This window comes from Ornithodoros turicata, chromosome 2, assembly GCF_037126465.1.
Source record: "Ornithodoros turicata isolate Travis chromosome 2, ASM3712646v1, whole genome shotgun sequence".
NCBI lineage: Eukaryota > Metazoa > Arthropoda > Arachnida > Ixodida > Argasidae > Ornithodoros > Ornithodoros turicata.
Genome location: NC_088202.1, coordinates 140,175,506 through 140,246,954, shown reverse-complemented (window position 1 = coordinate 140,246,954; position 71,449 = coordinate 140,175,506). Strand labels below are relative to the sequence as shown.

Below are 71,449 nucleotides of genomic sequence, written 5' to 3'. Positions count from 1 at the left end.
CCGAGCGAATCCATAGATTTGCTCAAGAACACTGCATATAATGTCCCCAAATAACCGTAACTCATCGCCATGTTGCCATGGCGATAGTAAAGAGGGGATATAAGTTCAGCCATAGACAGTTTAAGGATATTAAAATAGTAGAGGTAAACTACGGGGCCTAGCACCTTGTCGCTCATGGTCTTCCGGTACAAGTTCAGATAATCCTCGTGACCCCGAAGTTTGCCTACGTCCGTCATAGCCCGAACCCAGTCCTCGAAGAAAGTTCCGTTAGCTTGGTCGAAACTCGAGTACACGACGTCGAGGTCTTGTTCGCTGAAGAAGGTTTCAGTCGGCCAAAGAACACGCTTCATTTTTCGGAGTTTTGCGCTAGCTGTCTGCTTCGTGGCATTGCTGATGATGGTAGATCGATTGAGGTTCTCTTGAATCGTACTTGCAATATTGTCCAGGACAGCGTTCACCTTATCCCTCTCGCTTTTTGGAAAGTTCTTGTATATGAACGGCGCCCAAGGCAAAATTCCGAACGCGTCCTCGATGTGTCGCAGACAGAAAGCAGGTGCGCGTTGCTGAGCTTGCCTCTTGCTTCCCCACGTGGCTACGTCGAAGTTAGTTGACGCCATCCAGGCGTATTCTTGCACGAATATCCAACCGAGTAGCACGAGGAGCCGCTCGTTGGGCACGATCTCAAGTATTCTGCCGAGCATGTGTAGCACTGGAAGGCTGTGGACTAACACCATAGAGTCGGTGGTAAGATGTAATTCAGGTGGCAAGTTCCTGTTGATGAAAGTGACCCATTCCTCGGTAGTGATGCCTCTTGTGTAATTCTGGAGGAGCCGAAGACCGAAGAAATGCTCTGAAAACGGAGACTTCCTTCCGCTTTCCACAAGCCCCATGACGTTCAGTTCATCCTTTTGCAGCTGATGGACGTAGCTGTCACTGAAGTTCTCGCTGTGTCCTAAGGCATGGGCGAACTGCCGCACCCTTGCAGCGAACTGCGATACCGTGCCGGCCTCACCATTACGGAGTTGCTTCCATGATTGCACCTCCATGGCTCTCCATATGACTAGAACGGGCTCTTTGTAATTTGTTGATAGAACCACTTTGATACTAAACAGGAAAGAGATCCTCCAGCGGATGAGAAGCTGCAAATGGACGTCAAGAGCATTGGCTTCACGAAATGGTTCTTCGGGCCACGGGATTTTCATGTCTGTGGTGAATCGCTTGAAAGCGTCCAGGTCGTCCTTCCTATGAATGCACGATTGGAACACTGTGAAGGCCCTGGCTACAGCTTTGCTCTGCAAGTCCAATTTCCCGGAGGTAAGGGTGTGGAGGATGTTGTCGCAGAGCATGGCCTCAATGTCTTTGGGGTCCTTGTAGCTGTAGTCTCTGTACCAGAAAGCGCAGACGTAGTTGTAGAGGTTCTTGCAGGGATTGAGGTTGCTGTTGATGGAAACCTTAAGGTGGGAAGCGTGCTCCAGGCAGTCGCGGCTTCGGCAAACGGGGTCCTGGGCCAATTTTGCGGCGTACCTGGAAATGGAGCAATTTAATAACAAAAAGAACAAGCCAACCAGTATATATTTGTATTTTAGCCGTATGCTCCGCAACAAAGTAGAAGGTTTCCTAGCGCACACGCACACACAGAACGAACATTATTTAATATATGATGAACAGGTATGTGTTATGGGCTTAACCATGTCGTCGACGACAGTAATGCGTGTTAGAGAACCGGGATTTCGATACGTATAACATAAGGTCTAGTAGCCACATGTAAAAATAGTTCCATGGTAAGGTACTATTACAAATTAGGCTCTCAACTCCTGGAGAGCAGGACAGACAGGTGAAAAATTTTAGTGGTGCTTGGTGGGTTTCAAGCAGAGATGGGAGCCACAGTAGATCTACTGTATGGTAGTTAAGATTAGTTAGAAACTATTTGAGGTCATCATCCGAGGCCCGTTGTCCGGACAATAAATCATTGACCATGACCGCAGGCACTGAAGCTGATGGTCACCATATGGCGCACCTCTACCAACCCTGTACGCAGAGCCATAGGGACCATAGGAGCCATAGGGGCGAGAGGGGCAGCCGTCCCGGGCGCCGAACACCTTGCTCTAGAAGGTTGGTTGGACAGGATAAAGCGGAAACGAAGAAAATTTGAATTTACGTTCTCGGCAGTGCAAATGAGGGTTTTAATTTCTTTGTTTACAGGCAGTGGGAGAAGGGAGGGGCACTTCAGATTTACTCTGCCTTGGGCGCGAATTTCCCTCGCTACCGCTCTGCCTGTACGTCACTACAAGAACCTAGTTAAGCCACATGCGATATGCCTAACGCTTTAGTCCTGACGAAGACAGTGGCAGTGTCGAAACGTGGATTGCTCTTTTAAAGGTTTCATATGTGTTACATTACCCGCTAAATAAAGTAGCTTTTGTTAACTTTCCTGAAAATCTGTCGTTCACATCTTATTGTTTTACTTATCTTATTGCAGCATCATGCATATATACACGTATATACAGGGTGTTTAAAAAATCCTGTCATTATCGGACTTGATAAAAAAACGGGGCGACGGAAAAATATGTGGTCAACGGCATTTGTGTGGCAAATAATTTGCCACATCGCAAAAATATTTTCGTTTCATTTTAATTGAAAGAAATTGAATTTCATTAATTGAACTCCAAAGTTTGCCAAGTCAACGTAACATTTTTTTGTTGCGTTTTTTTATTACAGAATTAGAGAGCCTGTAACGAACTTTATTCAGATCCAGCAAGAAATCCGCTCGATATTGCGAATGGAAGTGCCCAAAAAAGCTCCAGAAATTGAGGCTTGAAAGTTTCGGGTATTGAACGGCGCACCAAATCAGTTGGAAAGATGCCCGGAGAGGAGGACATGCTCCTGCCCCCATGAAAGACGCAAGGTCGAAAAAAAAAAGAGGGCAGAAAAAAAAAGAGGCTGAATCGTATTTTTTTTTTTTTTTACGCTTATCAACGGATGGTGGAATGTGAACCCGCTTGTTATCGGCGCATCTTGTGCTTCACGCTGGTCCAGCGATAAATTGTTCTAGCTTCATGGGCGCATGAGCATGTCCTCCTATCCGCGCATCTTTACGACTGATTTGGTGCGCCGTTGAATACCCGAGACTTTCAAGCCTCATTTTAGGGACTTTTTTTTTTTCAGTCCCATTTGCAATATCGAGCGGATTTCTTGGTGGATTTGACCAAGTTCACTACGGGCTCTCTAATTCTGTAAAAAAAAAGAAAAAGAAAACGCTAGAGTGACTTGGGAAATTTTGGACTTCAATTAATGAAATTCAATTTCTTTTAATTAAACTGAAATGAAAATATTTTTGCAAGGTGGCAAATTCAGTTGCAACACAAATGCCCGGTTGACCGCATATTTTTCCATTGCCCCCTTTTTTTTTTATAAAGTCCGATGACACGTTTTTTGAAACACCCCGTATATATCTATATATAGGTTGAGGTAAAAAGAGTATCAAACGGTCACGAAGTTTTACGGAAGTTGAAAAAAAAAGTCGCGGAAACAGATTTTACGGAAGTTACGGACTGGGGGTTAGTTACAAGTTGGTGATTATTTCCCAGCAGACGTCGCCCCGAACCGTCCTACCAGAATTTCGCTTGCAAGTTAAAAATATTTAGCGTTCCATGTAACATGGATAACTTGTGCTGCTGGGATTACAAGCAAAAAGCTCTTAAACTACGCCGCCAACATAATCTGCCTGCTTTACGGTACCTTGTTATACTACTGACCCTAGTTGTACCACCTGTCAGGGAGCACTCAGTAGTTGTACTTACATTACTAAGAATGTAACTACTGCCCACCTCGGTTTAGAAGCAGCACTAATAATTGTGAATGTTCGAACGTATACCCCTCACGCGCATGCACATAGAGGGTAACTTAGATAACATATCTCGAAGTTACGCCCCCTACAATGTTCGTGCGAGTACCGATAACTTGAGCATTCATCCTATGACGTGGACATTGTGATACAAAGGACAGAGCGTACTCTGCCTTTCGCATGGTGACAAGTGCAAAGCCAGCGCTGACAACGACCAAGACCACAATGATGAGAAGGCACACGAAAGGGTTGATGTGGGTCTTGGTCGGCCGGTTATCTGTCGAAGGCGATGTGGTCCTCTCCGGTGAAGGCGTCCAGCTTCGAGGGTCAGGCGTAGGACTGCTCATGGTTCTGTTAGGCTCTTCCCGTTGCTCTCGTATAGTCGAACAAACAAACAATTTGCTTCTGACCTCGTGCCCCGCGCCACGGGGCATGCTTTCTTCTTTGATTTGAATGACAGTTGCCGTGTCACCACGAACGAGAACGGGAAAAGCTAATTTCGCGGAGAGTACACAGTACACTACAACGATACACTGTAAATAAAGTTTCCAATGTTCGGTATTTTTCCCGCAAAATCCGGGAATTGTTTGTCGGTATCTATTCGGTTGTGATAAGTTGGGAAATCTGATATTTTGGCGGTAGTGTATGGACTGAAAACGAAAAGTTTAAAGGAGGTAAGAACTTCTATCTGCATGTATTTAGTTACGGGTTTAATAGATGTAATATTGTTCTTCTACGCTTCGTAATTATATTTCCAATCTATTGTTCAATTCTTCTCCTTCATAACTTGTGCTGCGTTAATACAAAAACGCACTCTCTTTCGTATTCGGGCGAGTACACGCACCGCCGTCCAGATACCTCTATCCATCGTGACGTCATCTGAAGCATTGTAGCACCCAATCAGAAGCCAACGCGGAGGTACACATAGCATTCTGCTTTACCCTCTTCAAGATGATGGTGGTGGTGATGTTGAAAGGGCTTGCCGTTGTCGGACTCACGTATGTGGGCAACGTCACGACTCACGCCCTGGGGGAATGTGCGTCCTGGGCCGACTTCTAAGGGAACTGTGCCGACATATGTCTGAAAGCGTCTGAGGAAAACCCAGGAAAAACCCCAGACAGCACAGCCGGCACCGGGATTCGAACCCGGGTACCTCCCAGTTCAAGATGAACTTCACTACATGGCACGCTCCCAGCCAACCACCATCCCGAATGACAACGTTTTTGTCTCCGATTTCTTGAAAACGGGAGGCGTAGCCCATTTTGTAGCCGCGCATAATGGCTACATAATAAACTTCGCTTCTCGTTATCAACAAATCATGGGCGAGAACATTGTCATTCGGGAAGATGGTTGGCCAGGAGCATGCTATGTGCTGAAGATACGCACCTATCAAATTCACCTATAGAAAAGGTGTCACAGACAACACGTTGAAATCGCCGTTTGGATCCAACACAGTCGGCGGGCTCGCTTGGTACAGTTCATAGCTCCTTTAAAACGTTTCAAAGGAATTAACTCACAGGGACAGTTGGAACCACGGTGTACATCGTGGTTGGAACAGTGAGTAGGAAGCAAAGGACACAGCTAGCCCTTTCAGCCCCGAATTTTTATTTTTATTCTGCTATTTTAAAGAAACTTTTCGCAGCTGCTGGCCGTCTAAATAACACATTTACATCGAAAACATAATCGATGGAGGTATTTCGCGAAATGACAAGGTGTGGTCAAGCTCGGACATCAGGGCTCAAGAGGTGTTCGGTGCGAGCCGTAGTAACTGAAGGGAAATGCGTCCAAGGCATGAAGAAAAATTGGAAAAATGCTTTTATTGGGCCTAACAAGCACGTGATAGCACTACGAAGGAAGACAGTATGTCAACGACGCAGGTGAAATGCTTTGAAGGAGGTTCTCCAGAATACCCGCAGCCTCGGAAATTTGAATATACCCATTGCCAGATGGATTGATGCAGGCTTCCTCATTTCGTCTTCATCTGCACCTCAATAAAGCAAACTAAAATGAACTGAAGAACTAAAACTAAAATGAACTATCAAACTGGAGCATCTAAGTAAGTAGTATACAGTAAATAGAAGAAGTATACGCTTATGGTGACCTGGAACCTGCAAGCGTGAGTAACGTTCCTGGAAACCATGTTGATATTAGCTGTTCACGCAAATCACGTACCTATATATATATATATATGTATTTTTTGAATAAACATTGTCTCTTGTATGCATGTATCCCTGGAGTCTTCAAAATAGACTTCAGAACGTAGAGGGATTAAGTTTTGTCACGGTCTCAATTGTCTTTTTCTTTCAGGAAGAGGGAAAGAAGCGAAAGAAGAAAAACAAAAAGGGGGAGGGGGTTGGAGGTGGGGCGGTACCTTAAACCGAAACCGAAACGTAACGGAAACGAAAGGCAATAATGGCGGTAACCGAAACTGAAACATAAACAAATAAGGGCCCTTAAACGGAGGTGGTAACGGAAACGAAAAAAGATTCCGTTACCTTGCCCTGCCTCTGGAACGTTTGCCGTGGAATGACCCGGCTGCAACGCGGACGCAACACAACGTATACGGATTAATCGTATAACCTATATATAGTAGCGTTCCCATGTTTGCTCTCTCTTGACTCGTCTCTTTAACTCGACCACGGCCAGTCCTTCCCTACACTCTTAAAAATGAACTTCACCTCATAGCACGTTCCTAGCCAACCGTCATCTCGAATGATATCGTTATCTGCCCTGATTTGTTGAAAACGGGAGGCGTACGCCTTTTTGTGACACTTATGCTGTTCATAATTGTCACAAAAAAGGCGTACGCCTCCCGTTTTCAACAAATGAAGTCAGATAACGATATCATTCGAGATGATAGTTGGCTAGGAACGTGATATGAGGTGAAGTTCATTTTTAAGAGAGTAGTTTTCCGAACGGCCTTTATCTCCCTCGCTCTTCGTGCTCACTCATTCCCTTGCTCTCTCTCCTCAGCTCCGCGCTTTCCTCTTTTCCCCTGGTGAAAAGAGGAAAGCGCCTTCGTATTTTTTGCGGATGGGTCAGCACTAAGATGAGACATCGGGTGTTGGCGTGTTCATCCCGGCATTAGACTTACGGAGATCTCTTTGGCTTTCGAATTATTCTTCAGCCTCCATCAAACCATTGCACCGCATGCGCAAGGAAGATTGGCCAGTACAAGCGAATTATATTACCATCTTCGCCACATAACTTGTTCGCCTTCTTAGTATATGTCCTCAATAGGTGTCCGTCCTGATGGCGAGGGCCGTCCTTCTGGCACGTACTCTTATTTTCTGACTGCCTTTCTATCATTTCCGATTTGGTATCTCATGATTCACCATCTCTCTACAGGGTGTGTGCAGAAAAACATGACCCGCGTTTTTACATGTAACTCGTTGTCTACTTAGCCGCGGAACTTCCAGTGGCCCACGACGGCGTATTTATGCGTGCGAAAGCTACAAAAAAGTACTGGAAGTCATACTCAGTGTAAAAAATTAAACAGAGCGCGAAAACATGGGCTTCCATGCATTAGAATAGGGCGGTCACGACAGTGCATGGTAGTGCATTTCGGTCGCAGGAGAGCCATGTGCAGGCACCGCCAGGGGTACTGCCGATGAGCATCCATGGTGGACATCGGTTCGATTTATGCACCGATAGCTCCCCTAGCGGTACTTGAAAACAACTCTCCTACGTCCATCAAGTTACCCTTTCACATACACCCTGTTGTCCACCATGTTGCCCTATTCTGATGCGCGGAAGCCGACGTTTTCGTTGTTCCGTTTATTTTTTAAGCTGAGTATGGCTTCCACAATTTTTCTCCAGATTTCGCACGCATAAATGCACCATCGTGCGCCACCGGAAGTTCGTTAGTTAGGTAGACAACAAGCTATGTGCCTAAATGCGGGTCATACTTTTCTGCACACACCCTGTAGTTGTTTCATGATTTCCCTTCTGCAGACACCCAGGAACTTATCATAGGTCACGGATCACGCGTGTATCGCGGCGAATGAGACGGCGGACGCATCCGCGAAGGTGATCTTACGGTCTACATAACTTGCAGTCATCCCATGCGGCCGTCTTCTAGTTGCCCGCATTGTCCATGTGATTACGTTATGGATTACTTCTTTTTGTTCCCTTATCGCTATGTACTGTTTCGTTTTCTTTTTTTCTTTTTCTTTTGTCACTAAGCAGGCACCACCGCTCCATCAACCGTCTTCCATTCAGTTGCATTATTCATCTCATCGTTTTTAATCTTGGCTGGCTCAGCATGCGTCTAAATCTACTGCCAATTATTATTATCATTTATTCACCCCCTCATCCCCTTTCACCCACCCATATGATCATTGGCCTACCCTCCTATCCCATCCTCCAGTTAGCAATATAAGAAAAATCAGAACTTGTATTCAGAATGAGGCCATATCTGGACGTTTAGGATGATTCGTCGGTGAAAGTACATCTTGTACGTGTGCTTAGTTCCGTTAGTTCCCTTAGAAGTCGGCCCAGGACGCACATTCCCCCAGGACGTGAGTCGTGACGTTGCCCACATACGTGAGGCCGACAACGGCAAGCCCTATCACCACCACCACCACAACCACCACCACCACTGGCGTTGTACGGCACGGGTAACAACACCATCGTCATCAGGGACACAATCATCAAATCATCACCATCCATCTAGCACCTAGGGAACCTCGTTCCATTTGAACCTCAGAGATTTAGTCCTTTTTCGTTGTTTATTTACAAGACGGCCTCCACAGAGACGAGATGGAAATGTCTTCAATGAAGCCCTTAATCAGCAGGTGTCGAAAACTGGGTCCGGCCCACGTAAGGGCTACCAGTGGTCGGCTTCGACCGTGGATTCCCATCGTAGTATGCTGCGGCGCCATCATTGCAACTGTTATCTTCGATCTCATCATGTACGGGCAGTACCTCAAAATACACCCGAAACAAGGGAAGTTTAAATATGGCCCTGTACAGCCAGCTCCGAAACACACCAGCGAAAGAGCACCGCTCTGCAACAGCTCTACGTGTTTGTGGACAGCGAACTTTCTTGGACGCACGATGAACAACGAAGCGGAGCCCTGTCACAATTTCAGCGCTTTCGTCTGTTCAAGAGACAGGGTATCTCTTCTCTTGAAGAAAATCCACGACTTCATGAGAGCAATGATGAAAATCTACGGGCGACGTCTGCACACAGATGCGACAGAGGACGACGCTCTGATGTTTCGGGACTGCGCTCAAGGGCGACGCGGGATTTTGGACGTAGTGCTTCGCCAAGTAGATTGGGCTGCAGTCGCGACGGGTTGCAACATCACTTACCCTCGTACCCCACTACGCATTGCGGAGATATACACCAAAAAATATCTCAACGTTTCTGTCGAAGGTTTCAAGAAGTTTTTGTTCCGTAGGGCTGGTGTCATAAGGAACCTGCTGATCCGCTCCGAGAGACCTCACGTTCAACTCCCAGTCAGTCACTGGGCCGCGAAGGCCGCACTCTGGGTATCACAAGCAGCGGCGTGTCACCATAATGAACGCTTCGATTCGGCTGGTGACGTCAACACGTACGCCGTGCTGTGGAAGGTGCTGTACTTCTCGCCCTTTCTTACTTCCGTCTACAAAGCATTGCACCAGAAAGCGCTTCTACGAGGACGACGCATGATAGCGTGTCTGGAAGTGGTTGACGACGTTTTCCCAGTTGAGACTCGTCTTCAAAGCTATGCGCTTTTGAAAAGCTTCAACCACGAGTACGAGGAAGAAATGGGAGCTCTTTGGCACGACCTAGCCCAGAAATTGCAACATCGGTTGAAATACTGGGGTGAAAACGAGAGCAACGTCTTCAACTTTCTGAACGCAACGACAACCAGACTTTTACCGGCGAACATAACTGAACGCCAACCGATTGCGCTCCTGGAAACATCGGCCTCGTACTCTGCCGACCACAACGAAGTGTTCGTCCCCATGGGCCTGCTGACACTTCTGTTTTTTAACACTTCAGTGGTCGACACGACTGTTGTTCCATATCTGGGTTCGGCGATCATGGAACCTGTGTTTCGGTCTCCGAACTTGTCATCGTGGAGTTCGGGTGACGTCGTTGCATGGAACAAACATTTAGCGTGTATCGCAACCAATACTAGTGACCGCCAGATACTCCAAGATATATCCGCGGCTCACATCCTGCTAAGTCCCCTTTATTGGACATACGTAGAACATATTGCAAAGCAGTACGCGACGGAGCTGAGACTGAATGCCAATTTCACCAATGAGCAGCTGTTCTTTGTTCTTTGGGCAGCAGGGCGATGCGGTTCGTCGTCGGAACTTGTGAACGGTCCTTTGCTCCATTCGGAGCGGTTCACAAAAGCGTTTCATTGTGTAACCGGACAAGGAATGGTTCCCGCGAAGCGTTGTCCATTCTGGCTTAGATAGTTGAGGTCGTCTCCGCCGACCATTTTACGTCATTACAACTTAGTGTTTGCACCGTGATAATAGAGAGGTTTGCTGGTATGGTGAAATGTGACCTAGTGCTTCATTTGCGGATTAAGGCTATAACACCTTTAGGCCAGGGGCGTTGGGGGGTGGGGGGTCCAATTTATGACACCTTGTATATGTGGCTGTATTTGTTCACCATGGCTCACGTTAATCTTCTTTTTTTAAATCTTCTGCAATAGAGGTTCCAGACTCCCACCTAAAAAAAAAAAAAAAAATCTGGCTACGTCACTTTTGCAGACCAACCAACCGACCACGTTTCGTGTGGTTGCTGCTCAACTAGTAAACCATTCCACTAAACTGGGGTGTTCTCACGTAAATTGCAAAGGCCTAACGGAGCATGAGGACGACCACGACGCTTGATGTCTCGCTAACGCCCTATAGCAATCATCTCAAGGGCTGCAGTTGAAATGACTACGCAGGGTAATGGTAACGCACCTATACCCGATATCACAGGGGTGAATTACAGTATTCTAACCTCCCTAGTAGTAGCGTTGGTTATTGGCACGCAAAACAACTTCGCCCGGTTGCCACCGCTACAAAGCTTCCGTCACGTGAAAGATTCTGGGCTTCATCTTTAAGAAGCAACACACTATACAGCGGCCATTCGCGCATCTCCTATTCTACTGGAAGTAGAAATTCAGCAAGTCCCTGCAAGAGTACCATCTGGATGTCACCCTGTACACGCTGTACCCTTGCTGTGTACGCTGTACACGCTCTCAAATTGCTATTACACAAATGGGGTGTTCACGTAAGCGAGATTTCTATGTTGCATAATATTCGTATTTCCAACAAAAGTATGCGGCAAATTATCGCGTTACTTTTTTTAGTAACGGTAGCGGTACTCCGTTACTTTAAAAAAGAAGCGTCGATATCGGTATTTCGATACTTTCGGTACTCGATATAAAGGGGCGGGGGTGTATTTCCGTATCGGGACCACTCGTTTTTAAAAATTAGTGAAACGGTTAGGAAAGTAAATATCGCATAGAAGTGGAAGAAGATCATATACTGAATCTATAAATGTAAGAATTATAAAACTCTGTAGACTGGAAGTTTTTTTATATGCATTTTAACAACCCCATCTGATTCACTTTTCGCGCAGGAGAAACACGGGTATGCTAAGCCTAACGGATTCGAAACTTGCAGTTGAAATGGGCTAAATCACCTCACTTTAGTGAGGTTAGGTTAAGTTAGGTTCTACAGATTGGGGGGGGGGGCACGCACTAGGCACGCACCCAGGCACGCACTAGGCGGTGCGGGCGTCGAGACTGTGCCCCGGGTTAGGTCAGTAAGGTCCTCAGCCAAGATGGTGGATCGCCATCAAGAAACCGACGATAAAATTCAATTTTTATACGATTTACGCAATATACGAGGGTCATTCCTGTTTAATTTCGTTACTAATTACTTCCTCTTTCACGTAAAAGCGTTTGATTTTTGTTTTTATTAGGTTTTCTTTTAAAAAAGCCAGTGGTCCCGATACGGAACGACATCCATAACTAACGAGTATCCGTATCGCTATACCTCATGTCGGTAACGGGTACAAAACTTCCCTTTTTGTGACAAAAAGGCTTCCCGCAAATCGGGAGTGGTCATTCTGTGCGATGGTTGGCCTTCACCGTTCTAAGAACTGGCCCTCTAGCAAGCTTCATGAACGGTTTTAACGTTATCATTGGGCTGTGTACTTATCGAGTCTATCTTCCAGTAATTAGTGATCGACTGAGTGCCACTGAGCTCTAACAGGCGATGACCCTCTAACTAGGAGACGAACGGAGCCTCTTGGCACATGACAACAGCGAAAACTACAAAGGTGACACAAAGACAGCAAGGGAGCGTCCGACTTTCAACTATATATCCAAGCAAGGTTACTGTACTATCCTTGCTGAAGGGAAGGGTCCCTAGCTATTACTACAGAGGCATTCACTCTTCATAGGAATTCCTGAAGGGTCCCTATCAATCTCTCCTAATCAGTTTGCCGCCCCAAAATGTAGAGCATATCATGTGTCGTTGCTTTGCTTCTGTGTTCTTTTCTTTCGAAATAATTGGCTTTGCTAATACATAACATAGAACGTACTAGAAACGTACAACTTGTTTTTCCTTGTACCCCTCCCCCCTTCGCCCCCCCCCCCTTTAGATGGACCATTCACGCTCGATGCTGTAGGCGGTGGTGGTGATGGCGATGGGATTTATGAAACTGCTTGACGTAGTCGACTACCCTTAGGCGGGCAACGTTACGACTATCGCAGGGGAGGGAGGGGTATGTATCGTGGGCGATAAACTCACTTCTGCTACGACCAGTATACTGTCACGTTATATGCGCAGGCAGGAGTCGTGGAGCCGAACTGTCGCACGTGAACAACAAAAACTTTATTTTGAGATGGAGAGTGGGGAGGTTCATCGTCAGAGGCGATACTCTACCCCATTGCTGGTGGGGATGTGGGGAATAAAATAATGAGCCCCTTCAGAATGACGATCGAAGTCCGATGGTGTCCAGAACTGTCAAAAGAGCTTTGAGCGCAGATCTCACGTGGAACTGTTTTATTGAACCCCCCCCCCCCCCATTTTCGGGTTTTACGGAAGTCTGTACAACTACACACGATGCTTAGAGGAGAAGATGCGGACATATAAACACGGGATGTAGTCAGCTTGAGCCACTCGCCGCAGGGGGTTACAAACACAGCCTTTCGTTGGCTGCCAGTGCCTGTCTATGCGTTTTGATGATGGGTCCTCTCCATAGCTGCAGCCACTGAAAGCTCGTTGTTATCGTCATGTCGATTAAACGATCACGTTCCTTTTTTGTGGGTGGCGTCGATTGTTCCCAACCCTTGTTCCCGAATTCGTGTACTCATTAATGGCAACACTGCCTAGCGCCCGCTAACCGCTCGGAAATTGCCCGCGCTGTATCACGTGACCGTAATTGCTACCTGAACATGAGTACCAGGAATCTAGAATCATTGGTATAATAGCCGCTTGAATCACGCTCGGGGCATCGCGGTTGGTCGTCTTCGGGATTCGTCGTCTGCTAACCCACGTGAACTTTGATGCGCTCCAATGCGCTCCAATGCGCTCCAATGCGAGCCCTTGCCACCCTTGTAGAGCGGACGTGACGACACGGGATATAGTGTGGCAACCCGCTGCCCGCTCGTGAAGAGACCGGGCGAAAAAAAAGTGCTAGATGGCAAATTCCGGGCGCTCGGGAAGCCCTCGAGTCCCTACGTCCCCCCCTCCCCCAAATTCGCCATTAGTATTACCAGAAGGATCGCGGTAAGGTTGCTGGTGTCGGGGGCTACGGCTTTGCTATGTGTGAACGCGAATATTGCACCGTCTCGAAGTTGGTTATAGAACGTTGGTTCGAGTTGGTCCATGTTGCTAAAAAGAAAAGTTGCTCGTGTGTACGTCACCTCAAAGCACACAGAAAGGATGAGACGCACAGGTAGCACAAAAAAAATAATAATAAAACTGAAAGCGCTACCCGTGTGTCCCGTCCTCTCTGCGTGTTTTTAGCGGTATACTCGATGGAAATACTTACACGTCCAATTCGATGTTTTAGGAACACTATTCTGAACTTCATTTTGAAGAAGGTTTGTAGATACATTCCCGAACGGTTTAATAAGAGAAAAGCAACAAGTAAAGACCGAAGAGAAACGGAACAGTATGTTATAACCTGGGGGTACTTTTTGTATTTTAGTAGAATACGAAAATAATTAGAAGCAAAAAAAAAGACTGTGAATATGAGGCCGAAATCTGGAATTAAAACACACACAGACGCACTACAACATATTTTGCCTTTTTTACGCAATATTTGTATGCGAAAGACCATTAGCAAGTGCAGGGTGTTGGGTACCTCAAGCTCTTTTACTTGCACATTTACCTTTGAGGTTGCTTATTTTGTTATTAACCCAAGTCATCGTTACGATGAAACCTACCTAAAAGTCGTCATTGCTCTCATGTTCTTTCTCGTAACGTTTCATTAAAAAAATGCATACATGTGTGAGCAGGACAGCGGTGACCTGGCAGGATTCTTGACGGACTTCCTTCCAAGCCGAGACGCTCTGGCGTACCTGAATGGCGGCAAGCGATCTTTACAGAACGCCGCCGAGACAGCCGCTCCTCCGGGTTTCCTCGGAGCCCGAGGTCGTCGCCGGGAACACCTGGCCGTGGCACCGGGTTTCGTCGGTGCTCGCGGAAAACGGCCTTCCGGATCAGTTCCAGAGGCTTACTCCGAGGGTTCGACGGCCCCTCACGCAGCTGAGGTGGTCTAAGTACGATCCTGGTGCCTGGCAGTAAACCTAATAAAAATACATAGAGGTCTGTTCGTTGTGAGCGTGGAGTTGGCTTTCCTTTGTGGCGAACTTCCTAACCCCATTCCTGGGGCCATTAGGTTTGCGGAATCAGGGTATCAGGGCGCACATGCAAGGATTCTGGTGCATGCATCAGAGGTCTCCTTCAGAGGACAACTTCATCAGGGACCGCACAAACTCACAAGACGCCAACATGACCCTCGCCCTACCTTGTGTGTAGTAGTGTTGCCATGAAATGACCGCCCGAACTCGCCATAAGACGGCAAAGATATAGGAGCGGAGTCTACACTTATCAGTTTCATGAAGCAACTGGAGAGGTTGGGGAAGCTGGGTACCAAGCAGCAAGCAGGGGTACGGGGGTCATACGTCGGGTGGGGTGCTAAAGGTCAGTTCTGGGGAAAATTTATTGTCACAGATCACAACGAAAGCGAGCAGGCACAAAGGTTCGCGCCCGTACTGAATAGGGTAGCCTATAAGAACGCACTGTCGTCCCTGAGGTGTTCGACGGTTATCATACAGGGACACACATAAAGGTTGAAATCTGTCCTCAGGGTATCCCTCATGTGTTAAAATGGGGCTCACACATGACTTTGCGACATTCTTTTGGTTACCCCTCGGAGGTCAGCAAGGACCAATGTAGGAGGGTGTGATGGCAGAGCAGGAACATAATCTAGCATCCTTTTATTGGACGTTATTCGTTTTTGTCAGAAAGCACACGCAGTCTTTACAACTTCTGTTTCACAGACTCATTATTGTCAATTCATATTGCCAAACTGCCGCATGAAGTGGAGTACTTTCTATAACGGAAATGAGCGCGGCGATTTTAAAACACAGAAATCTCGAAGGCGAAAAAAAAAAGTTGAAGTTGAAGAAAACGTATTGAAGTTTAATTAAATTTAGCAAATACACACTACTCAAACGACAAATTGCTTGAAGTGTCAACTCTCAAGCAATGCGAAGTCTACCTTTCTTATTTCTTTCGGTTTGAGACATTCCGGTAGGACTTTCAAAAGTTCAAAGCAGTGCTACGGAATCGCGCTTTTCCGTCTTTGCCGCAGTAAATGCTCCAGGTATCATAGACAGACACATTTTTGGAGTGAAATAAATTTTACGTAGGACCGCCCTCTCTTCTGACGGTTGTCATTCACCCACTGGGATCGGCCCAGAAAGCAAAACAAATGTGTCACTCAATACTTGCAGAGTCTTAGCAGGTAAACTGAACAAGGTGGTATTTCTCGTCCCGAGAGCGACCTACCGGGACTGCCACAGGATGCACGCGGGTTATTCTTCACGGACAATCCACGAGTGTCATCCACTGGACATTCTGGGAATACACATCGAAGGACGAGGACACGATGTCACTGTGAGGACGTCCTGGGGACCGTCTGTGTTCGTGAGGTCATATTTTATGTATACATATTATATAGTTCGTTTTCCCTGTATGACTACACACATGTCACTTACTTACTTACTCGTGGGGATATATCCATTCTACACTATCCGTTTCACATTCCAGTAGAGCTCAGGCTAATCTCCCTTCGTGGATCACGGTCAGTGCGTGTCAGAGGACGAAGAGAACATCGCCATCAAGGTATATATAAACGTAGGGTAAATTTGCCTTGTCGCCATCACATCTATCGAACTCAGCCAAACTCAACTAACGGCCATTGCCCTGAGGTGGAAGACGAAGAAGAAGAGCAACAACAACGCCGCCTCGCGGCACATCACCCTTCCTTGCCCTTGAGCGTTCCCTCGCTGACAGCCTTGCCCTTGCCTTTCAAATCCCTTGCATGATGGACTCGTTATCTACGAGTGCACTAATAATAAGTCATCCCTCCACGCCGCGTTGGATCCGCGTAACAAAGAAACGGCGGAAGTATGGATCTTCTGTTGTGCTGTTTATTTGCGCTGCTGCAGCCGTGGCCGTGGCCTGCTGCGAACTGGCTTTGTACCATGAGTACACCAAGCTTCACCCAAACCAAGGGAAAGTCGACAGAAGCACGGTACCTCGAGTTCCCAGATGCACGAATGAAGACTCAGCTAGCCAGTGTCGAAGCCTTACGTGTACGTGGCTAGCTGAGTTCCTGGACTTGAATATCAACAACGCAGCGACGGCGTGTCAAGACTTCAACGCGTTCGTCTGCTCCAAAAATAAGGTGTCTTTACATTCCATGAGAATGCAGGGGTTCGTCAAGGCAATGATGGACGTCTACAAGCGGCGCTCGCAAGAGGGTGATTCTGAAGATGCTGCAGTATTTCGTGAATGTGTTCGAGGTCGAGGGGACATCCTGGACTTTGTTCAACACCAAGGCGCCTGGCCTGCAGGTCAAGGCGGATGTAACTCCACTTTCCCTCACATCCCGTTGAACATCGCCGAGATATACCATGACGAAGCTACGAACGTATCTGTTGAAGGTTTTGAGAAGTTCTTGTTCACTTACATCCCTGAAATCCACAAGTACCTGCGGGCCTCAAATAGAGCTAACGTTTCGCTTCCTGGGTCTCACTGGGCAAGGAAAGCCGCAGCGTGGGTCTCGGAAGGAGCAGCTTGCCACTTCGTTGAACGGCTCCACTCAACGGGTGATGTCAACACGTATGTTGCATTATGGAAGCTCCTTTACTTCTCACCGTTTCTTACTCGCATGTATAAGAGCCTGTACCTCAAGTCCTTCGTACAAGACCGAAGGATCAAGGCGTGTCTGCAACTTGTTTTTGAGAGCTTTCCCACCCACACTCTCCGGCAGGGCCATGCGATTTTCAAAAGCTTTAATGAGAACTACGAACAACAACTTGGAACCCTATGGCAGGACATAGTTGAGAAATTGCGACGCCGGTTTAGATCGTGGGGCAAAACAGCGGGCGAGGTATTCCACTTCCTGAAGGAAACGAAACTAAATCTGTTGCCAGAGGCCGTCATGAACGGGCATCAACGGATTGCACTTCTGGGAAGATCCCCGTCGTACTCTTCAGAGCGGAACGAAGTCCTGGTCCCTTTGGGAGTGCTCACGGTGTTATTCTTTAGTCCCTCAAACGTCGACTCTGTCGTCTTTCCGTATCTTGCTTCGGAGTTGTTGCATCCTGTACTTCGATCCCCAGACGTGTCATCCTGGGCTACTGAAGATGTCGTTGCCTGGAACAAACACCTGACGTGCATTGCTGGCAACACGATTGATTTGTCCGACCTTCACGACATTTCTGCCGCTCACATTGCATTGAACGTCCTGTATCTGTCTTACACGGAGCACATTGCGAAGCAGTATTCGACTGTGGTGAAACTGAACGCCAACTTCACCAACGAACAGCTCTTCTTCGTGCTTTGGGCGTTAGGGCGATGTGGGGGGTCCGCGGAAGCGGTGAATGGTCCATTGCTGCATTCGGAAAGATTCACGAAGGCATTTCGTTGCGTGACGGGACAGGGAATGGTTCCTGCAAAGCGTTGTCCATTTTGGAATAGATGACATAATCTCCCGCATTGTCAAAATTAAGGTTACCTTTCGGTTGAATAGAACATAAATTATGATAAAATAAAGGGGCGTGCGTCTACGGTGTTAGGTGACGGATGCATTGGACATGCAAGATAACTAATAGGTGCAACTTCGATGTGGTGAAAAAAAGCCTAAAAGTGGTGTTATAGGCACTGTAAGCTAGCTCGTTAGCTATGTGTCCGCTTAGTACAGTACTTGGGGTAAAAAGTACAGAAATTGGGGAAGGCAAAATGAGCTAGATTCGCCGTTGCTTTCCTTGAAATGGTACATGAACTATACATCAATTATCTCCATGTGTTGTTGCCAGGGTTATTAAAAGCAGTGTGAATAACCTGGTACATCGTATTGATTGAGACGACATGTACATGGGCGTTTCCAGGATTTTTTTCCAAGGGGGACAAACGTGCAACGTGTACATTGAACGTCCTCATCTGTCTTAACACAGGAAACATAAGCACGTTTAACTTTGATAAGTTGATAACTAAATTAGTTTACCCTAACCCATACGCTTTACCTTCGTCAACGTCCCTTGAGTGATCAAGACTACAGATGGAGGATTAAGAAGAAGACGAAGAAGAATACAAAACTATAACAAAACGGAGGGACCTGCACGGGTCATTCCACGCCAAACGACCCGAAGGTTACGCTCGACCATCATCGATTTTATTTTAGAAAATCACACTTAATTGATTAGCACGAGAAAACACTGTGCTGAATGTTTCAGTCGCATGAAAAAAATTATTTGTCTAAGAATGGTACATTTAAAAGAATCGGAATTGCCTCTGACCAGCCATGTACGAAACAAATATAGTAGCGAAAAAATCAGGATGAGATCTCAATATGTTTGCGCTCCGGCAACGAAGAAGAGTTGGTCTACGTGTCTGAAAACTCAAAATGTTCTCATGACTTACCGTATGTTATGCCACGGGTGTGTGAAAGGGGAATCGAACCTCAACCTCTGCTATTTTTTTTCACGCCACACTTCGGGCGACGGTGGTAAAAAACAATATTTTAATCTACGAGGTATCGAACAGATGAATTAGCTTCGAAATTTTCGTTCACAGGCAACGACGATAAACGGGTAAAAAAAAAATACGCGAACTCAGGCCGAACTCGAAAAAATGACAAATTCACCCTCAAATATAAAAAAAAAATTGTGGACAACAGAAATATATGCGACAAATGTTGGAATATACAATCATGTCCATTGAGTTTCTTACAGACCTTATCGATTTGCGTGTGCCTTTTCATATTATAATCTAGGTACAGGCCTTAGTACAATTACAGAAACCACGGTGCATTTTTATGGGTACTTCATAAAATATCTTTCCCGGATGTCTAAAGACCACCACCTTAGTTTTATACTATCAATATCGATGTCACCAACAATAAACACAGTACGTTGTCTGTTATGTTCAAGCCACTGAGAAAGCTCAAAAATGAAGTCCTGAGTGGAGGACTGTCGAGATCTGTATATTGCAAGCACAGTTAGCGATCACCAGCTCCCGTGGCTCAGTGGTTAGCGTGCTGGCCATGTCACGTCGAGACTGGGAGGTACCCGGGTTCGAATCCCGGTGCCGGCTGTGCTGTCTGGGGTTTTTCCTGGGTTTTCCTCAGACGCTTTAAGACATATGTCGGCACAGTTCCCTTAGAAGTCGGCCCAGGACGCACATTCCCCCAGGGCGTCTGTCGTGACGTTGCCCACATACGTGAGGCCGACAACGGCAAGCCCTATCGCCATCACCACCACCAACAGTTAGCGATTTTCGGTCTTGTTTTAGGTCCATTAATACAGCTTCAGCGCATGAAAAGGCATCATGCTTTACCGTGATATTCCATTTATTTATTTATCAGTACCAAAACTCCTCCACCTCGTCAATCTATTCAATTATACCAAATAGGTTTGAAATTCTCACTTCCTCATCACAAGCATTCGTTTCAGTATGTACCAGCACATCAATGTCATTTAAGAAGTCTTTTAATAACGCTATTAGTTCATCCCAGTGCAATCTTATACTTCGAACATTGGTCCGTACAACGGTAATACAGGATGCTTAATCTTGATTGACCACAATATTAGACCACCATTCACTCATAGATGAAGTTGCACGAGAGCAGAATAGATAGTTGGACGAGAATTCCCGAACGATATCAATAAATCACAGACACTAAGGGTGTCGCAACACAAGCATTATTACGAGGACATTAAACGCAATTATACAGGGTGTTCAAAATTAAGCTTTCACGAGCGCTACGCAAACACGGCGATGACAGGAAACCGGATGATAACTTTACGCTACTTGTGTAAGAAACAGGTGCTGCTAATTATGTAGCACCTGTTTCTTACTCAAGGAACAGAAAAATAGCAGCCAGTTTTCTTTTGTTCGCCTATTTATAAAGTGCTAGTGAAAGCTTAATTTTGAACACCCTGTATATAAAGGCCCACTCGCGTGAGGCGTTTTCTCCAGACGCGGCATTTGGCGAGCACCAGCCAGAGCGGCGTCGAACAATAGAAATTCGGCGCAGCTCCCAGAGTTCGAGGTCAGCATATAATTGTAATGGTAATGGCACCGTGGCGTTACACGTAAGCTTTATCTGCGCAGTGTGGCGACATGTTCCACGTGCTGCATGGTAGGACCGCGGATAATTTGGATCTCCTGGGTTCTTCTGACGTGCGCCAGAATATTCTCGGCGCTTGGCGCCGGAAGACAGAGCAAGACAGATATCCCACATTGGGCACGCTCAGCTTTAGCACTGGGAACGAGGCTTAGACGGAAGTGCAGCTGATGCAGAAACGATTGTTTCGCCTGCCGCAAGGCTTCTGCCATGGCGCGCCGTCCTAAACACCGGCTTCGCGGTTTGTTAGTCAAATCAACCTAAGCCCAGGAGTGTGGGGGGGGGGGGGGCAATATGGGAACTGTTCACGGGAACTGGTTCATCCAGTCGCGCCAACTTAACGTATAGGAGGCCCCATAGATGGCCCCACGCAGAACTGGTGAGATTGTTCGGGTGGATTGGATCCCCTTTGGCATGGGGTCAAAAGAATGTGGAAGTTGTGGATTGTGAAATAATGACTAAGCACCTTCGTCAGAGACCTTTTCACTATTTTTTCTGAACTGCATAACGATAGGGCGAGAATATTTCGAACGGTTGCCCCTGGTAGGCTCCCTGATAACCAGGCTTTCGAGCATCCCTAAATGATTATTTTACTTCCTTCCTTCCTTACTTCCTACTTTGCCAGTAAGGTAGCCCTTGAAAGCCGTTGTACCGACGCCCCTATCTCGACATTCATCAGTGACGTGGCCGAGCTCTGATGGGTGATGTGAAAAGCCTTTCGAAATTCCACAGAAAAATTTTTGCTAATTTATACTTCGGCTTCTACTGCACCCTCGTGCAGTCCCATCTTGGGCTCCAGTCGCTGGAATCCCGTTAAAACTTCCTAAATTGGGCTGTTACAAAGAAATTCGCAGTAGAACACACAACATGTGTCGAAATCTTTTATAACATACGACAGTTCCTCGCGTACCAGCTTGGTTCTTCGGAGCAGTTAAACGATCTCAAAAACGCAGTCGAATCCAAAGCCGCGTTGCAGACCTGTATACCGAACTCTCCTCGCGAACAAAGAGGCCTGCACGCGGATAGGAAAAATATCTGCTCCCCGGTATACATGTTTAAGGTATCCAGTCTAGAGTTCAATGCCTTATTCTTTTGCGCAAAGAGGGCTGTCTTGAATGCATCGTACGAGGTCTCGAATCCAAACAGATTGGTCATTCTCCTATCACCGTAAGATTTGCACTTGTGGGACACAGGCGGCTCCCACCAGTCTCTCTTCTGGCCTTCGTCATCGATCTGACGGCCGAGCGAATCCATAGATTTGCTCAAGAACACTGCATATAATGTCCCCAAATAACCGTAACTCATCGCCATGTTCCCATGGCGATAGTAAAGAGGGGATATAAGTTCAGCCATAGACAGTTTAAGGATATTAAAATAATAGAGGTAAACTACGGGGCCTAGCACCTTGTCGCTCATGGTCTTCCGGTACAAGTTCAGATAATCCTCGTGACCCCGAAGTTTGCCTACGTCCGTCATAGCCCGAACCCAGTCCTCGAAGAAAGTTCCGTTCGCTTGGTCGAAACTCGAGTACACGACGTCGAGGTCTTGTTCGCTGAAGAAGGTTTCAGTCGGCCAAAGAACACGCTTCATTTTTCGGAGTTTTGCGCTAGCTGTCTGCTTCGTGGCATTGCTGATGATGGTAGATCGATCGAGCTTCTCTTGAATCGTACTAACAATATTGTCCAGGACAGCGTTCACCTTATCCCTCTCGCTTTTTGGAAAGTTCTTGTATATGAACGGCGCCCAAGGCAAAATTCCGAACGCGTCCTCGATGTGTCGCAGACAGAAAGCAGGTGCGCGTTGCTGAGCTTGCCTCTTGCTTCCCCACGTGGCTACGTCGAAGTTAGTTGACGCCATCCAGGCGTATTCTTGCACGAATATCCAACCGAGTAGCACGAGGAGCCGATCGTTGGGCACGATCTCAAGTATTCTGCCGAGCATGTGTAGCACTGGAAGGCTGTGGACTAACACCGTCGGTGGTAAGATGTAATTCAGGTGGCAAGTTCCTGTTGATGAAAGTGACCCATTCCTCGGTAGTGATGCCTCTTGTGTAATTCTGGAGGAGCCGAAGACCGAAGAAATGCTCTGAAAACGGTGACTTCCTTCCGCTTTCCACAAGCCCCATGACGTTCAGTTCATCCTTTTGCAGCTGATGGACGTAGCTGTCACTGAAGTTCTCGCTGTGTCCTAAGGCATGGGCGAACTGCCGCACCCTTGCAGCGAACTGCGATACCGTGCCGGCCTCACCATTACGGAGTTGCTTCCATGATTGCACCTCCATGGCTCTCCATATGACTAGAACGGGCTCTTTGTTATTTGTTGATGGAATCACTTTGATACTAAACAGGAAAGAGATCCTCCAGCGGATGAGAAGCTGCAAATGGACGTCCAGAGCATTGGCTTCACGAAATGGTTCTTCGGGCCATGGGATTCTCATGTCTGTGGTGAATCGCTTGAAAGCGTCCAGGTCGTCCTTCCTGTGAATGCACGATTGGAACACTGTGAAGGCCCTGGCTACAGCTTTGCTCTGCAAGTCCAATTTCCCAGAGGTAAGGGTGTGGAGGATGTTGTCGGAGAGCATGGCCTCAATGTCTTTGGGGTCCTTGTAGCTGTAGTCTCTGTACCAGAAAGCGCAGACGTAGTTGTAGAGGTTCTTGCAGGGATTGACGTTGCTGTTGATGGAGACCTTAAGGTGGGAAGCGTGCTCCAGGCAGTCGCGGCTTCGGCAAACGGGGTCCTGGGCCAATTTTGCGGCGTACCTGGAAATGGAGCAATTTAATAACAAAGAGAACAAGCCAACCAGTATATATTTGTATTTTGGACGTATGCTCCGCAACAAAGTAGGTTTCCTAGCACACACGCACACACAAAACGAACATTATTTAATATATGATGAACAGGTATGTGTTATGGGCTTAACCATGTCGTCGACGACAGTAATGCGTGTTAGAGAACCGGGATTTCGATACGTATAACATAAGGTCTAGTAGCCACATGTGAAAATAGTTCCATGGTAAGGTACTATTGCAAATTAGGCTCTCAACTCCTGGAGAGCAGGACAGACAGGTGAAAAATTTAGTGGTGCTTGGCGGGTTTCAAGCAGAGATGGAAGCCACAGTAGATCTACTGTATGGTAGTTATGATTAGTTAGAAGCTATTTGAGGTCATCATCCGAGGCCCGTTGTCCGGACAATAAATCATTGACCATGACCGCAGTCACTGAAGCTGACAGTCACCATATGGCGCACCTCTACCCTGTACGCAGAGCCATAGGGACCATAGGAGCCATAGGGGCGAGAGGGGCAGCCGTCCCGGGCGCCGAACACCTTGCTCTAGAAGGTTGGTTGGACACAGAGTTGTACGTAACGCGTTACTAGTAATTGCGTTACTAGTAATCAATTACTTTTTCAGTAATTTTTTAACGTAATCAATTAAGTTTGTGAGCAAGTAATTTTCCAAGTAATCTGATTACAATTTTCGGTAATCAATTACTGAGTAATCGATTACTTTTTTAACTTTCTGTCAACAAGGCAACCCTATTCCGAGCCAATCTGTACTTCTGTTCCACCACGAGTTCGACTGAAGCAATGACGCAGAGGTCACTGTGACGGCAGTCTCTAGTCCACACGTGTTCCATGCACACCACAGTAATATGATAATCCCTTACAACCGCGACCTACTGGAGCAACAGTGAAATAGGTGACTGTATTGATACATTGTGCGGGCTGAATATAGCAATAGTAACAAAACGACGCCCATGTTTCGACGTGGATGTTTCGATGTTGTTTAAGTGTGTATATAAATCTACAATAAACGCGTGTATGTGTTTTGTATGTTGCTTTCAAATGTATTTGTGAATTTCACTTATCATGTACGTTGGTGTCTCATATTAGAACTTGCAGCAAGAGCTGCATGGTTGCATTCACCGCAAGCTTGTTGACTTTGGTATGGCTCACAATTTAAAAGTAATGGTAAAAGTAACTCGTTACATTTTTAATCGGTAACGTATTACATTTGTGATGAAGTAATTTGTAACGGTAAAGAATTACTTTTCGCGCAGTATTAACAGTAACTGTAATCAATTACTTTTTTCGAGTAACGTGTACAACTCTGGTTGGACAGGATAAAGCGGAAACGAAGAAAATTTGAATTTACGTTCTCGGCAGTGCAAATGAGGGTTTTGATTTCTTTGTTTACAGTGCTACCGACGGCAGTGGGAGAAGGGAGGGGCACTGCAGATTTACTCTGCCTTGGGCGCGAACTTTCCCTCGCTACGGCTCTGCGTGTACGTCACTCCAAGAACCTAGTTAAGCCACATGCGATATGCCTAACGCTTTAGTCCTGACGAAGACAGTGGCACTGTCGAAACGTCGATTGCTCTTTTAAAGGTTTCATAGTTCATTATCTTTGTGTTACATTACCCGCTAAATAAAGTAGCTTTTGTTAACTTTTCTGAAAATCTGTCGTTTACATCTTATTATTTTACTTTTATGCAGTATCATACATATATACACGTATATACAGGGTGTTTAAAAAAACCTGTCATTATCGGACTTGATAAAAAAACGGGGCAACGGAAAAATATGCGGTCAACGGCGTTTGTGTGGCAAATAATTTGCCACATCGCAAAAATATTTTCATTTCATTTTAATTAAAAGAAATTGAATTTCATTAATTGAACTCCAAAGTTTGCCAAGTCAACGTAACATTTTTTGTTGCGTTTTTTTATTACAGAATTAGAGAGCCTGTAACGAACTTTATTCAGATCTAGCAAGAAATCCGCTCGAGAATGCGGATGGAAGTGCCCAAAAAAGCTCCAGAAATTGAGGCTTGAAAGTTTCGGGTATTGAACGGCGCACCAAATCAGTTGGAAAGATGCGCGGAGAGGAGGACATGCTCCTGCCCCCATGAAAGACGCAAGGTCGAAAAAAAGAGGGCAGAAAATAAAAAGAGGCTGAATCGTTTTTTCTTTTCTTTTTTTTGACGCTTATCAACCTATGGTGGAATGTGAACACGCTTGTTATCGGCGCAGCTTGTGCTTCACGCTGGTCCAGTGATAAACTGTTCTAGCTTCATGGGCGCATGAGCATGGCCTCCTATCCGCGCATCTTTACGACTGATTTGGTGCGCCGTTGAATACCCGAGACTTTCAATCCTCATTTTAGGGACTTTTTTTTTTTTGCAGTCCCATTTGCAATATCGAGCGGATTTCTTGGTGGATTCGACTAAGTTCACTACGGGCTCTCTAATTCTGTAAAAAAAAAAAGAAAAAGAAAACGCTAGATTGACTTGGGAAATTTTGGACTTCAATTAATGAAATTCAATTTCTTTTAATTAAACTGAAATGAAAATATTTTTGCAAGGTGGCAAATTCAGTTGCAACACAAATGCCCGGTTGACCGCATATTTTTCCATTGCCCCCCTTTTTTTTTATAAAGTCCGATGACACGTTTTTTGAAACACCCCGTATATATCTATATATAGGTTGAGGTAAAAAGATTATCAAACGGTCACGAAGTTTTACGGAAGTTGAAGAAAAAGTCACGGAAACAGATTTTACGGAAGTTACGGACTGGGGATTAGTTACAAGTTGGGGATTATTTCCTAACAGACGTCGCCCCGAACCGTCCTACCAGAATTTCGCTTGCAAGTTAAAAATATTTAGCGTTCCATGTAACATGTATAACTTGTGCTGCTGGGATTACAAGCAAACAGCTCTTAAACCACGCCGCCAACATAATCTGCCTGCTTTACGGTACCTTGTTATACTACTGACCCTAGTTGTACCACCTGTCAGGGAGCACTCAGTAGTTGTACTTACATTACTAAGAATGTAACTATTACCCACCTCGGTTTAGAAGCAGCACTAATAATTGTCAATGTTCGAACGTATACTCCTCACGGGCATGCACATAGAGGGTAACTTAGATAACATATCTCGAAGTTACGCCCCCTCCAATGTTCGTGCGAGTACCGATAACTTGAACATCCATCCTATGACGTGGACATTGTGATACAAAGGAGAGAGCGTACTCTGCCTTTCGCATGGTGACAAGTGCAAAGCCAGCGCTGACAACGACCAAGACCACAATGATGATAAGGCACACGAAAGGGTTGATGTGGGTCTTGGTCGGCCGGTTATCTGTCGAAGGCGATGTGGTCCTCTCCGGTGATGGCGTCCAGCTTCGAGGGTCAGGCGTAGGACTGCTCATGGTTCTGTTAGGCTCTTCCCGTTGCTCTCGTATAGTCGAACAAACAAACAATTTTGCTTCTGACCTCGTGCCCCGCGACACGGGGCATGCTTTCTTCTTTGATTTGAATGACAGTTGCCGTGTCACCACGAACGAGAACAGGAGAAGCAAATTTCGCGGAAAGTACACTACAACGATACACTGTAAATAAAGTTTCCAATGTTCGGTATTTTTTCCCGCAAAATCCTGGAATTGTTTGTGGGTATCTATTCGGTTGTGATAAGTTGGGAAATCTGATATTTCGGCGGTAGTGTATGGACTGAAAACAAAAAGTTTAAAGGAGGTAAGAAGAACTTCTATCTGCATGTATTTAGTTACGGGTTTAATAGATGTAATATTGTTCTTATACGCTTCGTAATTATATTTCCAATCTATTGTTCAATTCTTCTCCTTCATAGCTTGTGCAGCGTTAATACAAAAACACACTCTCTTTCGTATTCGGGCGAGTACAGGCACCGCCGTCCAGATACCTCTATCCATCGTTACGTCATCTGAAGTATTGTAGCACCCAATCAGAAGCCAACGCGGAGGTACACATAGCATTCTGCTTTACCCTTTTCAAGATGACGGTGGACGGTGGTGGTGATAGGGCTTGCCGTTGTCGGCCTCACGTATGTGGGCAACGTCACGATGACGCCTTCAAGATGAACTTCACTACATGGCACGCTCCCAGCCAACCATCATCCCGAATGACAACGTTTTTGTCTCCGATTTCTTGAAAACGGGAGGCGTAGTCCATTTTGTAGCCGCGCGTAATGGCTACATAATAAACTTCGCTTCTCGTTATCAACAAACCATGGGCGAGAACATTGTCATTCGGGAAGATGGTTGGCCAGGAGCATGCTATGTGCTGAAGATAAGCACCACTCAAATTCACCTATAGAAAAGGTGTCACAGACAACACGTTGAAATCGCCGTTTGGATCCAACACAGTCGGCGGGCTCGCTTGGTACAGTTCGTAGCTCCTCTAAAACGTTTCAAAGGAATTAACTCACAGGGACAGTTGGAACAGTGAGTAGGAAGCAAAGGACAGAGCTAGCCCTTTCAGCCCCGAATTTTTATTTTTATTCTGCTATTTTAAAGCAACTTTTCGCAGCTGCTGCCCGTCTAAATAACACATTTACATCGAAAACATAATCGATGGAGGTATTTCGCGAAATGACAAGGTGTGGTCAAGCTCGGACATCAGGGCTCAAGAGGTGTTCGGTGCGAGCCGTAGTAAACGAAGGGAAATGCGTCCAAGGCATGAAGAAAAATTGGAAAAATGCTTTTATTGGGCCTAACAAGCACGTGATAGCACTACGAAGGAAGACAGTATGTCAACGACGCAGGTGAAATGCTTTGAAGGAGGTTCTCCAGAATACCCGCAGCCTCGGAAATTTGAATATACCCATTGCCAGATGGATTGATGCAGGCTTCCTCATTTCGTCTTCATCTGCACCTCAATAAAGCAAACTAAAATGAACTGAAGAACTAAACTAAAATGAACTATCAAACTGGAGCATCTAAGTAAGTAGTATACAGTAAATAGAAGAAGTATACGCTTATGGTGACCTGGAACCTGCAAGCGTGAGTAACGTTCCTGGAAACCATGTTCATATTAGCTGTTCACACAAATCACGTACCTATATATATATATATATATTTGTGTGTGTATTTTGAATAAACATTGTCTCTTGTATGCATGTATCCCTGGAGTCTTCAAAATAGACTTCAGAACGTAGAGGGATTAAGTTTTGTCACGGTCTCAATTGTCTTTTTCTTTCAGGAAGGGGGAAAGAACCGAAAGAAGAAAAACAAAAAGGGGGGGGGGGGCTGGAGGTGGGGCGGTACCGTAAACCGAAACCGAAACGTAACGGAAACGAAAGGCAACAATGGCGGTAACCGAAACTGAAACATAAACAAATGAGGGCCCTTAAACGGAGGTGGTAACGGAAACGAAAAAGATTCCGTTACCTTGCCCTGCCTCTGGAACGTTTGCCGTGGAATGACCCGGCTGCAACGCGGACGCAACACAACGTATACGGATTAACCGTATAACCTATATATAGTAGCGTTCCCATGTTTGCTCTCTCTTGACTCGTCTCTTTAACTCCACCACGGCCAGTCCTTCCCTAGTTTTCCGAACGGCCTTTATCTCCCTCGCTCTTCGTGCTCACTCATTCCCTTGCTCTCTCTCCTCAGCTCCGCGCTTTCCTCTTTTCACCTGGTGAAAAGAGGAAAGCGCCTTCGTATTTTCGCGGATGGGTCAGCACAAAGATGAGACATCGGGTGTTGGCGTCTTCATCCCGGCATTAGACTTACGGAGATCTCTTTGGCTTTCGAATTATTCTTCAGCCTCCATCAAACCATTGCACCGCATGCGCAAGGGAGATTGGCCAGTACAAGCGAATTATATTACCATCTTCGCCGCATAACTTGTTCGCCTTCTTAGTATGTCCTCAATAGGTGTCCGTCCTGATGGCGAGGGCCGTCCTTCTGGCACGTACTCTTATTTTCTGACTGCCTCTCTATCATTTCCGATTTGGTATCTCATGATTCGCCATCTCTCTAGTTGTTTCGTGATTTCCCTTTTGCAGACACCCAGGAACTTATCATAGGTCACGGATCACGCGTGTATAGCGGCGAATGAGACGGCCGACGCCTCCGCGAAGGTGATCTTACGGTCTACATAACTTGCAGTCATCCCATGCGGCCGTCTTCTAGTTGCCCGCATTGTCCTTGTGATTACGTTATGGATTACTTCTTTTTGTTCCCTTATCGCTATGTACTGTTTCGTTTTCTTTTTTTTTCTTTTTCTTTTGTCACTAAGCAGGCACCACCGCTCCATCAACCGTCTTCCATTCAGTTGCATTATTCATCTCATCGTTTTTAATCTTGGCTGGCTCAACATGCGTCTAAATCTACTGCCAATTATTATTATCATTTATTCACCCCCTCATCCCCTTTCACCCACCCATATGATCATTGGCCTACCATCCTATCCCATCCTCCAGTTAGCAATATAAGAAAAAATCAGAAGTTGTATTCAGAATGAGGCCATATCTGGACGTTTAGGATGATTCGTCGGTGAAAGTACATCTTGTACGTGTGCTGGAGTCGGTGGGTAACAGCACAGGGTGGGTAACAGCAACAGGTGGGTAACAGCACCATCGCCATCAGGGACACACAATCATCATCGAATCATCACCATCCATCTAGCACCTAGGGAACCTCGTTCCATTTGAACCTCAGAGATTTAGTCCTTTTCCGTTGTTTATTTACAAGACGGCCTCCACAGGGACGAGATGGAAATGTCTTCAATGAAGCCGTTAATCAGCAGGTGTCGAAAACTGGGTCCGACCCACGTAAGGGCTACCAGTGGTCGGTTTCGACCGTGGATTCCCATCGTAGTATGCTGCGGCGCCGTCATTGCAACTGTTATCTTCGATCTCATCATGTACGGGCAGTACCTCAAAATACACCCGAAACAAGGGAAGTTTAAATATGGCCCTGTACACCCAGCTCCGAAACACACCAGCGAAAGAGCACCGCTCTGCAACAGCTCTACGTGTTTGTGGACAACGAACTTTCTTGGACGCACGGTGAACAACGAAGCGGAGCCCTGTCACAATTTCAGCGCTTTCGTCTGTTCAAGAGACAGGGTATCTCTTCTCTTGAAGAAAATGCACGACTTCATGAGAGCTATGATGAAAATCTACGGACGACGTCTGCACACAGATGCGACAGAGGACGACGCTCTGATGTTTCGGGACTGCGCTCAAGGGCGACGCGGTATTTTGGACGTAGTGCTTCGCCAAGTAGATTGGGCTGCAGTCGCGACGGGTTGCAACATCACTTACCCTCGTACCCCACTACGCATTGCGGAGATATACACCAAAAAATATCTTAACGTTTCTGTCGAAGGTTTCAAGAAGTTTTTGTTCCGTAGGGCTAGTGTCATAAGGAACCTGCTGATCCGCTCCGAGAGACCTCACGTTCAACTCCCAGCCAGTCACTGGGCCGCGAAGGCCGCACTCTGGGTATCACAAGCAGCGGCGTGTCACCATAATGAACGCTTCGATTCGGCTGGTGACGTCAACACGTACGCCGTGCTGTGGAAGGTGCTGTACTTCTCGCCCTTTCTTACTTCCGTCTACAAAGCATTGCACCAGAAAGCGCTTTTACGAGGACGACGCATGATAGCGTGTCTGGAAGTGGTTGACGACGTTTTCCCAGTTGAGACTCGTCTTCAAAGCTATGCGCTTTTGAAAAGCTTCAACCACGAGTACGAGGAAGAAATGGGAGCCCTTTGGCACGACCTAGCCCAGAAATTGCAACATCGGTTGAAATACTGGGGTGGAAACGAGAGCAACGTCTTCAACTTTCTGAACGCAACGACAACCAGACTTTTACCGGCGAACATAACTGAAAGCCAACCGATTGCGCTCCTGGAAACATCGCCCTCGTACTCTGCCGACCACAACGAAGTGTTCGTCCCCCTGGGCCTGCTGACACTTCTGTTTTTTAACACTTCAGTGGTCGACACGACTGTTGTTCCATATCTGGGTTCGGCGATCATGGAACCTGTGTTTCGGTCTCCGAACTTGTCGTCGTGGAGTTCGGGTGACGTCGTTGCGTGGAACACACATTTAGCGTGCATCGCAACGAATACTAGCGACCGCCAAATACTCCAAGATATATCCGCGGCTCACATCCTGCTGAGTCCTCTCTATTGGACATACGTAGAACATATTGCAAAGCAGTACGCGACGGAGCTGAGACTGAATGCCAATTTCACCAATGAGCAGCTGTTCTTTGTTCTTTGGGCAGCAGGGCGATGCGGTTCGTCGTCGGAACTTGTGAACGGTCCTTTGCTCCATTCGGAGCGGTTCACAAAAGCGTTTCATTGTGTAACCGGACAAGGAATGGTTCCCGCGAAGCGTTGTCCATTCTGGCTTAGATAGTTGAGGTCGTCTCCCCCGACCATTTTACGTCATTACAACTTAGTGTTTGCACCGTGATAATAGAGAGGTTTGCTGGTATGGTGAAATGTGACCTAGTGCTTCATTTGCGGATTAAGGCTATAACACCTTTAGGCCAGGGGCGTTGGGGGGTGGGGAGGTCCAATTTATGACACCTTGTATATGTGGCTGTATTTGTTCACCATGGCTCACGTTAATCTTCTTTTTTTCAATCTTCTGCAATAGAGGTTCCAGACTCCCACCTAAAAAAAAAAAAAAATCTGGCTACGTCACATTTGTAGACCAACCAATCGACCACGTTTCGTGTGGTTGCTGCTCAACTAGTAAACCATTCCACTAAACTGGGGTGTTCCCACGTAAATTGCAAAGGCCTAACGGAGCATTAGGACGACCACGACGTTTGATGTCTCGCTAACGCCCTATAGCAATCATCTCAAGGGCTGCAGTTGAAATGACTACGCAGGGTAATGGTAACGCACCTATACCCGATATCACAGGGGTGAATTACAGTATTCTAACCTCCCTAGTAGTAGCGTTGGTTGTTGGCACGCAAAACAACATCGCCCGGTTGCCACCGCTACAAAGCTTCGGTCACATGACAGTTTCTGGGCTTCATCTTTAAGAAGCAACACACTACAGCGGCCACTCGCGCATCTCCTATTCTACTGGAAGTAGAAATTCCGCAAGTCCCTGCAAGAGTACCATCTGCATGTCACCCTGTACACGCTGTACCCTTGCTGTGTACGCTGTACACGCTCTCGAATTGCTATTACACAAATGGGGTGTTCACGTAAGCGAGATTTCTATGTTGCATAATATTCGTATTTCCAACAAAAGTATGCGGCAAATTATCGCGTTACTTTTTTTTAGTAACGGTAGCGGTACTCCGTTACTTTAAAAAAGAAGCGTCGATATCGGTATTTCGATACTTTCGGTACTCGATATAAAGGGGCGGGGGTGTAGTTCCGTATCGGGACCACTCGTTTTTAAAAATTAGTGAAACGGTTAGGAAAGTAAATATCGCATAGAAGTGGAAGAAGATCATATACTGAATCTATAAATGTAAGAATTACAAAATTCTGTAGACGAAGTTTTTTTATATGCATTTGAACAACCCCATCTGATTCACTTTTAGCGCAGGAGAAACACGGGAATGCTAAGCCTAACGGATTCGAAACTTGCAGTTGAAATGGGCTAAATCACCTCACTTTAGTGAGGTTGGGTTAAGTTAGGTTCTACAGATTGGGGGGGGGGGGGCACGCACTAGGCACGCACTAGGCGGTGCGGGCGTCGAGACTGTGCCTCGGGTTAGGTCAGTAAGGTCCTCAGCCAAGATGGCGGATCGCCATCAAGAAACCGGCGATAAAATTCGTTAAAAATTCGATAAAATTTTATACGATTTACGCAATATACGAAGGTCATTCCTGTTTAATTTCGTTACTAATTACTTCCTCTTTCACGTAAAAGCGTTTGATTTTTGTTTTTATTAGGTTTTCTTTAAAAAAAAAGCCAGTGGTCCCGATACGGAACTATACATCCACAACTAACGAGTATCGGTATCGCTATACCTCATGTCGGTAACGGGTACAAAACTTCCCTTTTTGTGACAAAAAGGCTTCCCGCAAATCGGGAGTGGTCATTCTGTGCGATGGTTGGCCTTCACCGTTCTAAGAACTGGCCCTCTAGCAAGCTTCATGAGCGGTTTTAACCTTACCATTGGGCTGTGTACTTATCGAGTCTATCTTCCAGTAATTAGTGATCGACTGAGTGCCACTGAGCTCTAACAGGCGATGACCCTCTAACTAGGAGACGAACGGAGCCTCTTGGCACATGACAGCAGCGAAAACTACAAAGGTGACACAAAGACAGCAAGGGAGCGTCCGACTTTCAACTATATATCCAAGCAAGGTTAGTGTACTATCCTTGCTGAAGGGAAGGGTCCCTAGCTATTACTACAGAGGCATTCACTCTTCAAAGGAATTCCTGAAGGGTCCCTATCAATCTCTCCTAATCAGTTTGCCGCCCCAAAATGTAGAGCATATCATATGTCATTGCTTTGCTTCTGTGTTCTTTTCTTTCGAAATAATTGGCTGTGCTAATACATAACATAGAACGTACTAAAACGTACAACTTGTTTTTCCTTGTGTCCCCCCTTCGCCCCCCCGCCCTTTAGATGGACCCTTCACATTCGACGATGTAAGCGGTGGTGGTGATGGCGATGGGATTCATGAAACTGCTTGACGTAGTCGACTACCCTTAGGCGGGCAACGTTACGACTATCGCAGGGAAGGGAGGGCTAGGTATCGTGGGCGATAAACTCACTTCTGCTACGACCAGTATACTGTCACGTTATATGCGCAGGCAGGAGTCGAGGAGCCGAACTGTCGCACGTGAACAACAGAAACTTTATTTTGAGAAGGAGAGTGGGGAGGTTCATCGTCAGAGGCGATACTCTACCCCATTGCTGGTGGGGATGTGGGGAATAAAATAATGAGCCCCTTCAGAATGACGATCGAAGTTCGATGGTGTCCAGAACTGTCAAAAGAACTTTGAGCGCAGATCTCACGTGAAACTGTTTTATTGAACCCCCCCCCCCCCCATTTTTGGGTTTTACGGAAGTCTGTACAACTACACACGATGCTTAGAGGAGAAGATGCGGACATATAAACACGGGATGTAGTCAGCTTGAGCCACTCGCCGCAGGGGGTTACAAACACAGCCTTTCGTTGGCTGCCAGTGCCTGTCTATGCGTTTTGATGATGGGTCCTCTCCATAGCTGCAGCCACTGAAAGCTCGTTGTATTTGTATTTGTATTTATTTAAAAAAAACACACAAGGCATTGCAGCCAAAGGAAATACTGCGGTACAGGGTCAGTAGCGCATGCTAGTGGAGACTCCTGCGACACACAGTGTAAAACATCATCGACACACAGTTAAAAAACATCAACGTTGAAGCGGTAACTGAAATACTAAACAATTTTCAAGTATTTTGATGAGGCAAGTATATGCTGTCTCAACTTCGCGGCGAAACAATGACTAGTTTTCACATCGAACGGTAAGGCATTCCACAGTCTCGTACCAAAGCACACAGTCAAACGGGTTCCATATGCATTCTTTGGCCTATACAAAATGTAATCTTGTAAAGCAACACTTCGATTGCTCCTGTTGCATTTTTTAAATATAGAGCTATTGTAGGGCACATTTGTCGTTACAATAGAAAAGACAAGCAAGGTACATCTTTCACGAATCAGATCGGGAAAAGGCAAAATATTCAATTCACTGAACAACCCAACGCATGAGGTTCGACTATTAGAGAATGTTATTAATCTGACAGCTCTCTTTTGTAGTTTAAATAGACGCTCAAGGTATGTTGTAAATGCATTGCCCCATGAGGTAACACAGTAAGTCAAGTGACACTGGACCAGAGCAAAGTACAGTTGACGCAGCACATACAGGGGGAAGTACTGTCTAGCAAGGAATAAAGCGTGACAGGACTGCGATATATTTTTTGCGACTTTGTCAATATGTGGCCTCCAAGAAAAAGATGAGTCCAGCAACACTCCCAAATATTTAATTTCATGCACTTGTTCCACAGCTTGATTCTGAACGGTAATATTAATCTGAGTACTACTGATAGATGATGATCTAGAGAAGATTACAAACTTCGTCTTACTCGTGTTTAAAGATAAACGATTCGCTTCGAACCACTGAGCGATTTTGTTGGCCTCATAGGACATTGCAGGGCCTATATCAGAAGTGTTTGAGGAACTATACAAAAAGCATGTGTCGTCGGCATACATGTAGGTTGACAAAATATCGGACACCTGTGGAAGGTCATTGATATACAGAGAGAACAAGACAGGGCCCAAAAGAGAGCCCTGGGGCACGCCAATGTCAATTGGCATAGGAACAGAATACTCGCCGTCAATACTCGTATACATAGTGCGTGAAGAAAGATAACTTTTCAAGAAACGCCATACACAACCACGAAAGCCGTAACAATAAAGCTTATAAAGAAGGATATAATGATCAACAGTGTCGAACGCTCTCCGCAGATCGACAAAAAGACCAACAGCCACATGTGAATCATTCAAGGCCTGATGTATCACGTCACTAACAGTCAAGACTGCAGATGCAGTTGACAAACCAGCTCGAAATCCGTGCTGGGCATCACAAAGTATGTTATATTTCTTCAGATATCGGCTGATCTGTTTACACAACAGCTTTTCAAATAACGTATTAATAACACTAAGCACAGATATCGGTCTATAGTTTTCGACCTTTTCCTTATCGCCTGCCTTATATATTGGCACAACGCGAGCAACTTTAAGAGAGTTCGGGTAGACAGCGGCGATACAAGCATGGTTGAAAATATGGTGCAAAGGCACTGCTAGAACATTCGCACAGGTCTTGAGAACACGTACTGAGATGCAATCCCAACCGACAGCGTCGTTGTTTTTCATCGTACGAATGGTTGTAACGACATCCAGTATAGTAAATGGCGCCATAAAAAAAGAATTGGACACAGTTGGCCCGTTAAAACTTGTTTCAGGCGAAGAAGAGTTTCTTACAACTTTGGAAGCAAGTTGATGCCCTATTGACGTAAAGTAAATATTAAAACGCTCACATAAAGCCCTTGTTGACAATTCAACAGAGGGCAAAACGTTCCCTGATTTGGAAGGCTTGGTAATAGAATTGATAATTTGCCATACCTTTCGAGAATCTCGGCTGCATTGCAGGATGAGTTGAGCGTAGTATTTTCGCTTTAGTTGACGTGCAAGCGTCGTTGCTCGGTTACGAAACGCTTTATAACGTGATTCAAACGTGGTGTTACCAGGACAGCGCTTATACTTCTTGTACCAGTAGTTCTTATCCGCCAATATATTCAGGAGCTCTACACTCATCCAAGGACACATCGGTTTTTCGTAACGTCGACGGGGAAGAACAATAGTTGATGCCTCCACACAGCTCTTAAGAATTCTAAGGAATTCGTCAAATTCACGGTTAACGTCCTCATGATAGATATCACTCCAGTCATACGTGCATAGCAGGGTGCGAAGCATAACATAGTCAGTTTTAATAGAAGTGGCTGCAGTTGGTTTAGTATCTAAGGTTTGTTTACCAACAACGCTACGATGACAATAAACAAGACAATGATCACTGACGTGCAAATCCAAAACACCACAAGTAAAAGTTGCACCCTTCTTTGTAATTACGTGGTCAATCAATGACCTTGATCCGACTGTGGTTCTTGTGGGCGCGTCAATCATATTCGTCATGCCATAGCATTCAAGCAAAGCGATGTACTCAGAGCTAACGGAACTTGAACACAATAAATCTATATTAAAATCCCCTACTATAACAACGGAGTGTCTGGTGCAGTTTAATTGAGAAAGAGCATCCTCAAACCTCTGTATGAAGCTCTGCATTGAACAGCTTGGTGATCTATATATGCAACCCAGTATACCATGGCCTACAATTTCCACAAATAGTGTCTCACATGCATCAGGAATAGAAAAGGTAACATCATTTCTAATATGAAACGACAGTGACTGCAGAACAAACATTGCTACGCCACCGCCCCTTGACATCTTAGCCGAATATATTCGCGGTGAAGACACGAATATGTAACCTGGTATTTTATAAAACTCGTCAGTATGTAGCCATGTCTCTGACATGCAGATCACATCGTATTCTGTGGCTGTCTGTGATAAAAGTCCCAAAAGCGCATCGAACTTTTTTCGAATACTGCGAATGTTGACGTGAAGCACATTCAAAGAAATATTACAGCCAAGCGTGTTAGTAACGTGGTTAACGTTGTTATCGTCATGTCGATTAAACGATCAGGTTTCTTTGTGTATAGGTGGCGTCGGATGTTCCCAACCAGTTCCTTGTTCCCGAATTCGGGTGCTCATTAATGGCAACACTGCCTAGCGCCCGGTAACCGCTCGGAAATTGCTCGCGCTGGATCACGTGACCGTAATTGCCACCTGAACATGAGTACCAGGAATCTAGAATCATTGGTCTGATAGCCGCTTGAATCACGCTCGGGGCATCGCGGTTGGTCGTCTTCGGGTTCTTGCTCGCGGAAAACGGCCTTCCTGTGCAGTTCCACAGGCTTACTCCGAAGGGTTCGACGGCCCCTCACGAAGCTGAGATGGTCTAAGTACGATCCTGGTGCCTGACAGTAGACCTAATAAAAATACATAGAGGTCTGTTGGTTGAGAGCGTGGAGTTGGCTTTCATTTGTGGCGAACTTCCTAACCCCATGCCTGGGGCCATTAGGTTTGCGGAATCAGGGTATCAGGGCGCACATGCAAGGATTCTTGGTGTATGCATGAGAGGTCTCCTTCAGAGGACAACTTCATCAGGGACCGCACAAACTCACAAAACGCCAACATGACCCTCGCCCTACCTTGTGTTTGAATGGGTGAGTGGGTGTGCAAAAGCTCTGAGAGAGAACAGAAAGAGTCAGTTTGAGTCCGTCCTACATGCGCTTGCCATGACAACCATGTTATAACACCTGATAGAGCCATGCTGGTATGGCGTCTGTGTGGTGAGTGGAAGAGGCGAAAGTACTGACGTGCTGTAACTGGTATCATCCCTGGCAGGAAGTGTGGAACTCCTATGTAGAAGTTCTGGAGTGGAATATAATCCTCGAATAATAAACCTGTCCCTTCGCTACGTTGTGCCGACCCACGAACTGTCCCTGTTCACGTCGGTTATCAGACTACGAAATCAGAAGACAAGCAACCGGGGCAACCTTAGCGTGATCCAAGCGGCTCAAACCGCTACATTCCTGCCGCTTATGTTCAGGTGGCAACGGTCACGTGATCCAGCGCGGGTGCGGACCTAGCGATCTCCGAGAGCTAGTACTGTTGCCATGAAATGACCGCCCGAACTCGCCATAAGACGGCCAAGGTATAGGAGCGGAGTCTACACTTATCAGTTTCATGAAGCAACTGGAGAGGTTGGCTAAGCTGGGTACCAAGCAGCAAGCAGGGGTACGGGGGGTTATACGTCGGGTGAGGTGCTAAAGGTCAGCTCTGGGGAAAATTTATTGTTACAGATCACAACGAAAGCGAGCAGGCACATGGTGGTGGTGGTGGTGGTGGTGGTGGTGGTGATAGGGCTTGCCGTTGTCGGCCTCACGTATGTGGGCAACGTCACGACTCACGCCCTGGGGGAATGTGCGTCCTGGGCCGACTTCTAAGGAGCAGGCACAAAGGTTCGTGCCCGTACTGAATAGGTTAGCCTATAAGAACGCACTGTCGTCCCTGAGGTGTTCGACGGTTATCATACAGGAACACACATAAAGGTTGAAATCCGTCCTCAGGGTATCCCTCATGTGTTAAAATGGGGCTCACACATGACTTTGCGACATTCTTTCGGTTACCCCTAGGAGGTCAACAAGGACCGATGTAGGAGGGTGTGATGACAGAGCAGGAACATAATCTAGCATCCTTTTATTGGACGTTATTTGTTTTTGTCAGAAAGCACACGCAGCCTTTACAACTTCTGTTTCACAGACTCATTATTGTCAATTCATATTGCCAAACTGCCGCATGAAGTGGAGTACTTTCTATAACGGAAATGAGCGCGGCGATTTTAAAACACAGAAATCTCGAAGGCGAAAAAAAAAGTTAAAGTTGAAGAAAACGTATTGAAGTTTAATTAAATTTAGCAAACACACACTACTCAAACGACGAATTGCTTGAAGTGTCAACTCTCAAGCTATGCGAAGTCTACCTTTCTTACTCCTTTCGGTTTCAGACATTCCGGTTGGACTTTCCAAAGTTCAAAGCAGTGCTACGGAATCGCGCTTTTCCGTCTTTGCGGCAGTAAATGCTCCAGGTATCATAGACAGACACATTTTTGGAGTGAAATAAATTTTACGTAGGACCGCCCTCTCTTCTGACGGTTGTCATTCACCCACTGGGATCGGCCCAGAAAGCAAAACAAATGTGTCACTCAATACTTGCAGAGTCTTAGAAGGTAAACTGAACAAGGTGGTATTTCTCGTCCTGAGAGCGACCTACCGGGACTGCCACAGGATGCACGCGGGTGATTCTTCACGGACAATCCGCGAGTGTCATCCGCTGGACATTCTGGGAATACACATCGAAGGACGAGGACACGATGTCACTGTGAGGACGTCCTGGGGACCGTCTGTGTTCGTGAGGTCATACTTTATGTATACGTATTACATAGTTCGTTTTCCCTGTATGACTACACACATGTCACTTACTTACTTACTCGTGGGGATATATCCATTCTACACTATCCGTTTCACATTCCAGTAGAGCTCAGGCTAATCTCCCTTCGTGGATCACGGTCAGTGCGTGTCAGAGGACGAAGAGAACATCGCCATCAAGGTATATATAAACGTAGGGTAAATTTGCCTTGTCGCCATCACATCTATCGAACTCAGCCAAACTCAACTAACGGCCATTGCCCTGAGGTGGAAGACGAAGAAGAAGAACAACAACGCCGCCTCGCGGCACATCACCCTTCCTTGCCCTTGAGCGTTCCCTCGCTGACAGCCTTGCCCTTGCCTTTCAAATCCTTTGCATGATGGACTCGTTATCTACGAGTGCACTAATAATAAGTCATCCCTCCACGCCGCGTTGGATCCGCGTAACAAAGAAACGCAGGAAGTATGGATCTTCTGTTGTGCTGTTTATTTGCGCTGCTGCAGCCGTGGTCGCGGCCTTCTGCGAACTGGCTTTGTACCATGAGTACACCAAGCTTCACCCAAACCAAGGGAAAGTCGACAGAAGCACGGCACCTCAAGTTCCCAGATGCACGAATGAAGACTCAGCTAGCCAGTGTCGAAGCCTTACGTGTACGTGGCTAGCTGAGTTTCTGGACTTGAATATCAACAACGCAGCGACGGCGTGTCAAGACTTCAACGCGTTCGTCTGCTCCAAAAATAAGGTGTCGTTACATACCATGAGAATGCAGGGGTTCGTCAAGGCAATGATGGACGTCTACAAGCGGCGCTCGCAAGAGGGTGAGTCTGAAGATGCTGCAGTATTTCGTGAATGTGTTCGAGGTCGAGGGGACATCCTGGACTTTGTTCAACACCAAGGCGCCTGGCCTGCAGGTCAAGGCGGATGTAACTCCACTTTCCCTCAAATCCCGTTGAACATCGCCGAGATATACCTTGACGAAGCTACGAACGTATCTGTTGAAGGTTTTGAGAAGTTCTTGTTCACTTACATCCCTGAAATCCACAAGTACCGGCGGGCCTCAAATAGAGCTAATGTTTCGCTTCCTGGGTCTCACTGGGCAAGGAAAGCGGCAGCGTGGGTCTCGGAAGGAGCAGCTTGCCACTTCGTTGAACGGCTCCACTCAACGGGTGATGTCAACACGTATGTTGCATTATGGAAGATCCTTTACTTCTCACCGTTTCTTACTCGCATGTATGAGAGCCTGTACCTCAAGTCCTTCGTACAAGACCGAAGGATCAAGGCGTGTCTGCAACTTGTTTTTGAGAGCTTTCCCACCCACACTCTCCGGCAGGGCCATGCGATTTTCAAAAGCTTTAATGAGAACTACGAACAACAACTTGGAACCCTATGGCAGGACATAGTTGAAAAATTGCGACGCCGGTTTAGATCGTGGGGCAAAACAGCTGGCGAGGTATTCCACTTCCTGAATGAAACGAAACTAAATCTGTTGCCAGAGGCCGTCATGAACGGGCATCAACGGATTGCACTTCTGGGAAGATCCCCGTCGTACTCTTCAGAGCGGAACGAAGTCCTGGTCCCTTTCGGAGTGCTCACGGTGTTGTTCTTCAGCCCCTCAAACATCGACTCTGTCGTCTTTCCGTATCTTGCTTCGGAGTTGTTGCATCCTGTACTTCGATCTCCAGACGTGTCGTCCTGGGCTACTGAAGATGTCGTTGCCTGGAACAAGCACCTGACGTGCATTGCTGGCAACACGATTGATTTGTCCGACCTTCACGACATTTCTGCCGCTCACATTGCATTGAACGTCCTGTATCTGTCTTACACGGAGCACATTGCGAAGCAGTATTCGACTGTGGTGAAACTGAACGCCAACTTCACCAACGAACAGCTCTTCTTCGTGCTTTGGGCGTTAGGGCGATGTGGGGGGTCCGCGGAAGCGGTGAATGGTCCATTGCTGCATTCGGAAAGATTCACGAAGGCATTTCGTTGCGTGACGGGACAGGGAATGGTTCCTGCAAAGCGTTGTCCATTTTGGAATAGATGACATAATCTCCGGCAGTGTCAAAATTAAGGTTACCTTTCGGTTGAATAGAACATAAATTATGATAAAATAAAGGGGCGTGCGTCTACGGTGTTAGGTGACGGATGCATTGGACATGCAAGATAACTAATAGGTGCAACTTCGATGTGGTGAAAGAAAGCCTAAAAGTGTTGTTATAGGCACTGTAAGCTAGCTCGTTAGCTATGTGTCCGCTTAGTACAGTACTTGGGGCAAAAAGTACAGAAATTGGGGAAGGCAAAATGAGCTAGATTCGCCGTTGCTTTCCTTGAAATGGTACATGAACTATACATCAATTATCTCCATGTGTTGTTGCCGTATTGATTGAGACGACATGTACATTGGCGTTTCCAGGATTTTTTTCCAAGGGGGACAAACGTGCAACGTGTACATTCAACGTCCTCGTCTGTCTTAGCGCAGGAAACATAAGCACGTTTAACTTTGATAAGTTGATAACTAAATTAGTTTACCCTAACCCATACCCTCTACCTTCGCCGACGTCCCTTGAGGGATTAAGACTACAGATGGAGGATTAAGAAGAAGACGAAGAATACAAAACTATAACAAGACGGAGGGACCTGCACGGGTCATTCCACGCCAAACGACCCGAAGGTTACGCTCGACCATCATCGATTTTATTTTAAAAAATCACACTTAATGGATTAGCACGAGAAAACACTATGCTGAATGTCTCAGTCGCGTGAAAAAAAATTATTTGTCTTAAGAATGTACATTTAAAAGAATCGGAATTGCCTCTGACCAGCCATGTACGAAACAAATAGTAGCGCAAAAAATCAGGATGAGATCGCAATATGTTTGCGCTCCGGCAAGGAAGAAGAGTTGGTCTACGTGCCTGAAAACTCAAAATGTTCTGATGACTCACCGTATGTGATGCCACGGGTGTGTGAAAGGCGAATCGAACCTCAACCTCTGCTATTTTTTTCACGCCACACTTCGGGCGACGGTGGTAAAAAACAATATTTTAATCTACGAGGTATCGAACAGATGAATTAGCTTAGAAATTTTCGTTCACAGGCAACGACGATAAACGGGTAAAAAAAAGAAACGCGAACTCAGGCCGAACTCGAAAAAATGACAAATTCACCCTCAAATATATATAAAAAAAGGTGGACAACAGAAATATATGCGACAAATATTGGAATATACTATCATGTCCATTGAGTTTCTTACAGACCTTATCGACTTGCGTGTGCCTTTTCATATTATAATCTTGGTACAGGCCAAGGTACTTTATACTATCCACACGCTCGATCAGGGGGCAATTAGTACAATTACAGAAATCACGGTGCATTTTTATGGGTACTTCCTAAAATATCTTTCCCGGATGTCTAAAGACCACCACCTTAGTTTTATAATACCAATATTGATGTCACCAACAATAAACACAGTACGTTGTTTGTTATGTTCAAGCCACTGAGAAAGCTCAAAAATGAAGTCCTGAGTGGAGGACTGTGGAGATCTGTATATTGCAAGCACAGTTAGCGATCACCAGCTCTCGTGGCTCAGTGGTTAGCGTGCTGGCCATGTCACGTCGAGACTGGGAGGTACCCGGGTTCGAATCCCGGTGCCGGCTGTGCTGTCTGGGGTTTTTCCTGGGTTTTCCTCAGACGCTTTAAGACATATGTCGGCACAGTTCCCTTAGAAGTCGGCCCAGGACGCACATTCCCCCAGGGCGTCAGTCGTGACGTTGCCCACATACGTGAGGCCGACAACGGCAAGCCCTATCGCCATCACCACCACGAACAGTTAACGATCTTCGGTCTTGTCTTAGGTCCATTAATACAGCTTCAGCGCATGAAAACGCAACATGCTTTACCGTAATATTCCGTTTTTTTATTTTTTTCCAGTACCAAAATTCCTCCACCTCGTCAATCTATTCTATTATACCAAATAGGTTCGAAATTCTCACTTCCTCATCACAAGCATTCGTTTCAGTATGTACCAGCACATCAATGTCATTTAAGAAGTCTTTTAATAACACTATTAGTTCATCCCAGTGCAATCTTATACTTCGAACATTGGTCCGTACAACAGTAATACAGGATGCTTAATCTTGATTGACCACAATATTAGACCACCATTCACTCATAGATGAAGTTGCACGAGAGCAGAATAGATAGTTGGACGAGAATTCCCGAACGATATCAATAAATCACAGACACTAAGGGTGTCGCAACACAAGCATTATTACGAGGACATTAAACGCAATTATACAGGGTGTTCAAAATTAAGCTTTCACGAGCGCTACGCAAACACAGCGATGACAGGAAACCGGATGATAACTTTACGCTACTTGTGTAAGAAACAGGTGCTGCTAATTATGTAGCACCTGTTTCTTACTCAAGGAACAGAAAAATAGCAGCCAGTTTTCTTTTGTTCGCCTATTTATAAAGTGCTAGTGAAAGCTTAATTTTGAACACCCTGTATATAAAGGCCCACTCGCACGAGGCGTTTTCTCCAGACGCGGCATTTGGCGAGCGCCAGCCAGAGCGGCGTCGAATAATAGAAATTCGGCGCAGCTCCCAGAGTTTGAGGTCAGCATATAATTGTAATGGTAATAATGGTGTCGTGATGGTACACGTAAGGTTTGTCTGTGCAGTGTGGCGACATGGTTGCACGTGCTGCATGGTAGAACTACGGATAATTTGGATCTCCTGGGTTCTTTTGACGTGCGCCAGAATATTCTCGGCGCTTGGCGCCAGAAGACAGAGCAAGACAGATATCCCACATTGGGCACGCTCAGGTTTAGCACTGGGAACGATGCTTAGACGGAAGTGCAGCTGATGCAGAAACGATTGTTTCGCCTGCCGCAAGGCTTCTGCCATGGCGTGCCGACCTAAACACCGGCTTCGCGGTTTGTTAGTCTAATAAACCTAAGCCCAGGAGTGGGGGGCCAATATGGGAACTGGTTCATCCAGTCGCGCCAACTTAACTTATAGGAGGCCCCATAGATGGCCGCACGCAGAACTGGTGAGATTGTTCGGGTGGATTGGATCCCCTTTGGCCGGGGGTTCAAAAGAATGTGGAAGAATGGTTGTGGATTGTGAAATACTGACTAAGCACCTGCGTGTGAGACCTTTTCACAAGTTTTTCTGAACTGCATAACGATAGGACGAGAATATTTCGAACGGTTGCCCCTGGTAGGCTCCCTGATCACATAACCAGGCTTTCGAGCATCCCTAAATGATTATTTTACTTCCTTCCTTCCTTACTTCCTACTTTGCCAGTAAGGTAGCCCTTGAAAGCCGTTGTACCGACGCCCCTATCTCGACATTCATCAGTGAAGTGGCCGAGCTCTGATGGGTGATGTGAAAAGCCTTTCGAAATTCCACGGCGGAAATTTTTGCATACTTTATACTTCGGCTTCTACTGCACCCTCGTGCAGTCCCATCTTGGGCTCCAGTTGCTGGAATCCCGTTAAAACTTCCTAAATTGGGCTGTTAGAAAGAAATTCGCAGTAGAACACACAACAGGTGTCGAAATCTTTTATAACATACGACAGTTCCTCGCGTACCAGCTGGGCTCTTCGGAGCAGTTAAATGACCTCAAAAACGCAGTCGAATCCAAAGCAGCGTTGCAGACCTGTATACCGAACTCTCCTCGCGAACAAAGAGGCCTGCACGCGGATAGGAAAAATATCTGCTCCCCGGTATACATGTTTAAGGTATCCAGTCTAGAGTTCAATGCCTTATTCTTTTGCGCAAAGAGGGCTGTCTTGAATGCATCGTACGAGGTCTCGAATCCAAACAGGTCGGTCATTCTCCTATCACCGTAAGATTTGCACTTGTGGGACACAGGCGGCTCCCACCAGTCTCTCTTCTGGCCTTCGTCATCGATCTGACGGCCGAGCGAATCCATAGATTTGCTCAAGAACACTGCATATAATGTCCCCAAATAACCGTAACTCATCGCCATGTTGCCATGGCGATAGTAAAGAGGGGATATAAGTTCAGCCATAGACAGTTTAAGGATATTAAAATAATAGAGGTAAACTACGGGGCCTAGCACCTTGTCGCTCATGGTCTTCCGGTACAAGTTCAGATAATCCTCGTGACCCCGAAGTTTGCCTACGTCCGTCATAGCCCGAACCCAGTCCTCGAAGAAAGTTCCGTTCGCTTGGTCGAAACTGGAGTACACGACGTCGAGGTCTTGTTCGCTGAAGAAGGTTTCAGTCGGCCAAAGAACACGCTTCATTTTTCGGAGTTTTGCGCTAGCTGTCTGCTTCGTGGCATTGCTGATGATGGTAGATCGATTGAGGTTCTCTTGAATCGTACTTGCAATATTGTCCAGGACAGCGTTCACCTTATCCCTCTCGCTTTTTGGAAAGTTCTTGTATATGAACGGCGCCCAAGGCAAAATTCCGAACGCGTCCTCGATGTGTCGCAGACAGAAAGCAGGTGCGCGTTGCTGAGCTTGCCTCTTGCTTCCCCACGTGGCTACGTCGAAGTTAATTGACGCCATCCAGGCGTATTCTTGCACGAATATCCAACCGAGTAGCACGAGGAGCCGCTCGTTGGGCACGATCTCAAGTATTCTGCCGAGCATGTGTAGCACTGGAAGGCTGTCGACTAACACCATAGAGTCGGTGGTAAGATGTAATTCAGGTGGCAAGTTCCTGTTGATGAAAGTGACCCATTCCTCGGTAGTGATGCCTCTTGTGTAATTCTGGAGGAGCCGAAGACCGAAGAAATGCTCTGAAAACGGAGACTTCCTTCCGCTTTCCACAAGCCCCATGACGTTCAGTTCATCCTTTTGCAGCTGATGGACGTAGCTGTCACTGAAGTTCCCGCTGTGTCCTAAGGCATGGGCGAACTGCCGCACCCTTGCAGCGAACTGCGATACCGTGCCGGCCTCACCATTACGGAGTTGCTTCCATGATTGCACCTCCATGGCTCTCCATATGACTAGAACGGGCTCTTTGTTATTTGTTGATTGAACCACTTTGATACTAAACAGGAAAGAGATCCTCCAGCGGATGAGAAGCTGCAAATGGACGTCAAGAGCATTGGCTTCACGAAATGGTTCTTCGGGCCACGGGATTTTCATGTCTGTGGTGAATCGCTTGAAAGCGTCCAGGTCGTCCTTCCTATGAATGCACGATTGGAACACTGTGAAGGCCCTGGCTACAGCTTTGCTCTGCAAGTCCAATTTCCCAGAGGTAAGGGTGTGGAGGATGTTGTCGGAGAGCATGGCCTCAATGTCTTTGGGGTCCTTGTAGCTGTAGTCTCTGTACCAGAAAGCGCAGACGTAGTTGTAGAGGTTCTTGCAGGGATTGACTTTGCTGTTGATGGAAACCTTAAGGTGGGAAGCGTGCTCCAGGCAGTCGCGGCTTCGGCAAACGGGGTCCTGGGCCAATTTTGCGGCGTACCTGGAAATGGAGCAATTTAATAACAAAAAGAACAAGCCAACCAGTATATATTTGTATTTTGGCCGTATGCTCCGCAACAAAGTAGAAGGTTTCCTAGCGCACACGCACACACAAAACGAACATTATTTAATATATGATGAACAGGTATGTGTTATGGGCTTAACCATGTCGTCGACGACAGTAATGCGTGTTAGAGAACCGGGATTTCGATACGTATAACATAAGGTCTAGTAGCCACATGTGAAAATAGTTCCATGGTAAGGTACTATTGCAAATTAGGCTCTCAACTCCTGGAGAGCGGGGCAGACAGGTGAGAAATTTAGTGGTGCTTGGCGGGTTTCAAGCAGAGATGGGATCCACAGTAGATCTACTGTATGGCAGTTATGATTAGTTAGAAGTTATTTGAGGTCAGGGTGTCGAACCGAAACGTTTTTCGTTCCGGTTTTCGTTCCGGTTACATCACAAACGATCCGGTACCGGTTCTGCTCCGGAGCAAAAAAATAACGGTTCATACCGGTTTTTAACCGGTTCCGCTTCTGCTGTTAATATTCATCTCCACAAAAAAAAAAAAAATCAATGTTACAAAATGTAAACCCGTTTATTCCGCATACATGGTATTTAATATTAATAAACAGCTGTGGTCCCTGCAGGTTCAGCAGCTCCTGGTTCCTGTAGGTTACTGTCTGTTCAAATGGGCTTTCTCCTTTCTTGAAGCACATGCTACAAACGGACTTGTTTGTCGTGATGTCATACGTAAAGTACTTTCTTGCTGGATTGGAGCGATCGCGTCCCATCCAAATGTCTGTTGCTACTGTCTAGCCAGCAAGCACCACCGCACGAGTACGACGCAAATCGAGGAACACCTTCACTCACAAACGCGCTCGACGGCTCCGTTTTATTTTCTTCGTGTCCTGTCCACAAAAGAGTTGCCACTTCGCACGGGCTTGCCCTCGCGTATACGTAAATGTATTCAACTTACCTGCTCTCAAACAAGGGACGCGTTGCGCGACATTACCAATAAAGAAGCCGTTATGCGGCCCCATTGGGTCGCTGTTTAGTTGAGGAGAGTTTGCGGGGATCAAATTAAAACGAACACTACGGCACATTGCTAGAGAGTCACATGTACTTCTAAGTCTGTGTGCGTGCGCGAACGATAAACCATTACAAAGGGAGCCTAAAGGTTGGTCCTCACTGGTGCGTTTTGACGCACAAGCATCCGTTCCGTTGGCACGCATCCTCAGCGCAATACGTTGACATGTTCTCACTGCCACGGAACTACGTCCGTCGTGCCCATACTACACAGACGAAGGCACAGCGAAGGTACTACGATTGAACATCGTGTTTTAAAAGCGTTTTGTTTGCGTGCTCTGGTGCCTCGATATACAAGGTCCAGAAACGGTGACGCTCGGCGACGCTTTTGCTGGATTTATTGCGGCCAAGTATTCCTCGGCGGCGCTACTCTTGCAGCAGAAACTGAAGGAGACAAGAACACAAGTTTTCACGCTGCACTGCCTTTTTATAATCCAGCCTCGTCTTGTCACCTCTATTTCGCTGCAAAGCATTTATTGCACTGCAACGCCCATGGCCCCCCCAGCACCAGATACACAAAACCACACAATGCTGCTCCGTTTGCCACCATTGCTGTTTACCTACAAAGTACAAACTGCGCATGCGTCAGGTTCGCCGTTCTGATTGGTCTCCTTGCTGCGTCGAACGCGCTGCTGTGCGGAAAAGTTGAGCCGTTGCGAACTCTTGTATGTCCGTGCGTGGGAGCTCTCCGTTAGCTCGTCGTCATCGCAACTGACGGATACAGGCCAACGGAACGGATGCCTGTGCGTCGAAACGCATCAGTGAGGACCAACCTTAAGGGTCATAGTATACCGACATACATTCCACCGTAGCCGTAACCCTCGTATAGTATCCATGACATGACTTCAGAGCACACGACGCCTGTTTCATTCGCGTATCCGTAGTCCAAACCGGCGAAGTTTTTCCTTGGACCGAAAACCGTTAAATATATTTTTCGGTTTCTCTCCTGAGCGAAAAAAACGTATACGGTTTCGGCTCCGTTCCGGTTCGCACCAAAATAGCGTTTTTTTTTTCGGTTTTCGGTTCGCTCCGACACCCTGTTTGAGGTCATCATCCGAGGCCCGTTGTCCGGACAATAAATCATTGACCATGACCGCAGACACTGAAGCTGACAGTCACCATATGGCGCACCTCTACCAACCCTGTACGCAGAGCCATAGGGACCATAGGAGCCATAGGGGCGAGAGGGGCTGCCGTCCCGGGCGCCGAACACCTTGCTCTAGAAGGTTGGTTGGACAGGATAAAGCGGAAACGAAGAAAATTTGAATTTACGTTCTCGGCAGTGCAAATGAGGGTTTTGATTTCTTTGTTTACAGTGCTACCGACGGCAGTGGGAGAAGGGAGGGGCACTTCAGATTTACTCTGCCTTGGGCGCGAACTTCCGTCGCTACGGCTCTGCCTGTACGTCACTCCAAGAACCTAGTTAAGCCACATGCGATATGCCTAACGCTTTAGTCCTGACGAAGACAGTGGCACTGTCGAAACGTCGATTGCTCTTTTAAAGGTTTCATATGTGTTACATTACCCGCTAAATAAAGTAGCTTTTGTTAACTTTCCTGAAAATCTGTCGCTTACATCTTATTTTATTTTTATGCAGCATCATACATATATATACATATATACAGGGTGTTTAAAAAAACCTGTCATTATCGGACTTGATAAAAAAACGGGGCGACGGAAAAATATGCGGTCAACGGCATTTGTGTGGCAAATAATTTGCCACATCGCAAAAATATTTTCATTTCATTTTAATGAAAAGAAATTGAATTTCATTAATGGAACTCCAAAGTTTGCCAAGTCAACGTAAATTTTTTTTGTTGCGTTTTTTTATTACAGAATTAGAGAGCCTGTAACGAACTTTGTTCAGATCTAGCAAGAAATCCGCTCGAGAATGCGGATGGAAGTGCCCAAAAAAGCTCCAGAAATTGAGGCTTGAAAGTTTCGGGTATTGAACGGCGCACCAAATCAGTTGGAAAGATGCGCGGAGAGGAGGACATGCTCCTGCCCCCATGAAAGACGCAAGGTCGAAAAAAAAAAAAAAAGAGGGCAGAAAAAAAAAGAGGCTGAATCGTTTTTTCTTTTCTTTTTTTGACGCTTATCAACGTATGGTGGAATGTGAACCCGCTTGTTATATCGGCGCATCTTGTGCTTCACGCTGGTCCAGCGATAAATTGTTCTAGCTTCATGGGCGCATGAGCATGTCCTCCTATCCGCGCATCTTTACGACTGATTTGGTGCGCCGTTGAATACCCGAGACTTTCAAGCCTCATTTTAGGGACTTTTTTTTTTTTTTTTTGCAGTCCCATTTGCAATATCGAGCGGATTTCTTGGTGGATTTGACTAAGTTCACTACGGGCTCTCTAATTCTGTAAAAAAAAAAAGAAAAAGAAAACGCTAGATTGACTTGGGAAATTTTGGACTTCAATTAATGAAATTCAATTTCTTTTAATTAAACTGAAATGAAAATATTTTTGCAAGGTGGCAAATTCAGCTGCAACACAAATGCCGGGTTGACCGCATATTTTTCCATTGCCCCCCCTTTTTTTTATAAAGTCCGATGACACGTTTTTTGATACACCCCGTATATATCTATATATAGGTTGAGGTAAAAAGATTATCAAACGGTCACGAAGTTTTACGGAAGTTGAAGAAAAAGTCGCGGAAACAGATTTTACGGAAGTTACGGACTGGGGATTAGTTACAAGTTGGGGATTATTTCCTAACAGACGTCGCCCCGAACCGTCCTACCAGAATTTCGCTTGCAAGTTAAAAATATTTAGCGTTCCATGTAACATGTATAACTTGTGCTGCTGGGATTACAAGCAAAAAGCTCCAACGCCACTACGCCGCCAACATAATCTGCCTGCTTTACGGTACGGTGCCTACGGTACTGACCCTAGTTGTACCACCTGTCAGGGAGCACTCAGTAGATGTACTTACATTACGAAGAATGTAACTACTGCCCACCTCGGTTTAGAAGCAGCACTAATAATTGTCAATGTTCGAACGTATGCTCCTCACGCGCATGCACATAGAGGGTAACTTAGATAACATATATCTCGAAGTTACACCCCCTCCAATGTTCGTGTGAGTACCGATAACTTGAACATTCATCCTATGACGTGGACATTGTGATACAAAGGAGAGAGCGTACTCTGCCTTTCGCATGGTGACAAGTGCAAAGCCAGCGCTGACAACGACCAAGACCACAATGATGATAAGGCACACGAAAGGGTTGATGTGGGTCTTGGTCGGCCGGTTATCTGTCGAAGGCGATGTGGTCCTCTCCGGTGATGGCGTCCAGCTTCGAGGGTCAGGCGTAGGACTGCTCATGGTTCTGTTAGGCTCTTCCCGTTGCTCTCGTATAGTCGAACAAACAAACAATTTGCTTCTGACCTCGTGCCCCGCGCCACGGGGCATGCTTTCTTCTTTGATTTGAATGACAGTTGCCGTGTCACCACGAACGAGAACAGGAAAAGCAAATTTCGCGGAAAGTACACTACAACGATACACTGTAAATAAAGTTTCCAATGTTCGGTATTTTTTCCCGCAAAATCCGGGAATTGTTTGTCGGTATCTATTCGGTTGTGATAAGTTGGAAAATCTGATATTTCGGCGGTAGTGTATGGACGGCGGTAGTGTATGCATGTATTTAGTTACGGGTTTAATAGATGTAATATTGTTCTTATACACTTCGTAATTATATTTCCAATCTATTGTTCAATTCTTCTCCTTCATAGCTTGTGCAGCGTTAATACAAAAACTCACTCTCTTTCGTATTCGAGCGAGTACACGCACCGCCGTCCAGATACCTCTATCCATCGTTACGTCATCTGAAGTATTGTAGCACCCAATCAGAAGCCAACGCGGAGGTATACATAGCATTCTGCTTTACCGTCTTCAAGATCAGGTGGTGGTGGTGATGGTGAAAGGGCTTGCCGTTGTCGCCCTCACGTATGTGGGCAACGTCACGACTGACGCCCTGGGGAAATGTGCGTCCTGGGCCGACTTCTAGGGGAACTGTGCCGACATATGTCTGAAAGCGTCTGAGGAAAACCAAGGAAAAACCCCAGACAGCACAGCCGGCACCGGCCTCTTCAAGATGAACTTCCGTAACCGTCATTCAGTTGCATTATTCATCTCATCGTTTTTAATCTTGGCTGGCTCAGCACGTCTAAATCTACTGCCAATTATTATTATCATTTATTCACCCCCTCATCCCCTTTCACCCACCCATATGATCATTGGCCTACCCTCCTATCCCATCCTCCAGTTAGCAATATAAGAAAAATCAGAAGTTGTATTCAGAATGAGGCCATATCTGGACGTTTAGGATGATTCGTCGGTGAAAGTACATCTTGTACGTGTGCTTAGTTCCGTTAGTTCCCTTAGAAGTCGGCCCAGGACGCACATTCCCGCAGGACGTGAGTCGTGACGTTGCCCACATACGTGAGGCCGACAACGGCAAGCCCTATCACCACCACCACCACAACCACCACCACCACTGGCGTTGTACGGCACGGGTAACAACACCATCGTCATCAGGGACACAATCATCAAATCATCACCATCCATCTAGCACCTAGGGAACCTCGTTCCATTTGAACCTCAGAGATTTAGTCCTTTTTCCGTTGTTTATTTACAAGACGGCCTCCACAGGGACGAGATGGAAATGTCTTCTATGAAGCCCTTAATCAGCAGGTGTCGAAAACTGGGTCCGACCCACGTAAGGGCTACCAGTGGTCGGCTTCGACCGTGGATCCCCATCGTAGTATGCTGCGGCGCCGTCATTGCAACTGTTATCTTCGATCTCATCATGTACGGGCAGTACCTCAAAATACACCCGAAACAAGGGAAGTTTAAATATGGCCCCGTACACCCAGCTCCGAAACACACCAGCGAAAGAGCACCGCTCTGCAATAGCTCTACGTGTTTGTGGACAGCGAACTTTCTTGGACGCACGGTGAACAACGAAGCGGAGCCCTGTCACAATTTCAGCGCTTTCGTCTGTTCAAGAGACAGGGTATCTCTTCTCTTGAAAAAAATGCACGACTTCATGAGAGCAATGATGAAAATCTACGGACGACGTCTGCACACAGATGCGACAGAGGACGACGCTCTGATGTTTCGGGACTGCGCTCAAGGGCGACGCGGGATTTTGGACGTAGTGCTTCGCGAAGTAGATTGGGCTGCACTCGCGTCGGGTTGCAACATCACTTACCCTCGTACCCCACTACGCATTGCGGAGATATACACCAAAAAATATCTCAACGTTTCTGTCGAAGGTTTCAAGAAGTTTTTGTTCCGTAGGGCTAGCGTCATAAGGAACCTGTTGATCCGCTCCGAGAGACCTCACGTTCAACTCCCAGCTAGTCACTGGGCCGCGAAGGCCGCACTCTGGGTATCACAAGCAGCGGCGTGTCACCATAATGAACGCTTCGATTCGGCTGGTGACGTCAACACGTACGCCGTGCTGTGGAAGGTGCTGTACTTCTCGCCCTTTCTTACTTCCGTCTACAAAGCATTGCACCAGAAAGCGCTTTTACGAGGACGACGCATGATAGCGTGTCTGGAAGTGGTTGACGACGTTTTCCCAGTTGAGACTCGCCTCCAAAGCTATGCGCTTTTGAAAAGCTTCAACCACGAGTACGAGGAAGAAATGGGAGCCCTTTGGCACGACCTGGCCCAGAAATTGCAACATCGGTTGAAATACTGGGGTGGAAACGAGAGCAACGTCTTCAACTTTCTGAACGCAACGACAACCAGACTTTTACCGGCGAACATAACTGAAAGCCAACCGATTGCGCTCCTGGAAACATCGCCCTCGTACTCTGCCGACCACAACGAAGTGTTCGTCCCCCTGGGCCTGCTGACACTTCTGTTTTTTAACACTTCAGTGGTCGACACGACTGTTGTTCCATATCTGGGTTCGGCGATCATGGAACCTGTGTTTCGGTCTCCGAACGTGTCGTCGTGGAGTTCGGGTGACGTCGTTGCGTGGAACACACATTTAGCGTGCATCGCAACGAATACTAGCGACCGCAAAATACTCCAAGATATATCCACGGCTCACATCCTGCTGAGTCCTCTCTATTGGACATACGTAGAACATATTGCAAAGCAGTACGCGACAGAGCTGAGGCTGAACGCTAATTTCACCAATGAACAGCTGTTCTTTGTTCTCTGGGCAGCAGGGCGATGCGGTTCGTCGTCGGAACTTGTGAACGGTCCTTTGCTCCATTCGGAGCGGTTCACAAAAGCGTTTCATTGTGTAACCGGACAAGGAATGGTTCCCGCGAAGCGTTGCCCATTCTGGCTTAGATAGTTGAGGTCGTCTCCCCGACCATTTTACGTCATTACAACTTAGTGTTTGCACCGTGATAATACAGAGGTTTGCTGGTATGGTAAAATGTGATCTACTGCTCCATTCGCGGATGAAGGCTATAACACCTATAGGCCAGGGGCGTAGGGGGGGGGGGGTCCAATTTATGACACCTTGTATGTATGGCTCTATTTCTTCACGATGGCTCAGGTTGATATTCTTTTCTTTTCTTTTTATTTCTGTATTACTTTTTTTTGTGCCAGCTCCGCAGTAGAGATTCCAGACTCCCCCCGAAAAAAAAAAAAAAAAATTGGCTACGTCACTGCTGTAGATCAATCAACCGACCACGTTTCGCGTGGTTGCTGCTCAACTGGTAAACCATCCCACTAAACTGGGGTATTCTGACGTAAATTGCAAAGGCCCAATGAAGCATTAGGACGACCACGACGTTTGATGTCTCACTAACGCCCTATAGCAATCATCTCAATGGCTGCAGTTGAGATGTCTACGCAGGGTAATAGTAGCGCACCAGCCCGATAATCTGAGGGGTGAGAGTATTCTAACCCCCCTAGTGGTTGCGTTGGTTGTTGGACCGCAAAAAGAACTTGACCCGGTTGCCAGCGCTACCAAGCTTCCATCACATGAGAGTTTCTGGTCTTCATCTTTCAGAACCACAGCAACAGTCTAGTGGTCACTCGATGTAGATTCGAAGTAGAAATTCCGCAAGCCCGTGCAAGAGTACCATCTGCATGTCATCCTATTCGCGCCGAGAAGTTTGGGAGTCGCCGCCTGGTGTTCACTGAACGAACCGTGTCGTGGGGATATTCCCGGGCAGTATTCGCACATTGCATTGCGTATCAAGGCATTGCACGTGTAAGAGACTGTCCAGCATTGATATTTCGTGGTGATTCATGGCGAAAACGACATATGTGTTCCAAGTAAATCGCATTTTCGTTCCAATATGACAGTTTTTACTGTAAGTAACAAAAACGAAACCGAAACGAAGATCCCCCACCAAGAGGCGGCACAGTGGCGTTCCTAGTGAGGGTCTCGCCGCGAATACACGCTGTACACGCTTTCAATTTGCTGTTACACAAATGGGATGTTCACGAGACTTCTACGTTGCATAATCTTCGTATTTCCAACAAAAGTATTAGGCAAATTACGGCGTTACTTTCTTTTAACGGTAGCGATACTCCGTTACTTTAAAAAAAGAAGCGTCGATATCGGTATTTCGATACTTTTTACTCAACTAACGGGTATCGGTATCGCAATACCTTGTTTCGGTCGCGGGTACAACACTGCCTTTTTGTGACAAAAAGGCTTTCTACAAATCGGCAGTGATCATTCTGTGCGTTGGTTGGCCTTTACCGTTTTAAGAACTGGTCCCCTAGTAAGTTTCATGAACGGTTTTAGCGTTCTCGTTGGGCTCTGTTTTTATCGAGTTTATCTTCCAGTAATTAGAGATAGAAAACTGTTGCCACTGACCCCTAACAGCCAATGACTCTCTAACTAAGAGACGAGCGGGGCCGGTTGGCACATGACAACAGCGAAGACTACAAAAGTGACACAAAGACAGCCAGGGAGCGTCCGACTTTCAACTATACATCCGAGCAAGGATACTGTAGTATCCTTGCGGCAGTATCCTTGAGATGCTGAAGGATAGGATCCTTAGAGGGTATTACAGGGGCATTCACTCTTCATAGAAACTCCTGAAGGGAGTTTCAATCAATCTCAATCATCTCTCCTAATCATTCAATCTCTCCTCAATCATTCAATCAATCTCTCCTAAGCATTTTGCGCCTCAAACTGTAGAGCTTGACATGTGTCGTTGCTTCGCTTCCGTGTTCTCTTCTTTCGCAATAATACGGCTTTGCTGATAATACCTAAAACGAGCTAGAAACGTACAACTCGTTTTTCCTTGTGTCCCCTCCTTTTTTTTCCCCTTTAGATAGACCATTCACACTCGATGCTGTAGGCGGTGGTGGTGATGGTGACGGGATTGATCAATCTGCTTGACGTAGTCGACCACACGTAGGAGGGCAACGTCGCGACTATCGGGGGCGGGGTGGAGCTCTAGTGTGGGGGATAAACTCACTTCTGCTATGACCAATACTGTCACGTGATATGCGCAGGCAGGAGCCTTCGTTTGGGAGCCGAGCACTCACACGTGAAACTGTTTTACTCAACCCCCGATTTTGGGATCTTACGGAAATCTACACAACTACACACGCTGCTGAGAGCAATAGACGGGGACACATAAAGACAGGATGTCGTCAGCTTGAGCCACTCGCTCCAGAGGATTTGAAACAGAGCCTTTCTTTGTCTGCCAGTGCCTGTCTATGCGGTTTGATGATGGGTCCTCTCCATAGCTGCAGCCACTGAAAGCTCGTTGTTATCGTCACGTCGACTAAACGAACAGGTTTCTTTGTCTAGGTGGTGTCGGGTGTTCCCAACCAGTTCCTCGTTATGGTCTCACTTCAAGAATCATGACTATGTCTAGTTTTAAAATATGGATTGGTGGTTGTTGCAGCTTCTTTTATGGCGAATTTGGGTGGTGATTAACGGCAACACGGCCTAGCGCTCGGAAATCGTTCGCGAATTGCCCGCACTGGATCGCGTGACCGTTGCCACCTGAACATGAGTACCAGGGATCTAGAATCATTGGTCTTAGCCAGACTTGTACAAAATACTGCACAAAAGTATTTAAAATAGGATACTAAATACTCTACGCAAAAAAGTATTTAAAATAGAGTACAAAATACTCAAAACTGAAAGTAATTTGAGTAGAGTACTAAATACTCTGAGAAGTATTTAAGATACCCTTTAAAGTAATTTAGTATTAGCAGTAAGTGAAACGCGTATTCTGAACGTTGCCGTACAAATCAGGGGAATAAATTTCATCAGCCTTTGATTTGATTTTGATTTGATTTCATTTTATTTCCGAAGGAAATGAGGGCCAGGTACAAAAGGGATTAGGATCCCTGACGAGGAACCAGCCTTGCTTAAGAATATCTTTCATTTGCAAGGTCTTGATGTCAAGTAATGTCTGGTGAACTTCGGTGAGCCCAAGTAGTCTTTGTTGATATGTTCTGACCCAAAACTTCGTAATCCCTCCTGTATGCTCTTTCGGGTCTTTCAACATCTCTCACGTGTTTATTGCTTTCGTGACTAAGGAAATAAATGCCGGGATGTTGTACCTGATCCCCTGGTGATTCACCTTGCAATATGAATAGGAACGGTTTTCTGACAAAGTTGGCTATTGCCAAGCAAGCCCAAGCGTGGGACCAGCCTATTGTACAGGAGGATAAATGACAGATTCCCGAATTCTCGAAAAAAAAGAAACAAAGATAGGGGGTTAAATTCCAGTGAGCTGAAAATTTCGGCACGGCGGGAAGTGTGCTGGATTTGGCTTGACGAGGAAGGAGTGTATTTTGAGTACTGAGTAGCTAAACAAAAAAAAAAAAGTATTTTAAATACATTGAAAGTACTTGGTGGAAAAAGTACTGAGTAGAGTACCAAAATACCGGAATAAGTATTTAAAATACTGTATTTTGAGTACGTACTCAAGATACGTACAAGTCTGGTCACTTAGCCCCTTGAATCATGCTTGGGGCATCCTGGTTGCTCGCCTTCGTGTTTCGTCGTCTGGCAACCCACATGAAATTTGATGTGCGGGCCAATGCGAGCCCTCACCACCCTTGTAGTGCGGACATGACGACACGGGACATAGTGTGCCCGGAAATTCCGGCCGCTCGGAAAGCGCCACACGCGCATGCGCGATTGCTTCGCTTTGACCAACCGAACAAGACTGGCAAAAAAAGTTGCCACGACATGACCACACGAATTGCCGCTCGACCCCTACGAGCCCCCCCCCCCCCCCCCCGAATTCTCCATCACTGTTAAGAAGGAAGAAGAAGATGGACTATGTTTTGAGAGGACGATGAAGAAGTAGAAGATGGGGAGCCCATATTCTCGTGAACCTATATGGGCCAAGCTGCTTTCCTCGCCTTTATAATCTCTACAGCTACGAGGTGATTGCAGTTTCCGAGGTATTTTTGCTTTCCTCCTCTATACCCGCTCTGATTTGTAGTGCAATATAGAAGTAATCTGCATTAGAACACTGCATTAGGAGATTGGTATAAAGGAAGCCGGGAGCCTTCCTCGGAGAGGTCGTGCACAAACGCCGATGCTTATGCAGAAACAAGTCCGTTCCTCAACTACCCGCTCTAAGCAACTCATGAATACGTACATACGGCACCTCTCGACTGCAATGCCCTTTCAGGGGTGTTGCGACAGGTCATCCCACGTTATCCTAGATAAACGTAAGACGGTTCCTTGCATCCATGAGAAAATGCGGACCGCGAATACCGAAGCTGAAGTGGCTCACAGCCCTCAACGCCGCTAGGGAGGCAGCGCACGAGAAGTCAAGGTTGTCAGAGAGCAAGTCAGAAGTCACGACTGCCAATGGGTATCGATGCAGCTCTGAGCTCTCTGACGTCTGCGTTTTGCTCGAGGGTGTGTTCGACGGCTTGTATCTCGCTAAGCACGACACGAAGAAGAATGATTCTTCTTGCATTCAGTATCTTGTGGCGCCGCACAATGCGTCCACGATGTAATGAGCCACGTCTATGAAAGTGTCCCGACCCCTTTAAGCTTGCGCGGTTGTCAGTTTACAACTGCAATCACCGCCCCCCCCCCCCCCCGCTCCCAGTGCATCTAACGCCTATGTACATTACAGACTAACTTAGCTCAAACTCACTTGAACTTGATGCCGTTGAATTCAATGCAGCTGAAGCTTGCGACGTAGTCCACCGTCCGATGATGCATCATGCTACTCTCTTGGCCACCGTCACCTTGCTCATCGTCTCTGGCGTGGTTTCACCGGAGCAACAGGTGTATCTCTATCTAAGTAATTTTAAATATCTTACGAAAATCAGCGTCGGATGTGAAACATAAGATACTAGCTACAAATCAGGACTTTAACCCATAATACGCTTGGAATCAAACGTTGCATGTAGAAGGGTGCTATCGTCACTTCTGATTGAAAGATACTTACGCCTTTCTGCCACGAGTAACATGCAAATGCTCTGCCCCCAAATAGCATAGGAACCCATTTCCTAGTAATCATAGAGGGAGCGAGAAAGGGAGCAACTAGGAGCGATGAATGTTCTGTGTTAAAAGTGACATGAAAGGCATCTAGAAGTTTTTCAGCATGATATGAACGTATTTCCTTCAGGGACTGACACGCAAGATATTTCCTTTTTTTTTGGGGGGGGGGGCGCATTTGTTGAGGCGAATTCGCGTCGTCATAATGTGGCAACACGGCCTAGCGCTCGGAAATTGCTAGCCTCGCGCCCGCGCCACGTCTGAACATGGGCGTCTTCAGTGCTTAGAAGCTAGCGGTTCGAAGAAGAAGCTAGAAGTTAGCGGTTTACTTGGATCACGCTAGGGGCACCGCGGCTGCCCTTGTTCCGGTTCTGTCGTCTGCTAACCCATCTTAACTTGGACGTGTTGGCCCTCGCGGTATACGGACGTAACGACATCGGATATGGTTAGGCAACCCTCTGCTCGGGTGTATCGAGGGAGGACGAAAAAAGCGCGAGCTTGCGAACTCCTGGCGCAAGGAAAGGCCATGACAGCACGTTTTTTTCACCAAGAGATCGCAACTGCTCAGAATCTGGCAAAGAATGCTGCCGGGGAACGGCCACGCGAATACGCCATTAGTTTGCCAGAGGGTGCGGAGCACGACCTACTAGATTACCATGTCACAATCGGCAACCCCTATGAGGAGCCCGTCCGCGCTATCGATCCACGATCCGCTAGGGGCGCTACTCATCGGCCCGCGAGATCCACATCATGATTGGACACTGGAAATTTGAACGTTGCACGCGCAGATGCGACTACCGTACGACTACCGTAGCAGTCGACAGCAACAGCTCCAATGAAACGCTTTGTATGATGATGATAATAAACTTTGGAATGAAACATCTTCCGTGGGACATCCGCCGCTTGTACAAAAATATTAAGGTAAGCTGATGTACAAAGTATTGCAGAAGTTGAGGAAGTAATATCAGGGCCAATGAGTGGCGCCACCGTTAGCTTCCGAATGCGGCGCTGGGAAGGGGTGCCTATGACATGGTCACCATAATCTAGTAGATCGCGGTGCGGACCGTCGACGACTTTTCCGACCTCCTTCCGGTGTGTTCTGACGTCATATCAGCGGAGTAGTTTTATTGGCGCGGAGGGAAGCAAGCAGCCGGGTAGACTGCTCTGCTTCAGGTGCAGGGACGGGCGGCGCCAAGCAGAACCGCAAGAAGGAAGAAAGAAAAAAAGGAGGCGCGCTTCAGCGTTGCGCGACAGACATGAAGTCACAGCCGAGGGATGCAGCTTTTCTGACTCGCGAGGTTGGAAGTATTGCTCGTTGAAGCAGAAACTTTTTGTGCGAATATGCATCCCAGGGCTTGAAATTCTAGTTTCTTCTCCCACTCTTTTCGAGCCCTTCCATGGTCCTTTAAAGTATAACATGGGATTCAAAACATAAACTCAACATTCACTCGCACGGGGTTCCGTTTCATTGTTCTACCACGTGGTAGTGCCCTCACTGCTCAAGTAGAATCATTAGCCAAAATGAGCGCGGTGTTCTGGGTTACCATTGCCCTTTTCATATCACTTCATTTATTTATACGTGAGAGGCCGTAGGTCCTTGTGGGCAAAATGCTGTTTTAATCAATTGATGTCGTATGGCATGTTCGGTGACAATATTTCACTCAGTAATTCCTTATAACGGTGCGAGCCTGGACAGGCCTCTGGTGATGCTAAATGATAATATAGGATGTTATTATTTTATAATATGATACGCAGTAAAATAACCATGGTCACATACCAGAGCGGTAATATATTCATTAGCGAATTTTTTGACAATGTTTGGTATTCTGCAAGTGCCCTGTGTTTCCATGCTTCAATTCGTTGACGTAATTACCCTGACCAACGCCTGTGTTAGATGCTGTCACGCGGGCTTTCATGAACGAATGGAACACACACTTTTTTTTCCAAAATACATCTGTATATGGACCCCGAGACGAAAGGCTGCGGACCTGACATGTCCATACATATACCTCGAGGACACAAAGCGCCATGTCACGGAGTCGGAAACGCTCCCCACCAGTCCCAGTTCGAAACCAAACCTTATAATGTGATAGTTTCGTGTAGATCAGCTGCACTACGCGCACCCAATGGTATAAAAGATACATCATTGCACGGGAAATCGTACTTCGACGCCTGGAGCACCTTACGGGTGCGCTGGAGGGGGTCCTGTTGGCAAACAACGAACGCACGGACGTCGATGGTCCTGTACACTCTTAAAAATGAACTTCACCACATAGCACGCCCCTAGCCAACCATCACCCCGAATGACAACGTTCTCGCCTTAGATTTGTTGAAAACGAGAGGAGGAGCCTATTTTGTGCCGTGCATAATGGGCACAAAATAGGCTCCTCCTCCAGTTTTCAGCACGTCAGGGGCGAGAACGTTGTCATTCGGGATGATGGTTGGCTAGGAGCGTGCTATGTGATCAAGTTCATTTCTAAGAGTGTAGCGCGAAAAGCCTAAGGAAGTTATGTTGGATAGAATGTGACCCCTTCGCTGGCCGAAGCATCCTCTTGGTACGTTTGTCGCATCACTAGCCTTCTGAGAGATCTTCTGGGACCCGTGCTCAGTTTTAATTAGGTGTTCACACTAATGTGAGCAAGCCAAAACAGTGGGGGAGAAAAAGGGCGTATACGGCAACCTGCCAAACACAGTAACCGTTAAATTACAATAAGAGCCTACACTCTTAAAAATGAACTTCACCGCATAGCACGCTCCTAGCCAACCATCATCTCAAATGATATCGTTATCTGCCCTGATTTGTTGAAAACGGGAGGCGTACGCCTTTTTTGTGACACTTATGCTGTTCATAATTGTCACAAAAAAAGGCGTACGCCCCCCGTTTTGAACAAATCGGGGCAGATAATGATATCATTCGAGATGATGGTTGGCTAGGAGCGTGCTATGAGGTGAAGTTCATTTTTAAGAGTGTAGGTGCCCCAAAACTTCCTGAGGGGCGGAAAGGGGGACAGTGACATCGCGTTTTCTAAACAGCGTGTACCAGATTAGCCTTTTGTGCTTAATGCGTGCGCATTCTCGTTGCAGACGTTGGATCCTCTTGATGCAGAGCGGGAAGTAGAAGTTCGCATGTCGCAATCACTGCCCGAGACGGCGTACGTGAAGTTCCGACCCTTCAAAGACGGCTTCCGTGTGCGCAAGAATGGAGGCACAGACCGATTTTTTGACAAGGACATCGATGCGTTCTTTGTTAACGGACAGCACTAAGTCTTTCAGAATCGGGATCACTTTATAAAATCTGTGTAGGATGCTAGAATAAATTTTTAAGCTGATATGCGAACTTCAGCGTGGGTATACGCACCCTCTAATGATGTCTCATGGCCTGGGTAATGGCTGGTCGCACCATAAATGGCTGTATTGCCAAATTGGAACATGTTCTTATGAGGTATGAGGGTCTCAAAATGCTTTGCTATTCTGATAACCTGGTGGAGATTTGACCGTATCAGCGCACTGCACACCGTGAGGGTTTGGCAAGGTTCCGTAAAGAAGCAGTTTGTTGACGATGGAGTCTAGCAGTCTGTTGCTTGTAAATCCAGCGCAACAAGCCTGAAATGTGACAGAGAACGCCGAATTTGCAACCAAAATTGAGGTGAAACGGCTCAGAGCGACGTCTGGTGGTAAATAATCCCTAATTCGTCAAGCAACAATGTTCCACGTAGTCTTGAAAAGTAACTTGGGGAGCTTTGATAAGTGCTAGTTACAGTAATTAGCTACTGAAAAGTAATTAGTAACTGTACTGAATTACTCTTCCAAAGTATGTGACTTTCCCTAATTCGTCAAGCAATAGTGTTCCACGCAGTCTTGAGAAGTAACTTGAGAAGTCTTAAGAAGTACTTGTTAAGGCAACTAGCTACTGTAAAGTAATTGGTAACTGTACCGAGTTACTCTTCCAAAATATGTGACTTTCCCTAATTCGTGATAATCCCTAATTCGTCCAGCAACAGTGTTCCACGCAGTCTTGAGAACTAACTTGAGAAGTCTTGAGAAGTACTAGTTACAGTAGCCAGCTACTGAAAAGTAATTAGTAACTACCGAATTGCTCTTCCAATGTAAGTGACTTTCCCTAATTCGTGATAATCCCTAATTCGTCAAGCAACAGTGTTCCACGCAGTCTTGAGAAGTAACCTGAGAAGTCTTGAGAAGTACTAGTTAAAGCAACTAGGTACCGAAAAGTAATTAGTAACTACCGAATTACTCTTCCAAAGTAAGCGATTTTCAGCTGTTTACAAGTTACCTTCTTCACGAACTACAGTTACAGTAACTAGTTACCTTCAGAATCGTAAGTTTTTCTACTTATTTCGGAAAGTGTTTTCTCTACCCGTTGCCGCATGTTATGCTTGGCTCATACAAGTGCTCGTGGCTCCACACGAATACGCTATGACAGTAGGCAAGCCTTTCACGCAACCCCTCAGCTTTTCCCTTTTACCTCGTTCAAATAAGGAACCACAATAACTAAACGTGAGGTCCACGTGGCTTCATCTTTTTCATCATAGTGTTGTGGCCTGTTTGCGAATGCCCATTCAATACCGGCCGAGGAGGGTAGCAATATGGGGTATGTAAACATTGCTTCCAACACCGTTTGTCGGAGATTTCCGGTGCGCGTCAAAAGAACCCCAGGTAGTCGAAATTATCCGCAGTTCTACCCTGCGGCACGTGCATCATGTCGCCCCACACTGGGAAGATAAACCTTGCGTGTAACGTCACGGCGGCATTATTATTTGCCAGTGCCCCCTTATTGCTACTTTCTGAGTCGACAGACACTTTCCCACGTGCTTTCTCGTACCTTTCCCTTCTCTCACGCGCAGACATGTACTGTTGTAGCGTATATTAAGATTTGGAAAGGGTGCAGCTACTGCTGTACGCAGAAACAAGCGCGTGACGCGTGCACAGCACTCGGAAGTGGATAGCATAGTGTTCCTAGCATGTCCTATCATAGGTGTCACAACAGCAGTGTTACCAAATTTTTAAAGCAATCCACCTGAGCGGCTCAGCAGTTCCGCTAGAATCCGTTAAATATACGTGCATGTCGCCAAAAATCTGAAAAGGCAAGGGGCTGAAATTAAAGTAAATGTTGGTGCTGCTACGATGTAAAACGTTACAATGCTTCTGATGGCAAGAAAACTGTTCCGTGGTCAGCGCCTCGAAGCGCAGTGTCGTAGGAGCGATGGTGCCGTCTAGTGCCCGAGTTGAGCGGCAGTCTGCCTTTCGTATGGGTGGTTTAGAATAAAGTGGGACAGGCTTACAAAATCAAACGTTGACCAGCAGCTGTTGCTCGTGCAGTATGCACGAGTACTTCACATTGCATTTCCGAAAGACTTAGGACAAGGGGGGGGGGGATATGTTTATTGAAAAAACAAAGGGAGGAAATGTTGGTCAGGCGTAGGCCGACTTGCCTTAACTTTAACGAGTATTCCTTAAAAAGGATGCAAACAAAAACCAGCCCACGCACACACAAAAGGGGAGCCTTAGAAGCTGGTTGAGAGCCCGGAGGCATCAAGAAAGCTCAAGCGGGCAGTCGTAAACGCCCCCTGGTTGTGCAGGACTGGGTCGAGCAGAGTGGCCAAAGCGACGTTGGGGTAACCAAGTTGCCGCAAGTGGCGTTGGAAGACGAGTCGTCGTAGAGAGATACCGGTTGCAGTGTAACAGATAATGCTCAATGTCGGCTTCCACGCAACAAGTTGTGCAATTGGGGCAGCTCGTCTGGCGCATTTGATACTGGAGTAGGGTGCGCGTGCAACAGTCATTCGAACACGATGGAGGAGCGACTCTTCAGATCTATTGCAATGGCAGGCAATAGTAACGTCCTGCAGGGGGCCAATGAGGCGTAGGAAATGATCATATGGTATAGCGTACTCTTGGAACTTCCGTGTGCGAAGAGAGCGCCACCGGTGAATGTGAGTGGTGAGTGGTGAAGTAAAGTCCTGCAGGGGGTCAATGGGACGTAAGAAATGATCATATGAGCTATAGAGTCATCTCGGAACTTCCGTGTGCGAAGACAGCGCCACCGGTGAATGTGAGTGGTGAAGTAAAGTCCTGCAGGGGGTCAATGGGACGTAAGAAATGATCATATGAGCTATAGAGTCCTCTCAGAACTTCCGTGTGTGAAGACAGCGCCACCGGTGAATGTGAGTGGTGAGTGGTGAAGTAAAGTCCTGCAGGGGGTCAATGGGACGTAAGAAATGATCATATGAGCTATAGAGTCATCTCGGAACTTCCGTGTGCGAAGACAGCGCCACCGGTGAATTTGAGTGGTGAGTGGTGAAGTAAAGTCCTGCAGGGGGTCAATGGGACGTAAGAAATGATCATATGAGCTATAGAGTCATCTCGGAACTTCCGTGTGCGAAGACAGCGCCACCGGTGAATGTGAGTGGTGAAGTAAAGTCCTGCAGGGGGTCAATGGGACGTAAGAAATGATCATATGAGCTATAGAGTCCTCTCAGAACTTCCGTGTGTGAAGACAGCGCCACCGGTGAATGTGAGTGGTGAGTGGTGAAGTAAAGTCCTGCAGGGGGTCAATGGGACGTAAGAAATGATCATATGAGCTATAGAGTCATCTCGGAACTTCCGTGTGCGAAGACAGCGCCACCGGTGAATGTGAGTGGTGAGTGGTGAAGTAAAGTCCTGCAGGGGGTCAATGGGACGTAAGAAATGATCATATGAGCTATAGAGTCCTCTCAGAACTTACGTGTGTGAAGACAGCGCCACCGGTGAATGTGAGTGGTGAGTGGTGAAGTAAAGTCCTGCAGGGGGTCAATGGGACGTAAGAAATGATCATATGAGCTATAGAGTCCTCTCAGAACTTCCGTGTGTGAAGACAGCGCCACCGGTGAATGTGAGTGGTGAGTGGTGAAGTAAAGTCCTGCAGGGGGTCAATGGGACGTAAGAAATGATCATATGAGCTATAGAGTCATCTCGGAACTTCCGTGTGCGAAGACAGCGCCACCGGTGAATGTGAGTGGTGAGTGGTGAAGTAAAGTCCTGCAGGGGGTCAATGGGACGTAAGAAATGATCATATGAGCTATAGAGTCATCTCGGAACTTCCGTGTGCGAAGACAGCGCCACCGGTGAATGTGAGTGGTGAAGTAAAGTCCTGCAGGGGGTCAATGGGACGTAAGAAATGATCATATGAGCTATAGAGTCCTCTCAGAACTTCCGTGTGTGAAGACAGCGCCACCGGTGAATGTGAGTGGTGAGTGGTGAAGTAAAGTCCTGCAGGGGGTCAATGGGACGTAAGAAATGATCATATGAGCTATAGAGTCATCTCGGAACTTCCGTGTGCGAAGACAGCGCCACCGGTGAATGTGAGTGGTGAGTGGTGAAGTAAAGTCCTGCAGGGGGTCAATGGGACGTAAGAAATGATCATATGAGCTATAGAGTCATCTCGGAACTTCCGTGTGCGAAGACAGCGCCACCGGTGAATGTGAGTGGTGAGTGGTGAAGTAAAGTCCTGCAGGGGGTCAATGGGACGTAAGAAATGATCATATGAGCTATAGAGTCCTCTCAGAACTTCCGTGTGTGAAGACAGCGCCACCGGTGAATGTGAGTGGTGAGTGGTGAAGTAAAGTCCTGCAGGGGGTAAATGGGACGTAAGAAATGATCATATGAGCTATAGAGTCCTCTCGGAACTTCCGTGTGCGAAGACAGCGCAATCGATGAATGTGAATGGTGAGTGGTGAAGAGGTCGTTAGGGGTAGAGGGGCAGCAGGGGAGCTCTGGTAGATGTGGCGGGTCTTGCCATTGTGTCTGCGCGGGTGTTACAAAGAAGGCCTACGTGTCCCGCGATTCACCGAAGTGTCACAGAATGGCCAGTAGCCGTGAGTTGTGTGAGAGCTTGCAGTATGAGCGTGTGGAAAGTGCATATTGCACTAGGGCGGAAAGAGAGCAGCAGATCGAGTGGAGCTTTGCTGGCAGTCAGAGAAACACACTGTGCAGCCAGTAGGCTGAGAGAGTGCTGTAGAGCCGACAGGACACCGAGGAGTTCTGCTTCCATAGAGGACATTGGGTATTTGAGGGCAAAGGCTTGCTGAAAGTCACTATCAGGGATATAAAATGCAGCGCCCGAGCTGTCTGCCGTGAATGATCCGTCCGTCAATACCTGCCGATGGTTTGGGTGTGTGGAGTGTAGAAAGTCGAGAGGGAGTTGGAGGCCTGCAGGTGCGTGAGTGTCACGCTTGTGCTGAAGACAGGGAATGGAGGAGCAGAGGCGGGCAAAGGTCCACATTGCTGGCGCATAGGAGGGAGAGGTTGAGGAGGAAGGTGAGGCGGGCGATGGCTTTGCCGAAAATAAAGTCAGGGCTGTCGTCAATATGGCGGAGATAGTGGTGAAGGTAACGGGTGAGATAGCGAGTCAATACTCGAAGGGTATCAGCATCCCGCAGAAGGGAAACAGGCGTCTCGCGTGCTTCAGCGAGAGTACAGTAAGTCTCTGATGATGGAAGAAGGAAGTCACTGAAAAGGTTAGCATTTCGTCAGAAGCACCGGCTAACCTTTTCAGTGACTTCCTTCTTTCAGCATTAATTTCTTAGGCACTTGAGGCCTTGTATGTATTTCTCCTTTCTGTATGTGTTCCAGACTCAGAACATCAATTGCCTCAAGCCTCCGATGTTCGTGGTACTCCCAGACAAATGCGGAGGCCGCTGACCTGGGTATTAAGTAGCTCGCCCTCCTGTGTTTCGCTGAGGGCATGCAAGACAGGGAAGCTGTAATGCAGTGTCCCCAACATGAGGGCCTGGTGGACGCGATGAAGATCAGAGCAAGACGGGTCCCAGGACGCACCAGCGATACGTCTGAGGACGTGAACTTGGGCAGCCGCCTTTCTAGTAATCATCTTCATATGGCGGGCCGTTAGGTCGCAGTCAAGTATTAGACCTAGGTATCGGCACGACTTTGCAAAAGTCAAGGGGGAGCCGTCAAGGTAGAGGAGATACCTGCGGAAGCATTTGCTTGAGAACGCCATTGCGACAGTCCTTGCCGGGGAGACTGTTAGGCCACGGGAGGCAAGATAGGTGGTAATTATACGTAGAGAGCGTTGATCAAAGGCATGTGAACTGGAGTCCTTGTTTTTGCAATTTTGGAAAGTAACTGTGAAATACCTGAGTTACTACTGTAACTTAACTCCTTACTCTTTGTGCAAAATAACTGTACCTGTAATTGTGCTACTTTATTCGCGTAGTGACTAACTCTGACACGGGTATTTTCCCCCTAGACTACCTTCCCGTCTCACTTGGTCCTGATAACTACGCAGCCGACGCGTAGCCAAGTTCTTTGGTTTTAGACCTAGTGTTGTCCGCATGCATTCTAGTATTCAGCCGTGCTTGATGAGCAATGGACCGCTGGTGGCGACTTCAACACAGTGTTGCTCGTAATTTTTAATTTTAATTTCTCGGAAAACTATGCGCGCAATTGGGGCGAAAATTATGACGTAAGACTACTCAAGGCTCAGGTTATCGAAGGGCTAATTATTATTATTATTATTGCTACTACTACTACTACTAAACACGGGCGCTCCCATGCCTTTCAAATGGTATAGGTTTCGTCTTACGTTGATCTCCACACACTCAACCACACAAAACCGATGCGGACGACATTTGATATAGCTACTACATAAAACACCAAATGCTGAGGTAAGCTTCATATCCATGTGCAATACACCCCGAATCGTACTGCATATGTCCCCTTATTTGCACAGGTCCTGCGTCATACCGCAGTGACGGTATTGTTGCGAGAGGCACAGCGTCAGGATGGTAATGATTTAATGCATGAGAGTGGTTGCGCGTGACATGCACTTCATCTTCATCTACGGTCGTTACATTACTCCCCCCCCCCCTCCTTGAAGCTGTGACCCCCCGGGCACCACAGCTCGCGAATGGACGTGCACGAACGGCAGGTGTTCAACGGTGAAAAATGAGGTGGAGGTGACGCTGATGGTGATGCTGTGCTCCCCACGCTGGTCCAGTGCCTGTAGTGACATAGATTACCCGCACCAACCTGGCCGCCATCACACGCTGCTGTCACGGACGCCGTTCATCTACAGGGCTTGGGATAATTTAGGTCTTGAACTATATCGGCATTTCTGTTCCTTCATCGGCGTCTGGGCATTGTCGTCAAAGGGCCTGGGGGCGTCGATGGCCGTAGCAGCAGCGCTGGGGATAGTGGCTCACTAGTACGGGCAGGTGAACACCAGTGTAGGAGGAAGGATGTCGTGATCGCTTCCGTCGGGGCATCGAGCCAGCACCTCCACCAAATGTTGCGAGAGCCACAGCGTCAGGATGGTTATGATTTAATGCATGAGAATGGTTCAGCGTGACATGCACTTCATCTACATCTACGGTCGTTGCAGTATGACGCAGCCTCCCAGCCTCGTTCTGCCTGACTCGAGTGCCATGGCAGTAACAGAAAACTTTACACTTGGGGAACAGAAAACTTACAAGAAAACTTGGGGCTCAGAAACCACTGCATATTTACATGGTTACTTCTCATGGTTACGTGGCAGCGATTAGATACTCGCCGATATGTACCCTTTCTCTTCCATTTGTGAAGTGAGCGGGTCCTTAGTAGTGCTATCAGTGCTTTCTCATCAGTGCGCTCCTGCGTCCTTATCAATGGCAATGGCTGAGTTCTACTGCGTCAGTTGCGTTCAATAGCTGCGTTGTCCGAGAGCTGAGGTAGTATATACAGGGTGTGTGCAGAAAAACATGACCCGCATTTAGGCACATGGCTTGTTGCCTACCTAACTAACGAACTTCCGGTGGCGCACGATGGCACATTTATGCGTGCGATATCTGCAGAAAAATTGTGGAAGCCATACTCAGCTTAAAAAATAAACGGAGCAACCAAAACGTCGGCTTCCGTGCATCAGAATAGGGCAACATGGTGGACGACAGGGTGTATGTGAAAGGGCACCATGGTGAACGTAGGAGAGTTGTGTTCAAGTCCCGCTAGGGGAGCTATCGGTGCCTAAATCGAAACGATGTCTCACATGGATGCTTATCGGCAGTACCCTTGGCAGTACCCCTAGCGGTGCCTGGACATAACTCTCGTGAGACTGAAATGCACTACCATGCACTATCATGACCGCCCTATTCTAATGCATGGAAGCTCATGTTTTCGCGCTCTGTTTATTTTTTTACACTGAGTATGGCTTCCAGGATTTTTTTGTAGCTTTCGCACGCATAAATACACCATCATGCGCCACCGGAAGTTCCTCGGCTAAGTAGACAACGAGTTACATGTAAAAATGCGGGTCATGTTTTTCTGCACACACCCTGTAGAGTTGTAATCACGGGATGCTGT

The 71,449-nt window shown here is 46.8% G+C and overlaps 4 protein-coding genes across 4 annotated transcripts in view; all 4 read right to left on the bottom strand.

The window, feature by feature from the left end:
- The window catches only part of LOC135385093 (uncharacterized), a 4,683-nt gene extending 492 nt beyond the window's left edge, over positions 1-4,191 (bottom strand). Inside the window, exons 1-2 of the mRNA XM_064614269.1 lie at positions 4,013-4,191; positions 1-1,524 (exon numbers count right to left, since the gene is read on the bottom strand). The exon at positions 1-1,524 is cut by the window's left edge and continues 152 nt beyond it. Coding sequence (XP_064470339.1) covers positions 1-1,524; positions 4,013-4,191 — 1,703 coding nt within the window. The remainder of the gene's footprint in view (positions 1,525-4,012) is intronic.
- A 17,414-nt stretch (positions 4,192-21,605) lies between these two features.
- On the bottom strand, positions 21,606-22,580 carry LOC135385092 (neprilysin-1-like). The gene has a single exon (XM_064614267.1). The coding sequence runs from the start codon at positions 22,578-22,580 to the stop codon at positions 21,606-21,608; it is 975 nt and encodes a 324-aa protein (XP_064470337.1).
- Positions 22,581-22,644: 64 nt separating this feature from the next.
- On the bottom strand, positions 22,645-26,951 carry LOC135385091 (uncharacterized). The gene is made up of 2 exons (XM_064614266.1): positions 26,757-26,951; positions 22,645-23,482 (listed from the first exon to the last, which is right to left on the bottom strand). The coding sequence occupies exons 1-2, from the start codon at positions 26,933-26,935 to the stop codon at positions 22,645-22,647; spliced, it is 1,017 nt and encodes a 338-aa protein (XP_064470336.1). The 5' UTR covers positions 26,936-26,951.
- Positions 26,952-45,564: 18,613 nt separating this feature from the next.
- LOC135385090 (endothelin-converting enzyme 1-like) lies at positions 45,565-52,071 on the bottom strand. The gene is made up of 3 exons (XM_064614265.1): positions 51,824-52,071; positions 45,795-47,580; positions 45,565-45,639 (listed from the first exon to the last, which is right to left on the bottom strand). Exons 1-3 carry the CDS (start codon positions 52,000-52,002, stop codon positions 45,565-45,567), a joined length of 2,040 nt encoding a protein of 679 aa, XP_064470335.1. The 5' UTR covers positions 52,003-52,071.
- Positions 52,072-71,449: the final 19,378 nt, after the last annotated feature.

What these genes read in the sequence shown, in the direction of transcription:
- LOC135385092 (XM_064614267.1), bottom strand. Translation starts at nt 22,580, where the DNA reads ATGGCGTCAACTAACTTCGACGTAGCCACGTGGGGAAGCAAGAGGCAA.
- LOC135385090 (XM_064614265.1), bottom strand. Translation starts at nt 52,002, where the DNA reads ATGAGCAGTCCTACGCCTGACCCTCGAAGCTGGACGCCATCACCGGAG. An exon ending in GTCACCATGCGAAAGGCAGA is followed by an intron (nt 47,581 to 51,823) that starts GTACGCTCTCTC and finishes CTCCATTTCCAG; the next exon opens with GTACGCCGCAAAATTGGCCC. An exon ending in GAGGAGAGTTCGGTATACAG is followed by an intron (nt 45,640 to 45,794) that starts GTCTGCAACGCT and finishes AGCCCAATTTAG; the next exon opens with GAAGTTTTAACGGGATTCCA.
- LOC135385091 (XM_064614266.1), bottom strand. Translation starts at nt 26,935, where the DNA reads ATGAGCAGTCCTACGCCTGACCCTCGAAGCTGGACGCCATCACCGGAG. An exon ending in GTCACCATGCGAAAGGCAGA is followed by an intron (nt 23,483 to 26,756) that starts GTACGCTCTCTC and finishes CTCCATTTCCAG; the next exon opens with GTACGCCGCAAAATTGGCCC.